The 61,615-nt window shown below is 46.0% G+C and overlaps 1 protein-coding gene and 1 pseudogene across 5 annotated transcripts; both read left to right on the forward strand.

Annotated features, from left to right (window-relative positions):
• The first annotated feature begins 38,671 nt into the window (after nt 1-38,671).
• Nucleotides 38,672-55,627, forward strand: RABL2B (RAB, member of RAS oncogene family like 2B). Of its 4 annotated transcripts, none has more exons than XM_081249273.1 (9): nt 38,672-38,765; nt 40,450-40,611; nt 48,023-48,052; nt 49,201-49,280; nt 49,921-50,000; nt 52,227-52,338; nt 52,680-52,777; nt 53,178-53,261; nt 53,446-55,627. In XM_081249273.1, the coding sequence occupies exons 2-9, from the start codon at nt 40,505-40,507 to the stop codon at nt 53,524-53,526; spliced, it is 672 nt and encodes a 223-aa protein (XP_081105399.1). In that variant the 5' UTR covers nt 38,672-38,765; nt 40,450-40,504; the 3' UTR covers nt 53,527-55,627. The 4 variants fall into 4 exon arrangements, with proteins under 4 accessions (XP_081105399.1, XP_081105398.1, XP_081105400.1 ...); XM_081249272.1 differs by having other exon boundaries at nt 38,703-38,799; XM_081249274.1 differs by having other exon boundaries at nt 38,703-38,799; nt 52,683-52,777.
• Nucleotides 55,628-58,767: 3,140 nt separating this feature from the next.
• On the forward strand, nt 58,768-60,198 carry LOC308625743 (glucose 1,6-bisphosphate synthase-like; annotated as a pseudogene). The gene has a single exon. The product of its transcript is annotated as a glucose 1,6-bisphosphate synthase-like (transcript).
• The last annotated feature ends 1,417 nt before the right edge of the window (nt 60,199-61,615 follow it).

A 61,615-nucleotide genomic window follows, 5' to 3' on the forward strand; every position in this document is an offset into this window, starting at 1 on the left:
AGCCACATGAAGGCAGAGGCAGAGATGGGAGGGACGCAGCCACAAGCCTGGGGACGCCTGGAGCCCCCAGAAGCTGGAAAAGGCAGGAAGAACCCTATCCTGGAGCCTTTGGAGAGACTTCCGTCCTGCAACACCTTGATCTCAGATGTCTGGTCTCCAGGACTGGGGGAGGATGAATTCCTGTTGTTTTAAACCACCCAGCTTGTGGTCATTTGTTACAGAAGCCACAGAACGGTCACACAGACCCTACTCTGTAGGATCCTGGAAGTGCAGGTCTCATTAAAGGTCGACAGAGGCTGGATTGCAGAACCCTTAGAGTCAGCATTGGGCCCCAGAAATCGTAAAGCAGAGGCTGGACACCAGAATGTTGAGGGGTCAGTCAGAAGCCCATCCCTAAGGGTGCCAGCTGCACATGGCCTCCCCAGGTTTTTACGCCTGTACCTGTTGGGGATAAGTATTTCCATCCTGATTCAGGACTTTTGATGTCACCCTTCACGTTGCTAATTAAGAACCCACTAGTTGGGGCTTCCCTGGTGGCGCAGTGGTTGAGAGTCCGCCTGCCAATGCAGGGGACACGGGTTCGTGCCCCGGTCCGGGAAGATCCCACATGCCGTGGAGCAGCTGGGCCCGTGAGCCATGGCCGCTGAGCCTGCGCGTCTGGAGCCTGTGCTCCGCAACGGGAGAGGCCACAACAGTGAGAGGCCCGCGTAACCGCAAAAAACAAACAAACAAAAAAACCACTAGTTACACAGATGAAGACCCTACCAGGACACTTGCTCCAGTGGTAAACAATTCTGAAGTTGGTCAGAGGTGGGGAATCGTCTCACACGCAGCCAGCAGCCCCCCCGCAAGGAGCATCCTCATTGCAAAGCTGGGGGACGGTGCCGAGGCGTCTGTGAGTAAACGTGAGCTGAGCCCCAGGCCAGCTGCTGCTGAACTGTTCCCACCCTTCCCAGGTAAAACACCTGAATGTGTGCAAGGACTTGAAAGCCTAGAGGAAGGGCCGTGGAGCCACACCAGCAACAGCACGCAGGCCGACTTGGTGCCTGCAGGCCAGCCAGGATGGTCCTGGCCCCGGGCCCTCTTCTGGAAGCTTTCCATTTCCCTGCCTGAGGTACCCCTCCTGTCCCGGCCCCACTGCTTTTCTGCTTCCTCACCTCTGCCCGGGGAGAAATTCCAGCGGCAGGTATGGGTGACACATCCTCTTCTTTAGCAGGTGGCAGCCTGGCAACTCCTGCAGAAAGTCCAGCAGAGCCCCACTCACACCGGGCCACCCACAAAGCCATGGCCCCTCACTCCCTCCCACCAGCACAGCCCTGAGACTGCTGACGGAGCAGAGAATATGGCGTCAGGCACAGCTGCAGGTGCTCTTGCTGCCTGGAGGGGTGTTTATATAGACCTCAACCCAGGCACACCTGGGGAGGGCTGGCCGGCCAGGTCAGGCTGCCCAGGTCAGCCAATCCTTGCCCATCAGGGGCTCATAGCTGCAGAAAATGGGCCTTGCTGCGCCGGCTAGGTCCAAGGAACAGGCGTAGGGTCCTGAGGGTCAGGATAGACACGGGGTTGCAGCTCTGCTTGTTTTCTAATCATTTTCTCTGGTCCATGAGTGGGAGACAACTTCAAGACCCTCTCCTAATGAAAGGAACCAAGGAGTCAGGGAGAGGAGGGGTGGTGGGTGAAGACAGAGGCCTGGTGCCCCAGCTGCAGTGGAAGCCTCTGGAAGACCTGGTGGAAGGAGGCCACACAGAGTGAAGCCCAGGGTCACAGACCTGTCCAGGAGCTGCTGTTTGTTAGTTCAGGTCCTGCTCTGAGGTGCTCTGCAATGAGGGCTACGTGCATGGGTCCTATGTGCCCAGCCTTGCTGGGTGCCTGCTCAGGTGAGCTCCATACCTGGGGAAAGGCCTGACCACGAGGGCCCCAGGGGCTGCTGGGTACCTTCTCAGGTGAGCTCCATATCCTGGGAGGGGCCTGGCCATGAGAGCCCCGTGGGTTGTGAGGGGGGCGTGTGTATGAGCGCCCTCTCTGTGCAGCCGGCACAGAGTTGCTTAGCAACTTCCCTGTGGGCAGTGCTGGGATGAAATGAGAACCGGGAGATGCCACGGACCCCCTGAACCACCATCCCCTTACAGACTGTTACCAAGTGAAGTTATGTGGACCCTGCTCGGGCCCCAGCCTGGCGAGGCGCTCTGCCTCAGCGGGGGAGGTTTCCTTTTTCCATGTGGGTTCAAGTAGGCAAATAACAAAACCAAAGCTGAGACCACCACAGCACAGGCTCTATTCAGTGGCCAAAGAATGGAGAAGCGGGAACTAAGTTCACAGATCAACTTCTCACCCTCCTGGAGAAAGTGGCTTAATTTTTTTTTTTTTTTTTTTTTTTTTTTGCAGAACGCAGGCCTCTCACTGCTGTGGCCTCTCCCGTTGCAGAGCACAGGCTCCAGACACGCAGGCTCAGCAGCCATGGCTCACGGGCCCAGCCGCTCTGCGGCACGTGGGATCCTCCCGCACCGGGGCACAAACCTGCGTCCCCTGCATCGGCAAGCGGAGTTTCAACCACTGCGCAAACAGGGAAGCCCGAAAGTGGCTTAATTTTAAAGAGTGAAGACAAAGGGAGGAGGAGTGAGGCTAGTGATGGGATGAAGAGGCCTTCTGGGGAAGGGGCGGGGCTTTTTCCGAGGGGGTGGGTTACCACCTCCTTTTACCCGTTTTTGGTCCTTCATGTCCAGTCATGGCCACTGGTAGCTGTGTCACTTAATATGCTGATATAGTAAATTCAACATGTGATGAGACTCAGGGACTGTTGGAGGTCACATTCGTTGCCATCTTGGTCCCAGCTGGATCCATCTGTTTGTTTGTATTTTCCTTTCTTATCTCTGGACCCCTTCACTTAAATACTTAGCTGAACTCCTGCTGAAGATGGGGGTGGAGGACAGCCCTGTGAAAGGTGGGTGTACGGGTTTTGAGCAGGGCCTGGAGCAGCTCTGACAACAAGAGGAGGCTGAGACGGGTGGTCAGTCTGACGCCCGCACTGGGGCCTGTGGTCGGCATGCGGAGGTGGTCAGCAGGGGGCACGTGTCAGGGAAGGTTCTCGGTGTTTACACAGAAGATGTGAACGTGGGTCCAGAAGCAGAGCCTCCTGCAGACACTGCTACAGAACCCCCTGATTCTTTCCTGAGAAAACTGGTGGGGGGAGGCATTCAGGCAACAGGGCAAACTGCTTGCTCTGGGTTTCTTGTGGGGAAGTGGGGGCCTAGCAACAGGGGCTCAGCCTGCATAACCCCAGAAGCCCTCCTAGGACAGCCCCAGAACCGCTTCTGGAATGGCAAGCAGAAGTGGGTCTTCCACCTACTAGACGTGGAGGAGAGGGCTGGGGTCTGCAGGGCCGCCCTCACCTTCAGGGACTGGCTGGAGGCTCACAGGACTTGGCACATGCTCGTGGCTTGTGTGCTCACAGCTGAGATGGGTCACAGCACGCAGTAGGGATGCCCGGGAGGGAGGGCCCCTGCTCCGGTCACCTCATGACCCTTCATGCCCTCTCCTTCCCTCGAGGGTCTCTAGGGTGTCTCTTCCCCCAGCGATGAAGGGCAGAACCACAACAGTTACCCGCACCCCCGCCCTCCCAGGGAAGCTCATTAGAGACTTGGCACCCAGCTGGAGGCTGGTCACGTGGTGTGCTCTGCCCTCACCTCCAAAATGCCAGTGCCCAGAAGGGGAGCTGGGGTCCAGCATGAGCCACATGGTTTGTGCAACAGCACAGGCGCAGGGGGCTGCCCCTAACAGGAGGCAGGAGGGTTTAGATCAGGCCAGGGAGCTGCTCACCAGCTGCATTAGCTTCCCGGGGCAGCTGTGATGAACGACCACAAACGGAGGCTCAGAGCAACAGAAGCCTGTCCTCTCTCAGTCCTGGAGAACAGACGTCTGAGGTCTAGGTGTCCCAGGGCTGCGCTACCTCTGGAGGCTCCAGGGGAGGGTCCTGCCTGCCTCTTCCAGCTTCTGGGGACTCCAGGTGTCCCTGGGTTTGTGGCTGCATCTCTCCCGTCTCTACCTCCGTCTTCACAGGGTGTCTCCTGTGCGTCTGTGTCTCTCCTCCGGTCTCTTAGTAGGACACTGTCACTGATTCAGGGCCACCCTGATCCAGGATAACGTCATCTCCAGATCCGTAACTAATTATACCTGCAGAGACCGTACTTCCAAATAAGGTTCCATTCTCAGATTCTGGGGGGCATGACGTGGACATAACTCCTTGGGGGGACCCCATTCAACTCACTATAGCAGCCAGTTCCCAGATGCCAGCCAACCTTCCTCAGGAAAGCATCAGGTTGGTGATGCTCTGTTTCCTCACGGAGTTGTCTCTTGTTTCCTGTGGTAACAGTGAGGTTGAGTGGGGGGCGCTGCCGGCTGACCTCCCGGTCATTCCAGGGACCATGCTGATGTGTCCTTCCCGGGAGGGTGCGAGCACAGCCAGGGCTCCCTGGGATTACTCCACACTGACCACTCGGTGGTCAGACACCTGCATGGGCTGGACTGGTCCCTGGCACCTTCTACCACATCCACAGCCTGGTGGACTCTGTATGGGCCTATGACCAGGAGGTGTGGACCGGCAGCCTCAGTGGGAGCCCTCCTGCCTGCCGCGTGGCCTCCAGCCCACCACAGACCCTCCAGTCCTGCCATGGACACCCCCATCCCATTAACCCCCAAGAGGCCTTCTGAGAGGGGTGAGAACTTGGCCATGAAGAAAGCAGGGCACACCCTAACTTCAGCAAGTGAAGGCAAGGACTGGGTGTGCTTGGCTATTTGTCCCCCAAAGACCCCGAATGTGGGCTCTGACTTGATGGGCCCATGTCCACCTGAGCTCACCTGGGGGGTCGCTGCAGGGAGAGTGCATCTTTGGGTGATTTTCCAACTCTCCCCACACCCAGCTTCACCCTCTGGGCTCCCCTGGTACCATTAATAGTCTTTAAACAGTGTCTCTCATCCATAAGGCCTGCGTGGGAGATTTTAATATCGTGTGGGAGTCCAGCGACCAGCGCCCATGTGTCCTGGGTGTCTTGGGAGGGGAGGGAGCCTCGCTCTCACGTTCCTGCCCCAGTGCACCTGGGGGCGGGGGCAGCAGACCCAGGCTCTGTTCCGGCAGAAGCTCCCTTTCTGTGAACAAGTCTTCCCCCACTCCCGTTATCCTCACTGGAGGCTCAGGAGGCCACAGCATCGGGGCACCTCTAGCACCAGGACCCCACCCTAGGGAATCTCTCAAGAGCAGGGACCAGGCCTGGAGGCTGAGGGGAGGAGGGAGCCGGCCTCTTCAGGATCCCCGGGGCTAGGATGCCTCCTATGCAGGAGGGCCTTGGACTCAGCTTAGCTACCACCCAGGGTCTCCTACCCCTCCCCTGGTAGAGTGGCCCTTCAGATTCCAGGGCCCCAAGATCCTCCCCACCAACTTCTGACCCCAACTGCAGAGTCAGGGACCCAGAGACCCCCTCCCCAGCTTCTTTTTTCTTGGAGGCTCCCAGAATTCCCTGAAGCTGTTATACCCAGGGTTTATTACGGTGAAGAATGCAAGTTAAAATCGGCGAGGACAGAGGGGATGAGCAGGGTCCAGCCTCCTTGGCTGTGACAGCCCAGGGAAGCCCACCTGAGTCCTGAAGTGCAGGGTTTATTGGGGTCTGTCATGTCAATGTGGAGACCGCCATGTGCCTGACCTTGGCCTCCAGCCCCCGGGGGACTCAGGAAACCCCACCGTGTATCACGCCATCAGCACAGACCAGCCTGGAGTGAGGCCCACGGAGCATGGACACTCCTGTCAGACTCAAGCCCGGCCTCTCTGTGGGCAGGTGAACCCACACCACATGGGCCCTGGTGCAGTGCCCGTTCCGCATGGTAAGCGTGGGTGCACGCGGGTCAGCCAGTGTCTGTGTGTCTCAGCCTGTGACCACAGACCACACTGTCCTGCTCTGCTCACAAGAGTGAGGCCAATGAAGGGACGACGGTGGGGGGGAACAAAGCCGGGTCATGGTCAGGCTGGGTGAGAAAGGGTCCAAGGAGCGAGAACCCGGCTGCCCTTGCCTGGTGAGCCGAGAGCAGACGTCCGCCCTGTGGGCAGCCCCTCTCCCCACATCCCGAGGTAAGGCTGCCTTTCCTGCACCCTGGGGCAGGGTCAAGCCTGTGTATACAGCAGGGTGCACAGCAGTGCATGCAGCACGCCTGATGCCTGCCCCTGCCATGTACTTGGGGGCTTGGTGAGGGTGGAACATCCCAACAGGACGTGGGCCGACCCCGGGGAGGATGTAGGGGTGAAGCATTTGGGAGCCTCTGGAGGGGATCCTCACCTGTCTGCACAGGTGGACTGAGGACACAGACCGAGGGTGGGCAGGCGGGGAGCCCAGTCCTGGGTCATCCCTGAGGCTGGAGGAGGGGTGTGGAGCTGGGTGTGATGGCGGTGAGGACGAGGGGCTGATCACAGGACAGTGCAGAGAGGGACCGTCCGAGGCAGCGGGGAAGGCGAAGACTGTGCCCCACGGGAGGACGGAGAGACCAGCAGGCGGCGCTGCAGGCGCGGGTAGCAGTGTTGCTCCCTGCAGGGCGGCGCCAGAGCCCCGCACCGCTGGAAACCCCACGGTGTCCGGACAGAACCCCAGAGGATGGGGGCCGGGTGGGCGGGAAGAGTTTGGAAAAGTCACCCCATCTCCACATGTCCTGGGGGAGGGGTTCCCGCTCCAGCCTCGTTCTTTAGAGTCTCCCCACCTGGGAAGTCAGCACCCTCAACAGCCAGCCGGTCGTGCACGGCTTGGAATTTGTCCGGAGGATGAAGGGGAAGGGGGGAAAGGAATGAAAAACAAGCTCTACGTGCTTGGACAGCACATGCCACTCTAATTTCCCATCAGGAAGAGGAATTTCCCAAAGGCTCAGGCTGCCCCTGTAACCAGAATGGGGCTTGAAACAATCCTGCCGCCTTGTGGCCGGTTTCAGAAACAAGTTGAAGACAGTTGCTCAGGGGCACTGCAATCCACCACGCCTGCAGGGCTGTAAATGACAACTATGGTGGGAAAATGTCGGGGTAAGTAACTGAAAAGGACTTGAAAACAAAGCAGAATTGCAGGAACCGGATTGCAAGAGGTAGATTGGACTCGCCGTTAAAGTACATGAAAGCTGCTCAACATTGCCTATGATTCAGTTGGCCAAAAAGGGCATACAGGTGTAAATCCATATGCCCTTGTGCCAACCAAACATGTGGGAAATACAAATCAACACTACAAAGATGTATCATTTTGCCCCAGTCAGAATGGCCATCCTCACAAAGTGTAAAAACAAGAAATGGAGGAGTGGACGTGGAGAAAAGGGAACCCTGCCATGCTGATGGTGGGAATGTCAACTGCTAACAGCCACACTGGAGAAGGGTATGATGTTTCCTAAAATTTCTAAAAAATACAGCTATAGGGACTTCTCTGGTGGCACAGTGGTTAAGAATCCAACTGTCAATGCAGAGGACACGGGTTCAAGCCCTGGTGCGGAAAGATAACACATGCCACGGAGCAACTAAGCCCGTGTGCCACAACTACTGAGCCTGTGCTCTAGAGCCCGTGAGCAACAACTACTGAGCTCATGTGCCACAACTACTGAAGCCCAACGCCTAGAGCCTGTGCTCCACAAGAAGAGAAGCTACTGCAATGAGAAGCCCACACACTTCGACAAAGAGTAGCCCCAACTTGCTGCAACTAGGGAAACCCCATGCGCAATAACAAAGACCCAACACAGGCAAAAAAAATAATTAATTAATTTTTTTAAAAAAACAGAGCTACAGAGCATATGGCACTTCCACTCCTGGGTATATATCTCGGGATAACCATAAATCCATAGGACACAGGCACTTCAACTATTAGTGCAGCCCTTTTACAGGAGCCTTGACTTGGAAACAATATAAATGTCCTTGGAAGGAAAAAATGGATAAAGAAGGTATGGTACTTCTGTACAATGGAATATTACTCAGCCATGAAATCAATGAAATAAGGCCAGTTGCAGCAACTCAGATGGACGTAGGTACGATCATTCTAAGTGACATAAGTTAGACACAAAAAGACACTTAGCATATCACTTATAGGTGGAATCTAAAAATGGCTACACATGAACTAAATTACAAAACAGAAACAGAGTCACACATTTAGAAAACAAACTTATGGCTGCTAAAGGGGAAAGGTGGGGCGGGGTGAGGCATAAACCAGAGGGTTGAAATTAGCACAGATGCCTTCCAAAGACCAAATAGATAATCTACAAGACCTACTCTATAGCTCAAAGAACTGGACTCAGCACACTCTAGTCACCAGAAAAGAATATATAAGACTGGTAAGAATCTGAAAAAGAATGTATGGATGCCTCTCTGTAAGTGAATCAAGTGGATGGGCAGCAGCAAGAAAGACAGCATTGAAAAACAGATACACCCCATTATAAAAATAAATTACAAAAAAAACACAGAGAGAAACTGTTACAAAAGTAGTTCAGGGGCTGTGATGCACCCTGGATTGACCACATCTAGACCCACAGCTGGATGGGCCCTAAGGCTGGACACTCGTGGGGCTGAGAGGCTTGGTGAGGATGAGTCAGCAAATGCAGCCCATTTAGAGTAATACTTCCTGGTCCCCATTCCATTGATCCCAAATCTCCAGGTGCAGGGGACCCTTCGTACAGCTAAAACATGCATGGGACACCCAGAGGATGGTACACCGTCAGATCGGGAAGAGTTTGGGAAAGGCACCTCATCTCATCTCCTGGTGCTCGGGTTCCCCCCTCCAGCCTCTTTCCTAACAATCTCCCCAGCAGGGGAAGTCAGCACCTTCAACATCCTGTTTCTCACAGTTTTGAATTTGTCTGGAGGATGAAGCGGAAGTGGGGGAAACAATGAGAGACCAGCCCTAGGTGTTTGGACAGGTAAATGCCACTCTAAATTCCAATTAGGAAGAGGAATTGACCAAAGGCTACCTTGCCCCTGGAACCAGAATAGGGCTTGAAGCAATCCTGCTGTTTTGCGGCCAGTTCCCAAAAAAGCAAGTTGAAAAATGGAGCTCAGGGGCATTGCAATTCACAAACCTGCAGGATTGTAAAAGATTCCTAACGTCGAAAAATGCCTTGAGCTAAGTCATGAAAAAGGACTTGAAAGCAAGGCAGAAGTGCAGGAACGGGATTTCAAGAGGTAGATGGGACTCACCACTAAAGCACATGGAAAGGGTTAGAACTTCTCCAACGATGCCGTTGGCCAAAAAGGGCGTATGCGTTTTTCCTGAATAGAAAAACGCTTACGCCCTTTTTGGCCAACCAAACAGTCGCACAGTGCAAATCAACACTACAAAGAGGTATCACTTCGCAGCACTCAGAAGGGTCATCCTCACAAAGTGTGAAAACAAGAAATGCAGGATAGTCCATGGAGAGAAGGGAGCCCTGTTACGCTGACTGTGGGAATACAAATTGCCAAGGGCACTCCGGAGAAGTGTATTGTGTTTCCTAAAAATCGAAGAAACAGAGCTATAGAGCATAAGGCACTTCCACTCATGGGCATATATCTTGGGAAAACCAAAATTCAACATGACATAGACAACCCAACGTTTAGTGCTGCTCTGTTTACAAGAGCCTCGACTTGGATACAACTTAAATGTCCCTGGAAGGAAAAGATGGATAAAGAAGATGTGGTATTTATGTACAATGGAATATTACTCAACCATGAAATCAATGAAATAAGGCCAGTTGCAGCAACTCGGGTGGACTTAGGTACAATCATTCTAAGTGACCTAAGTCGGGCAGAAAAAGTGACTTATTATAAGATATCACTTATAGTTGGAACCTAAAAATGGCTACACATGAACTAAATGACAAAACAGAAACAGAGTCACACATCTAGAAAACACACTTAGACTGCGAAAGTGGAAAGGTCGGGTAGGGTGAGGCATAAACCAGGAGGTTGAAATGAGCACAGATACCGTTCCATACACCAAAGAGGTAATCGACAAGACCTACTCTATAGCTCAAAGAACTGAACTCAGCACACTCTAGTTACCAGAAAAGAATATATACAACTGGTAGGAATCTGAAAAAGAACTTATAGATGTCTTTCTGTAAATGAATTAACTGGATGTACAGCAGCAAGAAAAATAGCATTGAAAATCACCTATACCCCATTATAACAATGCATTCCAAAAACAAACACAAAAACAGAGAGAGAGAGATAGAGAAATTCTTACAAAATTCATTCAGGGGCTGTGATGAAACCTGCATTAACCCCATCTAGATCTACAGCTACACGGGACATAAGGCTGGACACTCGTGAGGATGAGAGTTTTGGTGAGGATGGGACAGCAAATGCAGCCCTTTTAGAGTAATACTGCCTGGTCCCCAATCCATGGGTCGCAAATCTCCAGGTGCAGGGGAATCTTCCTACAGCTAAAACATGCATGGGACATGCAGAGGATGGTACACCGTGTGATCGGGAAGTTTGGGAAATGTACCTCATCTCCTGGGGCTCGGGTTCCCCCCTCCAGCCTCTTTCCTAACAATCTCCCCACTTGGGGAAGTCAGCACCTTCAACATCCTGGTTTTTTTGTTTTTTGTTTTTAACATCTTTACTGGAGTATAATTGCTTTACAATGGTGTGTTAGTTTCTGCTTTATAACAAAGTGAATCAGTTATACATATACATATGTTCCCATATCTCTTCCCTCTTGCATCTCCCTCCCTCCCACCCTCCCTATCCCACCCCTCCAGGTGGTCACAAACCACCAAGCTGATCTCCCTGTGCTACACGGCTGCTTCCCACTAGCTATCCACTTTACACTTGGTAGTGTATATATGTCCATGCCACTCTCTCACCTCGTCACAGCCTATCCCTCCCCCTCCCCATATCCTCAAGTCCATGCTCTAGTAAGTCTGTGTCTTTATTCCCATCTTACCCCTAGGTTCTTCATGACCTTTTTTTTTCTTAGATTCCATATATATGTGTTAGCATATGGTATTTGTTTTTCTCTTTCTGACTTACTTCGCTCTGTATGACAGACTCTAGGTCCATCCACCTCACCACAAATAACTCAATTTCGTTTCTTTTTATGGCTGAGTAATATTCCATTGTATATATGTGCCACATCTTCTTTATCCATTCATCTGTTGATGGATACTTAGGTTGCTTCCATCTCCTGGCTATTGTAAATAGAGATGCAATGAACATTTTGGTACATGACTCTTTTTGAATTACGGTTTTCTCAGGGTATATGCCCAGTAGTGGGATTGCTGGGTCATATGGTAATTCTATTTGTAGTTTTTTTAAGGAACCTCCATACTGTTCTCCATAGTGGCTGTATCAATTTACATTTCCACCAACAGTGCAAGAGTGTTCCCTTTTCTCTACACCCTCTCCAGCATTTATTGTTTCTAGATTTTTTGATGATGGCCATTCTGACCGGTGTGAGATTATATCTCATTGTAGTTTTGATTTGCATTTCTCTAATGATTAATGATGTTGAGCATTCTTTCATGTGTTTGTTGGCAATCTGTATATCTTCTTTGGAGAAATGTCTATTTAGGTCTTCTTCGCACAGTTTGGAATTTGTCCGGAGGATGAAGTGGAAGGGGGGGAAACAATGAGAGACAAGCCCAAGGTGTTTGGACAGGCACATGCCACTCTAATTTCCAATTAGGAAGAGGAATTGACCAAATGCTCACCTTGCCCCCGGAACCAGAATAGGGCTTGAAGCAATCCTGCTGTTTTGTGGATAGATCCCAAAGAAACAAGTTGAAAAATGGAGCTCAGGGGCACTGCAATTCACAAACCTGCAGGGTTGTAAATGATACCAATCATCGAAAAATATCCTGAGGTAAGTCAATGAAAAGGATTTGAAAGCAAGGCAGAATTGCAGGAAAGGGATTTCAACAGGTAGATTGGACTCGCCCTTAAAGCACATGAAAATTGGCTGAACTTCGCCAAGGATGCAGTTGGACAAAAAGGGCGTATGCATTTTTCCTGAATATATTCAGGAAAAACACATAAGCCCTTTTTGGCCAAACAAAAAAGCAGACAAGGCAAATCAACACTACAAAGAGGTATCACTTCGCAGCAGCCGTGAGACGGGCCATCCTCACAAAGGGTAAAACCCACCAGTGCAGGACAGGGCATGGAGAAAAGGGAGCCCTGTTACGCTGATGGGGGGAATGTAAATTGCCAACGGCACTCTGGAGGAGTGTACTGTGTTTCCTAAAAGATCTAAAAAACGGAGCTACAGAGCATACAGCACTTCCACTCATGGGCGTATATCTTGGAAAAACCAAAACTCCACAGGACGCAGGCACCCCAGCGTTTACTGCTATTATGTTTACAAAAGCCTCAGCTTGGGTACAACTTAAATGTCCTTGGAAGGAAAAAAATGAATAAAGAAGATTTGGTACTTATGTACAGGGGAATATTACTCAGCCATGTAAACAGACCAGTTGAAGCAACTTGGGGGACTTAGGTACGGTCCTTGATAGTGAAATAAGTCAGACACAAAAAGAAACTTATCATGAGATATCACTTATAGGGGGAATCTCAAAATCACCATACATGAACTGAATTACAAAACAGAACAGAGTCACACATTTAGAAAACACACTTATGGCTGCTTAAGGGGAAAGGTGTGGTGTGGTGATGCATAAACCAGGAGGTTGATATTGGCACAGATACCGTTCCATAAACCAATAATGTAACCAGCAAGACCTACTCACTGCTCAAGGAACTGGACTCAGCACACTCTATTCACAGGAAAAGAATATATCTGACTAGTAGAAACTGGAAAAGAATTTATTGATGTCTCTCCGTAAGTGAAACAAGTGGATGTACAGCACCAAGAAACAAGGCACTGAAAATCAGCTATACCCCATTATAAAAATAAATTTTAAAAAAAGACAGTGATATAGAGAGGAATTCTAACAAAATTCGAACAGGGGCTGTGATGCAACCTGGATTGACCACATCTAGACCCACAGCTGGATGGGACCTAAGCTGGACACTCGTGGGGTTAAGAGGATTGGTGAGGATGGGTCAGCAAATGCAGCCCCTATAGAGTAATGCTGCCTGGTCCCCATTCCATGGGTCCCAAATCTCCAGGTGCAGGGGAATCTTCCTACAGCTAAAACATGCATGGGACATCCAGAGAATGGTATACTGTCTGATCGGGAAGAGTTTGGAAAAGGCAGCTCATCTCCTCATCTCCTGGTGCTCAGATTCCCCCACCAGCCTCTTTCCTAACCATCTCCCCACTTGGGGAATCAGCGCCTTCAACATCCTGTTTTGAATAGTATGGAATTTGTCCAGAGGATGAAGATGAAGGGGGGAAACCAATGAGAGACCAGCCCAAGGTGTTTTCACAGGCACATGTCGCTCTAATTTCCAATCAGGAAGATGACTTGCCCAAAGGCTCAGTTTGCCCCCGGAACCAGAATAGGGTTTGAAGCAATCCTGCTCTTTTGTGGCCAGTTCCCAAGAAAGCAAGTTGAAAAATGGAGCTCAGGGGCACTGCAATTCACAAACCTGCAGGATTGTAAATGATACCTATCATCGAAAAACATCTTGAGGTAAGTCAACGAAAAGGAGTTGAAAGCAAGGCAGAATTGCAGGAAAGGGATTTCAACAGGTAGACTGGACTCGCCCTTAAAGCACATGAAAAGCAGCTGAACTTCGTCAAGGATGCAGTTAGACAAAAAGGGCGTATGCATTTTTCCTGAATATATTCAGGAAAAATGCATACGCCCTTTTTGGCCAACCAAAGAAGCGGGCAATGCAAATCAACACTACAAAGAGGTATCACTTTGAATCAGAAAAAAAAGGGCCATCCTCACAAAGAGTAAAAACCAGATATGCAGGACAGGGCAAGGAGAAAAGGGAGCCTTGTTACGCTGATGGGGGGAATGTAAATTGCCTACGGCCACTCTGGACAAGTGTATTGTGTTTCCTAAAACATGTAAAAAACAGAGCTACAAAGCATAGGGCACTTCCACTCATGGGCGTATATCTTGGAAAAACCAGAACTCCACAGGACGCAGGAACCCAAACATTTGCTGCTGCTATGTTTACAAAAACCTCGACTTGGGTATAACTTAAAAGTCTTTGGAAGGAAAAAATGGATAAAGAAGATTTGGTACTTATGCACACGGAATATTACTCAGCCCTGAAATCAATGAAATAAGGACAGTTATAGCAACTCGGGTGGACTTATGTACGGTCATTGAGAATGAAATAAGTTAGACAGCAAAAGAAACTTACCATAAGATATCACTTATAGGGGGAATCTAAAAATCTCCACACATGAACTGAATTACAAACAGAAAACCATCACACATTTACAAAACACCTTATGGCTGCTTAAGGGGAAAGGTGTGGTGTGGTGGTGCATAAACCAGGAGGTAGAAATTGGCACAGATACCGTTCCATAAACTGATAATGTAATTGACAAGACCTACTCATTGCTCAAGGAACTGGACTCAGCACACAATATTCACAGAAAAATATATATCTGACTATCAGAAACTAGAAAAGAATTTATTGATGTCTCTCTGTAAGTGAATCAAGTGGATGTACAGCACCAAGAAACACGGCATTGAAAATCAGCTACACCCCATTACACAAATAAATTACAAAACAACAAAAACACAGTGAGAGAGAGAGGAATTCTTACAAAATTCGATCAGGGGCTGTGATGCAACTGGACTGACCACATCTACACCCACAGCTGGATGGGATGTAAGGCTGGACACCCTAACCCTAAACCCTAAACCCTAAGCCCTAACCCTAACCCGAACCCAACCCTAACCCTAACCCTAACCCTACCCTAACCCTAAGCCAACCCTAACCATAACCCTAACCCCAACCCTAACCCTAAACCCTAACCCCAATCCAACCCTAAACCTAACCCTAACCCCTAACCCCTAGCCCTAGCCCTAACCCCTAACCCCTAACCCGTAACTGTAACCAAGTTCACAAGTAAACTTCTCGCCCACCACGAGAGAGTGATTTAATTTTAAAGAGTAAAGACACAATCAGCTCAGTAATTGGCCACGGGGGCTTGAGGGGCCAAGGCTAACCTGAACTGGAGGAACATGGATGCCTGCCTGGATGCTCAGAGGCCAAGGGCTGTTCTGAGACCTGCTTGTACACTCATGCAGATGGAACAAAGGACCCATCCAGTCCCAGGAGGGCCCCACCAGCCCTCAAGAACACAGCACCGGACCTCCCTGGTGGCGCAGTGGTTAAGAATCTACCTGCCAATGCAGGGGACACAGGTTTGAGCCCTGGTCCAGGAAGATCCCACATGCCGTGGAGCAACTAAGCCCTTGCGCCACAACTACTGAGCCTGTGCTCTAGAACCCGCGAGCCACAACTGCTGAAGCCCACGCACCTAGAGCCTGTGCTCTGCAACAAGAGAAGCCACTGCAGTGAGAAGCCCCCACTTGCCGCAACTAGAGAAAGCCTCCGCACAGCAATGAAGACCCAACACAGCCAAAAATTAATTATTTTTTAAAAAAAAAAAGGCAGCACCTGGGGCTGGCAGATTGATGCACCGAGTCTTATATAAACACACACACAGCTATTTAGTATCATGCATGTCAGGGCCATGCTGGACCTGGGGCTGCCCAGACAGAGTGGGGCCTGCATCACCCTTCCCAGGAGGGAGGGTGGAGGGAAACCCTGCATGACCACTGAGTCCCTAAGAACCCTTGACTAAGGCTGAGCTCAATTTGAAACAGTGAGTGAGCAGAGCAGACCTTTCATTCATCCATCAATCAGAATCCAGGGCAAGAGGAGCAGAAAACAATGGCCGAGCTCAACCTTGACGCTAATGCTGACATGGATCCTCACCCTAAACTCTGATACTGACCCTAAGCCCTGAGCTAACCTTAGCCCTAACCCGTACTCTAAACCTGTACCTTACCCTAACGCATACTCTACCCGTATCCTACCTGTACCCCAATTCTAATCCATACCCTAACACCCACTCTAACACAGAGCGCTAACACCCTGAGACCAAAACCATAAACCTTAACCAATAAGCAAAACCATAACCATAACCAAACCATAAACCATAAAATATATTCATTAACCATACCCATAAATAAGTCATAACCATAAACCATAACCATAAAACGTAAACCCTAACAGCAACCATAAACCATACACAGCCCCAGTCCTCACACCAGTCCCAGCCCTAATGCTAACCCTCCAAACCACTTACACCAAGCCAAATCTAATCAAATTATACAAATACATCTTAAAAAAGAAAACTAGGGAATTCTCTGGTGGCCCAGTGGTTAGGACTCTGTGATTTCATTGCCAAGGGCTCGGGTTCGATCCCTGACTGGGGAACTAAGATTCCACAAGCCATGGGATGTGGCCAAAATAAATAAATAAATAAAATGAAATAAAACCACTATTTAAAAAAAAGAGATTTAAAAATAAAGAAAAAAAAAGAAAACTACCCCAATATAACTTATAAATATGAATGTAAAAACCTATCACAAAATAATAGCAACATGAAACCAACAGAACTTTAAATGGATAATATGCCATAAGCAAGTATCTCTACACCAGAAATTTCAGGTTGCTCAACATATTAAAAGTAAGCAATGTATTGAACCACAATAATGGTGGGAAGTAAAAATACATGAGCATATCAATTAATGCAAACAAATCTACAATGAAAATCCAGTGTTATTTCATGATAAACACTCAAGAAAGCAGGACTAAAAGGAAATTTGTTCAATATGGAAAAGAGTAGTACAAAAAGCCACAGCAAACTTCATGCTCAGTGTTAAAGACTGAAAGATTTACTCCTGAAATCAGGAGCAAGGCCAGGAAGCTGGCTTTCATCACCGTTACTCAATAGTGTACTGGAAGTTCTACCCAGAATCTTGAGGAAAAAATTAAAGGCATCCGTGGGTAAATGGAAAAATTAGAACTGTGTCTCTTCACGGAACATAGGTCACAGCACTACCTATGGGCTTCCCTGGTGGCACAGTGGTTGAGAGTCCGCCTGCCGATGCAGGGTATACGGGTTCGTGCCCCGGTCCGGGAAGATCCCACGTGCCGCAGAGCGGCTGGGCCCGTGAGCCATGGCCGCTGAGCCTGCGTGTCCGGAGCCTGTGCTCCACAACGGGATAGGCCACAGCAGTGAGAGGCCCGCGTACCGCAAAAAAAAAAAAAAGCAAAAGAAACCTACCTATAATCAGCAAAGAAATTATTTGAGCTAATCAACTAATTAAGCAGTTATAGAACAAAATATCAATTCATGAAAATCTATCTTATATGTATATGCTAGCAAAAAATAATATGAAGAAGAATTTATGAAAACAATTCCATTTTTAATAATGTCAACGTCAATATTTAGGAGTATATTTAATCAAGGTACGAGACTTGTTTTATGTGTGTAAAGTTGTATGTTTGAAATTACTGGAAAGTAAATTATTTTTCAAAATATCATGTATGTCAATAGCACACCAGAAAAGCAGAGAAAACACCAAACTTCCATATAGAAGCCAAGCTTTACCCAGATCCAGTTCACCCAAAGTCCACATGTCATTTAGAGGCACTGTGGGAAGGTTATGTTAGGAACCACTGTCCTCCGTGTTGTGGACGACCTGGATATGGTAGAAACAGTGGGATTTTGGAATTCCAATTTTCCACTTCATTCCACAAAAAAACTATTAGAACTAATAAATGAATTCAGTAAAGTTGCAAAATCAATACACAGAAATCAATTGCATTTCTAAACACTAATCATGAACCATCAGAAAGAGAAAGAAAGCAACCCTATTTACAATTGCATCGAAAAGAACAAAATACCTGGGAATAAACTTAACCAAGGATGTGGAAGACCTGCACACTGAAAACTTTAAGACATTGATGGAGAAATTGAAAAACACACCAATAAATGGAAAGACATCCTGTTCTCAGGGAATGGAACAATTAATATTGTTAAAATACCCATTCTACCCAAAGCAATGGACACAGTGAATGCAATCCCTCCCCAAATTCCACGGTATTTTCCCCCAAATAGAGCAAATCCTCCTAATATCTGTGTGGAACCACAAAGGACCCCAAATAGCCAAAGCAACCCTGAGAAAAGAGAACAGGCTGGAGGCATCTCCCTCCCTGACTTCACACTACATTATGAAGCTACAGTCACCAAAACAGTGTGGAACTGGCTCAAAACAGGCACAGGGACCAGAGGAACAGGACAGAGAGCCCAGAATTCAGCCCACACGGACGGGGTCAGTTAATTTATGACAAAAGGACCAAGGACGCACCACGGAGCACGACAGTCCCTGCAATAAATGGTGCTGGGAAAACTGGACACCCCGTAACTCATGCTGGCTACCCTGCACACAAACCTGACTGAAAGCCCAGCTTTGCACACCAAGCCCTGCCTCGGTCACATGAAGACGGAACCCCTCAGCCGTCAGTCGCCCACAGGAAGCTTCTCCCCACTTTTCCTCACAGTGTCTTCACCTTTCCCTCAGGCATCACCTGGGTCCTCGGGAAACCTAGTTCCCTAGTCAGCGTGGACACAGCCCCACTTTGTCCTGAAGCCGAAACCCCAGCGAGTCCTAAGAAGACGGAGACCGAGCTCCTGTCAGCAGAAACGCTGAGCCGGGCGTCCCACCCGAAGCCCCCGCCCCCGCCCCCGCCCCCGCGCCTGAGGAGGCACAACTCCTCTCAGCTGCGCTCAGAATCAAGATCGCAGGGAACGAACATGCGCTGTGGGTCAGAAAGGGGAGCTCGGCGCCACCATGTGGTCAGTGCAGGAAGTGCAGGCCACGCCTCCCTCACAGGTCACTGGAGACAGCGCCCCCTACTGACAGAACTGCTGAATCCATTAAACTGGAAATTCAAACTGAAATGGAGTCTCTATCCCAAAAGTTTTCCAAAATTAGTTTAGGAACAATTAATTGGAAACCATTTGGAATGAAATGAATGTAGATGCAAACTTTACAACTTACACCAAATTCACTCAAAGTTATTCAGAAGCAAATTTTATTTGATTTTATAATTTATTTTTGGCTACGTTGGGTCTTCGTTGCTTCATGGGGGCTTTCTCTAGTTGCGTCGAGCGGGGCTACTCTTCGTTGCAGTGCACGGGCTTCTCACTGCGGTGGCTTCTCTTGTTGGGGAGCACGGGCTCTAGGCGCACAGGCTTCAGTAGTTGTGTCGCACAGGCTTAGTTGCTCTGCAGCATGTGGGATCTTCCCGGACCAGGGCTCAACCCCTTGTTCCCTGCATTGGCAGGCGGACTCTTAACCACTGCGACACAAGGGAAGTCCTCACAGGCAAATTTTAAATACAAAACTATTCAAAATTATAGAAGAAAATTGTCATGAGCCTGGGTTTGCCCATGTAAATCATGAGCTTTGGAGTTTTAATACACAACACAAAAAGGCAATCTAAAAATGAAAACAAGCAATAACATGGACTTAATAAAATTAAAGATTTGCACTCTGTGAATGACCTTACTCAGAAAATCAAAAGACAAGTCACAAACTAGGAGAAAAATATTTGCAAACACATATCTAATAAACGTTTTGTATCAAAACATACAAATAACTCTAACACGAACAACCCCATTAAAATAGGGAAAGATATGAATGGACACCTGGCCAAAGAAGATACACAGAGAGTACACAAAACTACGCCCAGGACTAGAGGGCAGAAAAACAATGGTCCAGCTCAACTCCCTGAGCCATTTGTAACTGTGGACTAGTCCTGTCCTTCATGGAGGTCTCAGAGACATGGAGAGAGAGGAAGGGGAAGAGGGCCAGTTATGCTTAAACCTAACTCTAACCCTGACCATTCCGGCCACTTTCATTTGATGTGGTCTAAGAAGTCCTAGTCATAGTAATTAGATTTTTAAAAAATAAAAATAAAAGAATCTCATGGCAGAAAAAAAAAGTAAAACTGTCACTGTTTGTAGATGACATGGTACTCTATACAGAAAATCTTGAAGATGACACCCAAAACCAAATAGAACTCATCAGAAAACACAGTTAAGTTGCAGCATACAAAATTAATCTACAGAAATCGGTTGCATTTCTATACACTCACAACAAAATGTTAGAATGAGAAATTAAGAAAACAACCCCATGGACAATGACATTAACAAAGATAAAATACCTAGGAATACATCTAACAGAGGAGGTAAAAGACCTGTACTCAGAAAACTGGAAGACACTGATGAAAGAAATTGAAGACGACACAAACAAATGGAAAGACATACCATGCTCATGGATTAGAAGAATTCGTATTGTTAAAAGTATTCCACACCCCAAGGCTATCTAGAGATTCGATGCCATTTCTAGCAAAATACCAATGGAAATTTTAGGAGAACTAGAACAAGACATGAAGCCATAAAACTCCTAGAAGAAAACATAAGCAGTACACTTTTTGACATCAGTCTTAGCGATATTTTTTGGACCTGTCGCCTCGAGCAAGGGAAACAAAGGCAAAATAAAGCAGTGGGACTCCATCCAACTGAACAGTTTTTCAATGGCAAAGGAAACCATCCACAAAACAAAAAGGCAGCCTACTGAATGTGAGAAATATTTACAAACAGTATGTCTGGTAAGTGGTTCATACGCAAAATAGACCAAGAACTCACTCACACAAGTCAGCCTCCAAAAAAGCAAAAACCCAAATAAAAAATTGGCAGAAGACCAAACATGTTTCCAAAGAATATATACAGTTGACCAAAGGACACATGAAAAGATGGTCAACATCACTCATCATCAGGGAAATGCACATTCAAACCACAGTGAGATTATCACCTCACACCTCGAAGAATGGCTATCATCTAAAAGACAACAAATAACAAGTATTGCTCAGGATGTGGAGAAAAGAGAACCCTCATGCACTTTTGTTGGGAATGTTCATTGGTACAACCACTATGGAAAAGAGTATGGAGGTTCTTCAAGAAATTAAAAATAGATCTACCATATGATGCAGGAATTACACTTGGGGGTATCTTTCTGAAGGAAACCAAAACACAAATTCAGAAAGATACATGCACCCTTATGTTCATGGCAGCTTTATTGGCAATAGTCAAGATGTGGAAGCCAATAAAGTGTCCATCAATAGACAATTGGATAAAGAAGTTTTCATATATATGTATGAAAACTGGACACACACACACACACACACACACACAGTGGAATATTACTCAGCCATAAAAAGAATGAAATCATATGGCAACGTGAATGGACCTAGAAGGCATTATGCTAAGTGAGATACAGCAGACAGAGAAAGACAATTACCTTACAATATCACTTATATGTAGAATCTACAAAACAAAACGAATGAACAAACACAACAAAATAGAAATGGACTCATAGATGCCAAGAACACACTGGTGGTTGCCAGATGGGAGGGAGTGGAGGGATGAGTGCAATAGTTGAGAAAGATTGAGAAGTTCCAAATTCCAGTTATAAAATAAATGTCCTGGGGTGTGATTTACAGCATAGGGAATAGAGTCCATAATACTGTAATAACAGTGTATGGTGACAAATTGTAACTAGACTTATCTTGGTGATCATTTTGTAGAGTATAAAAATATCAAGTCACTATGTTGTGTTCCAGAAAACTAATATATAATACTGCCTGTCAAGTATACACCAATTTTTAAAAAAGAAAAAAAAATACTATCTTAAAAAGAAGAGGGTGAACTTCCCTGGTGGCGCAGTGGATAAGACTGCGCTGCCAGTGCAGGGGGCCAGAGTTTGATCCCTGGTCAGGGAACTAGAACCCACATGCATGCCACAACTAAGAAGCCCACCTGCTGCAACTAAGTAGCCCACCAGGTGCAAATAAGTAGCCCACGTGCTGCAACTAAGGAGCCCACGTGCTGCAACTAAGGAGCCCGCCTGCTGCAACTAAAACCCAATGCAACCAAATATATAAATAAATATATATTTTTTTAAGTGTTGGGGAATTCCCTGGTGGTCCGGAGGTTAGGACTGTGTGCTTTCACTGCTGAGGGCGCAGGTTCAATCCCTGGTCAGGGAACTAACATCCGGCAAGCTGCACGCTGCAGGCAAAAAAAAAAAATTTTTAATTAAAAATGTGTAAAAAAGAGTGTAGTGAGATTAAGAGCGGGCGTCAGATGAAACTTTGAAAGGATGCTGATTGAAAGGCCAAGTGCCTACTGAAGTTTGACTCTCAAGTGACCCAGACATATTGAGGACTTGAAGAGGAGGAGTCATGTGATGCTACTGGAATGTTCATTTTTTTCTTTGTTTAAACTGGGTTTATTATTTTTTTAAAGAAGTTTTGAATTCACAGCAAAATTGGGCAGAGTACAGAGAGGTGCCACATGGCCCCTGCTCTGCTGTTACTGCTCTCTCCATCCAACCCCCCCACCCACACAGGTGCCCAGAGTTTCCCTCTCCCCAACTATCCTATCAACATTCTGTGTGTTGGTCACTATCGCTGAATCTACATGAACACATCATGATCATCAGAGTCCAGAGTTTACACTAGGGTTCACTCCTGGTGTTGTACATTCTATGAGTTTTCACAAATGTATCTCAATGAATAGTTTCACTGCCTTAAAAGTCCTCTGTGCTTGACCTATTTATCATACCCCACCCCTTAACCCTGCCAAAAACCCCTAGCAACCCACCCTTTCTGTGGTTTGCCTTTTCCCAAATGTCATAGGTAGTTGGTGCCCTAAGATATGGCACCTTTCCAGATTGGCTTCTTTCAGTGAGTGACATGCAGTTAAGGTGCCCCACCTGTCACCCCGTGGCTCCCTCTCTCTCTCATTTTTCTTTTCAGTGCCGAAGAACATTCTGCTGCATGGATGGAGCCCAGTCTATCTGTCCATTCACCTCCTGAAGGACATCTTGGTTGCTTCCAAGTTCTGGCAGTTATGAATAAAGCTGCCGTAAACGTCCAGATGCAAGTTTCTGTGTAGATGGAAGCATTCGACTCATTTAGGTCCATCAATACCAAGGAGTTTGAGGGCTGGATTGTATAGTAAGAATGTATTTCATTTTGAAAGACACAGCCCATGTTCACAGAGTTTCTGAAGATGGTAGCTGAGAGCATGTCAGCATGCTGAGGAATCAAGCCAAGGAAGGAGGTAGAATTCAAAGATGCCAGCAAGGAAGATGTGGCCAAGACAAAACCAGACCTCCACCCTCTTAGAGCTGAAGGCTGGTCCTGAGAATTGAATGGACATGAAACAGACTCACAGGAGGGAACCATACACATTTATTACCCACAAGTTTTACCTGATCCAGGGCACCCTCCTAAGGAAATGAAGAAAGACCCAGGGAAGTGGCAAAACCTAAATTCTTTTCTGTTGGGTTGAACAAAGAGAGGCGATTGTGGAAAAGGAACTACACTATGTGGGGAGGCTAAGGAGGTTGAGAATTATGTTGAACAAGGTCTGTTTGTATAGAATTCTCTCATTCTCCACTCTCTGCCCTTGACGATCACAGTGTCACTCTCCTTCCAGCAGAGGGAAGGCGTCTTCCTCTGGGGGTGGGGCGGGGGGACATGTTATCTGCTGCTTCCAGGAAGAAAGAGAAGGCTCAGCACTCCCTTCTGCACCTGCTGTATTGTGGGGAGGGGAGGGGGTTGTTTTTGCTTTGTTTTTTGAAGTGTCCATAGCTCAAGACAATATTCTGGTTTCCTTTACATCTAAGTCCTTTACCTGGGGTTAGGCTTCTGACAAGAGGAGGGACACATGTTCCTGACATGACGGGCTGGGCAGGCAGGGAGGGATAAGATGGGTGCAGGCCTGTTCTCTTCTTGTGTGTTGGGAAGATGATTCTGCTCTTGCCACATGGGATCTAACTTCTCCATGAACGATCTAGCTGAAAAGAGGAAGCGTAAAGGTCAGAAAAATACGGAGAAGATCGCTGATAGATGCTGGGGTCTCCTGAGCAATGATTTTATCAGAGGCACATGCACATCTCTGGTCTCTGAACCACCATGTTTAAGGCCGATTTGATGTGTAGGTCATTTTCAATGGACGGTGGTACCATCAGGCCACTTTGGGGTACTGTCTCCGGCTCACCTGAGTGGTGCCATCGTGCCCACATAAGACGGGGCTCACCCAGGGTTGGCATGGTGCCAGAGAAAGGGAGACAGCAGTATGTCATTGAGCTTAAGGTATTTCTAAGAGAGTGGCTCTCTGGAGAGGTTGAGGTAGAAGGAGGCCAGCTGGATGTCTGTCTGCTTGTTTGTTGGGTATTGGGGGGGAGGGGTGTGCTGTTTATTTTCTGGATGAGGCCAAAGAACACTTCAAATGGAGGTGTTTGTACAAGGGGTCTGGCAGGATGGGAGGGTGGGGATCAGTCCATGTGCCAAGATATCTAGAGAATCTATAGTGGCTCAGACTCAGGCCTTTTCTCATAAACAGGCAGGGAGAGGAGTTGGCTTTGTCATCACAAAGCTAACTGGCACCACAGTAGTCACAACAGAAGGTTCCCAGAATGAATTGATTTGCAGGAGCCAACACACACAAACTGGAAAAGCCTTCCTCATAACCAAGGGCAGAGAATACCTGTGGTCCGAAAACCTCTTGAAAATCAATGTTCTAAAAAGAGAGCAAACACATGCAATTCCACTGAGAGGCCATGCATATGGCCAGTGTGTGTGAGAGATGCTCAGCCTCTCAGATGAGGACACGTGCAAATATAAACACTATGGAGACAGCTTTGGTCACCATCACACTGGCAGTTTTCTAGTCTGGTGACCACCAGCCCAGGGGACAAAGGGAGGAAGAAGAGGCCCCAGCAGATCCCCTAGAGGGAAGAGGGACCAGACACTCCTCTCTGGAAGAACAGTGTGCAGGATACGTCAAAGTCCTACAGGTGCATCCCTTTCCTAACAGTGCTGATCCTTAGACTTGATCCCACTAAAATTCTTGCCCAATTTTTCAAAGATGTCATTTCAAGGGTATCCATCCCAGTACTGGTTGAAATAGTAGGGAATTGGCAACAATATGAACGTTCATGGAGAGGGGGTGGGATCCATCATTTCTGGTCCACATGGATGAATGGATGCTGTGCAGCTAGGAAAGTGAGGACAGGGTGTCTACCTCATGAAAGGGGAGACCTCAGGATTCTCTTAGGTGGGAAGCATGAGCACCAACCATCTGCAGCCTGGATCCCATCTGTAAGACCACAAAGAGGTGAAATAAACAGAGATGTCAATGAATCTGCTTGTGTGAGAGACAGAGATAGAAAGAGACAGGAGAGAGACAGAGCCTGAGAGAGATGCACCAAACCATTCATGATGGTCACCTCTGGGGGTGGGATTTGCAAACCTCTTCTCTTCTCCTTTAGGTGGTATTTCAATTCTTTATAATATGTGTATATCACTTTATAATATGTGTATAATTCTAAAAATATTAAAATCATATGTTAAGTGTGATCCATTTATCACTCATCGATGGAATAATTAAAATAACATCATTTCATTTTTTAAAGATTTATTACAAGGACAGTAACCACTTATGAGAGTAAAATAATGAATTCTGAAGGAATTAAGTATCAGGTAGGGCTTCCCTGGTGGCGCAGTGGTTGAGAATCTGCCTGCCAATGCAGGGGACACGGGTTCGAGCCTTGGTCTGGGAAGATCCCACATGCCATGGAGCAACTGGGCCCGTGAGCCACAATTACTGAGCCTGCGCGTCTGGAGCCTGTGCTCCGCAACAAGAGAGGCCACGATAGTGAGGGGCCCGTGCACCGCGATGAAGAGTGGCCCCTGCTTGCCACAACTAGAGAAAGCCCTCGCACAGAAATGAAGATCCAACACAGCCATAAATTAATTAATTAATTAATTTTTTAAAAAAAGAATCCAGTAAAGAACAAAAGCTATTGGTGGCTCAGTTCCAGGCTAGCTAGGCAGCAGTAAATGGCAGCGTTGGGGCCAGTTTCTCCAGGAGGTTGTATATGTTCTGAATCAGCATCCAGTAGAGGTGAGGGAAATGTGGATAAGACTTGTACACTGAAAACAACAATTGCTTGTTGAAAGAAACTAAGAGAGAGCTAAATTCATGGAAAATAATCCCATATTCATGGATCAGAAGGCTTAATTCTATTAAGATGGCAATACTCCACAAATAAAGATTCAAGTCAATCCCTACTAAAATTCCAGGTGGTGCTTTGCAGAAATTGACAACCAGTCTAAAATTCATGTGGAAAAAGGGCTAAGAATAGATCAAAGAATCTTGAAGAACAAAGTTGGAGGTATGGAGAGCCAGACAGAACCCCATGGTTGGTATAAAGACAATTTAAGCTGAAGATACTTGAGATTCAATAGATGCAGGAAAAAAAGAGCTTTCTTGGAGCTCCCCTCATCTGAATAAAAGCAGAAACTTCTGAGAAATGACCACTGCTGTAAATTCCCTCTTCAGGGTGGCTTCTATTCCCAGGAGAGAGACCAAGAGTAAATCCACCATAAGTCCCTTCTGTGAGGTGTTTTATGACCCTGAAGAAGACGCAAACATTATCACAAACTTTCTCATATCCCATTGTTTTCCAAAGAACCTGTTTGTCTTTCCTGAAGAAACCTCTCTGTTCTTCCCATAGAAGCCAATTCTCCCCTCACCCTTTCCCTGTTAAGTTAGGTTATAAGCCTTTGACTCTCATTATTTAGCATTGAGTGACTTTTTTGGTTGGCTCCTGTATGCATAGAAACAAACCTTTTCTCCTGTTAACCTGTCTTCTGTAAGTTTAATTTACAAGCCCCAGCCACTAATCCTGAGAAGGTCAAGGAAATTGTTTTCCTTTTTCACAGTTTTGGTGAACACAAAGGGAAGGCTGGGGCACACCACTCACTCCTGAGGCTGTGATGGATTCTCAGGATGTCTGAAAGAACTAAGAAAAGGTAATAATTCTGACCAAGTTAGCCCCTCAGATATCTGCTCTGACTGGGTCAAATGAGTGCAGTGACAATCTCTCCTTGTCTTCTCCTTTGCTAATCTAGACTGGCAGGAGGAAACACTTGGGGGAAACACTCCCCTCCTCCCCTCCTCTCCTCTCCCTCCCCTCCCCTCCCTCCCCTCCTCCCCTCCTCTCCCCTCCCTCCCCTGCCCTCTTCTCTGGGCATTGTGATTTTGCATGGCCCTCAGTTTTGGGTCCTCTCAGTGTCCTTTCCCTCCAGGTACAGCATTCCTTTCCCGTTTGCCCCATTTGGTATCCTGGGAGATTGGCCTGGATCCACTGAGAGTGTTCCTTCTGTGTCTTTCCTCCTGCAAGGAACACTGGTTGTATAGCCTGAGTGTACTGGCAGCCAACTGTCACATTTGGGTCCTTAGAATTTGTAGCTGGTTGTCCAGAAATGTGGGTTGCATCCCACTTGAGGCTGATGTGCTACTTAAGGAGGCTGCCAGCTCTCAGGGGCTCATGTAGTCTTTATTTCTTTGGCTGCCTTTGGGAGTGACTCTGTATCACGGCTCCTCTTTTCTCACCCTCTTTAGTGACATCTTTTTGTCCATGGTTAAGCTATAATAAGGCTTAATGGTTTTGAGGCACGTTTAGGAATAGGTATACCTTTGGAAACTGCCTGGGAGGGGAAAAAAAAGGGTTCAATACTGGCAGGAGAATTTACTGGTTGTCCTGGCCAAACACCTGATAAGATATTTGCAAGGATTTTTTTAAAAGGTTCTCACCTCCTAACTGTCCATCGACGGATGAATGGATAAAGAAGATGTGGCACATATATACAATGGACCATTACTCAGCCATAAAAAGGAATGAAACTGAGTTATTTGTAGTAAGGTGGATGGACCTAGAGTCTGTCATATAGAGTGAAGTAAGTCAGAAAGAGAAAAACAAATACCATATGCTAACGCATATGTATGGAATCTAAAAAATTGATGCTGATCAACCTAGTGTCAGGGCAGGAATAAAGACACAGATGTAGAGAATGGACTTGAGGACACAAGGCTGGGAGGAGAAGCTGGGACGAAGTGGGACAGTAGCACTGACATATATCCACTACCAAACGTAAAACAGAGAGCTAGTGGGAAGCTGCTGCATAGCACAGGGAGATCAGCTCGGTGCTTTGTGACGATCTAGAGGGGTGGGATAGGGAGGGTGGGAGGGAGGCTCAAGAGGGAGGGGATATGGGAATATATGTATACATATAGCCGATTCACTTTGTTGTACAGCAGAAAGTAACACACATTGTAAAGCAATTATACTCCAATAAAGACGTAATAAATAAATAAATGTTCTCACCCTAAAACAAATATCCTATTGAAACCTCTCAGATGATCAAATTTTTTAAAAAGACAAAGAAGTATCATAGCGAGCCTAAGAACACTTCCTTAACAAAACAAAAGAATGGAAATCAGATTTAGAGGAAAAAATAAAATCCATGTACACAATCAACCATCACCCCCATATATATACACTCTGCTCATGCCATTTTTCAGATGGCCCCTGGAGAAAACCCTCACGGAGACTGCAAATGGCCAGATCCTTGGCCAGAACCTCCTGCTGATTTTCAGAACTTGGCCCAGTTGGAGGCTGCTCTTCAGGCCTGAGAGGAGCTACCTGTGAGGGCTCCTCTGCTAAGACCACCGGGGCTCAAATGGAAGCACGCGCTCTGAGCAAGACAGAGCACGCCGAGCCTTTGTGGAAGGATTCGTGAAAACATCCAAAAGGCACACAGCTCTAATCCGCACACAAGAATTCTTTGATTTACATCTTTGCTGGAAATCTTCTCCTTGTTAGAAAGAGGCAAATTCAAGATAGTGAAGTTGGATGGGCAGTTCAGCCTCTTGAAATGATCACTGAGCAAGATATGCAATTCCTTGAAAAAGTAAAAACAACCATCCTTGCTTTACTAATCTCATCTGCACGAAACAGAAATGCAGCTGTAGGAGGAAGTCAAAGCCCACCCACCCTTCTTATCGATATGAAAGTCTCCACTTTCTTCTCATGTCTGGGCGTTGGGAAGAGATCTGTCCTACACTCCAGAATGAAGTTAAACTTAAATAGTAATTGCCCTACATCTCTGATAACAGGAAATATGCCCCAGAAATTCTTATTTAAAATGCTTCCATCCTTCCTCAGGCTCTTCTGCCAGCAAGAGCTGTGTCTTTAAATGTGAACATCCAAGGAAATAACTCTAACTTGAGGGTGTCTTGCCTTTAATTGTGCTTCTTGCCTCCTGTCATAAAACATGAGACATTTCAAAAATATATCATGGGGCTTCTCTGGTGGCACAGTGGTTGAGAGTCCGCCTGCCGATGTAGGGGACACAGGTTCGTGCCCCGGTCTGGGAAGATCCCACATGCCGTGGAGCAGCTGGGCCCGTAAGCCATGGCCGTTGAGCCTGCGTGTCTGGAGCCTGTGCTCCGCAACGGGAGAGGCCACAACAGTGAGAGGCCCGCATATCTCATGGACTTCCCTGGCAGTCCAGTGGTTAAGACTCCGGGCTTCCACTGCAGGGGGCACGAGTTTGACCCCTGGTTGGGGAAACCGCATGCCACTTGGTGCAGCCAAAAAAATATATATATATTATTATTAAGGATATTTGAACATGATTTACAGTATTCAAGATATTCAGCTAGTCTCAAGGTTGATAATGTTTCTTGCAAAAAAATTAGACATTTATTTCTTCACCTCATAAATGCAATTAACACCCCCTCCCACCCAAAAAAAAATCCGCAATGCTTTCTTGCCTATCATGCCCAACCATTGAACAGTAACTTACTCCACTAAAATCACTACCTGAGACCAGAAAGGAAAAAGCTAATTGTAGACACACTAGATATTTTATCCACTCAGATTGGTTTAAAAAAAAAAACCAAGATGGATACATAGTATTTCCAGAAATTCCGTTGTCCAGAATTTAGTCCACAGCCTCCATGAGATTACATATCAGGGCAAATCAAAAATCTTAAAAGCCTTCTCCTCATATATTAGTGAAAAGCTTTAGCTCTCACTAAGCAAGCAATCTTTGTCTTCCCTCTGCCAGAAACACAATTCAGAGTCCACTATTTTACATAAACAGATGATTTTGTATTACTCCATTTTACTGACTCACGGCGAGAATTTTGGAAATTTGTCTGTATGCACTTGTCTGGATGATTATGTATATCTCTTATTATGGGGGGGTCCTCATCCAAGAACCTAGGAGGGTAGAGGGAAATTTATTCTTCCTCCCATTCACATGTAATGAAATTCTATTCAGAAATAGGAAGGAATAAACCATCAACCCATGCACAAAACATGGGTGAATCTTACATGTATATTGCTAAGTGAAAGAATCCAGTCTGAAGAGGCTGCACACTATATGACCCCATTTGTATGACATTCTGGAACAGGTAAAACAGAGATGGTAAAGAAGTTATGGGGTGGGCATTGAAATATTCCATATGATAATTTAATGTTGGATACCTGCCACTATGCATTAGTTTAAACCCATGGATTTTTACAACCCAACAAGTAAATAATATATAATCAAATTTAGTTATTTAGGATATGGGAGTTTCACCGGATGGAATAGAGAATGTGACAAGGAATCTAACTGATTTAGAAGTATATGACAAAACTCACTGTTGGTGGGGTGAGGTGTGTGGGGGGGAAAGGTACTTGTCCTAATTAACTATGGAAAACAATGGAATCTGTAGAACAAAGGTGAAATGTACCATACATAAATACTGGAGCCTAAGTTCTTTCCCATGGTGATAGAAGCTAACAATACTGAAACTACTAAATCTGTAATCTGGACTGGAACAAGCAATGAATTCAATAAATGACAGAGGTGGAAGCCAGTTATCTTACACTTGGAGTGGGAAGTTACAGATAAGCAAAGGAGGATGGTTACAGTATCCATGTAATAATGGACAGATTATATTTCCTCAATTTTAAAAACTTCTGTGCATCAAAAGGTGATATACAGGGCTTCCCTGGTGGTGCAGTGGTTGAGAGTCCACCTGCCGATACAGGGGACATGGGTTCGTGCCCCGGTCCCAGAAGATCCAACATGCCGCGGAGCGGCTGGGCCCATGACCCATGGCCGCTGAGCCTGCGCGTCCGGAGCCTGTGCTCCACAACGGGAGAGGCCACAACAGTGAGAGGCCCGTGTACCAAAAAAAAAAAAAAAAAAGGTGATATATAGAGAGGGAAAATACAGCTCACAGAATGGAAGAAAATATTTGCACATCATATATCTGACAAGAGTCTGTTCTTCAGAATATATCAAGAATGTTTACAAATCATCAACAAAAAGACAACCCAATTTTTTTAATGGAAAAGGACTTAAACAGACACTTCTCTAGACAAGAAATACAAATAGTCAATAAATACTTTAAAAGATGTCAAACATCAGTAATCATAATGGAAATGCAAGTTAATACCACAGTGCAATCCCCCTTTACACATACTAGAATGGTTATTTAAAAAAATAGAAAATATCAAATGTTGCCAACAATGTAGAGAAACTGGAACTCTTAAGCATTGCTTGTGGAAATGGAAAATGGTGCAGCCTATGTGTACATTTTTGACATTTCCTCAGAAAGATAAAAATACAGTTACCAGGCTTCCCTGGTGGCACAGTGGTTAAGAATCTGCCTGCCAATGCAGGGGACACGAGTTCGACCCCTGGTCGGGGAAGATCCCACATGCTGCAGAGCAACTAAGCCCGTGCTCCACAACTACTGAGCCTGCGCTCTAGAGCCCTAGAGCCACAACTACTGAAGCCTGCGCACCTAGAGCCCGTGCTCCACAACAAGAGAAGCCACTGCAGTGAGAAGCCCGCGCACCGCAACGAAGAGTAGCCCCCACTCACCGCAACTAGAGAAAGCCCGCGCGCAGCAACGAAGACCCAATGCAGCCAAAAACAAATAAATAAACTTATTTAAAAATATATCTATACAATTACCTTATTACCTTATGGTTCAACAACTGCACTCCGAGATATAGACACCAAACAATTGAATAATAGGTGTTCAAACAAAAAATATATATACACGAATATTCATAGCAGCACTGTTCACAAGAGCCAGAAGGTAGAAATGACTGAAATGTCCATCAAAGGGTGAATGGATAAACAAAATGGGTAGATCCATAAGCTATCCTATTATTCTACCATACAAAGAAATTAAGTAAAATGGCGCAGCCACTGTGGAAAACAATATGGCAGCTCCTCAAACACTTAAGCAGTTAACATACGATCTGTCAATTCCATTTCAGGGCATAGACTCAAGTATTTGAAAGCAGTAAGTAGAACGGTTATTTGTACAACCATATTCATACCAGCATTATTCACAATGGCCAAAAATGTGGAAGTAACCCACGTAACCATCGACTGATGAACAAATAACAAAACGTGGTATATGAAATGATTCAGCCTTTAAAACTAAGGTAATTCCCACATATCGCACATATGATGAAACTTTAAGTCATCATGCTAAAAATAAGTTGGTCACAGGACAAGTATTATATGATTCCACTTACATAAGGTATCCAGATAAGTCAAATTCAGAGACAAAAACAATGTGGTTGCCAGGGGCTGAGTGGAGTTAGTGTTTAATGGATAGAGAGTTTCACTTGGGGAAAATGAAGAAGTCCCAGAGATGGATGGTGAGGATAACTGTACAACAATGAGAAGGTAGCTAGTGCCAGAGGATTGTACACTTAAAACGTTTAAATGATAAATGTCATGTTACACATTTCTAATCACAATGAAAAAAAAGTTAAGTACTGATATGTATTACAACATGGATGAACACTGAAATCATCCAAAGTCAAAGGTGCCATACAGAAAAGGCCACCCAAACACAAACTCATATTATGTGCTCTAAATCCATGAAGACTGTAAAAATAAGGGAAAATCTCAGTAACGATTCCAGAAAAAGAAAACTGGATCAGGATGCAAAAAGACATTTTCAAACAGCTGGAAAACCTGGTGAAAGTTGAAGTGGGCCTGTGGATTAAATTATAAAGTGGAAACCTTTTGATTTACTCATTTTGGGGTTATATGCTGGTTCCTGGGGAGAATGTCCCTATTTTGGGTAAAATACACTGGAATATTTCATGGGAAGTGGCAAATGTGAGCACTTTTTACTGTCATTGAAAGTGTTCTGTATGTTTGAAATGACTGGGAAGTAAATTACTTTTCAAAACAACCATGACAATACCATGTCAGAAAAGCAGAGAAGATATCAAACCCTAACTCTGACCCCTAACCCTAACCCAACTAATGGTCCAGTTCAACCTTTCATTCATGAGTGACCCTTAGAGAGTGCCGTCCTCCTAGAGGTCTCAGGGAGATGGAAAAAAAAGGAGAGAAATGTGGGCCAGTTACCCTTAATGCTAACACAACCCTCAAACCCTAATCCCTAACCTCTATGCCTAAATTCACTACTCCTAACCCTAACTCTAACCCTAACCCTGTAACCCTCTAACTCTAGCCCCTAGACCCTTTCTCTTGGCCCTAGCCCTAGTCCTAAGCCCTAAATCCTAAAACCTAGCTTTTGCCCTAGCCCTATCCTGTACTCTAACCCATACCCAAACCTATACCCTAACTAACCCGTACTCCAACCCAAACCTGAACCCTAGTCCCTGACTCCTAACCCTTGAACCCTATCTCTAACTTCTGATCCCTGAACCCTACCCTAGACCTTGGACCCCCGACCACTGTCTCAAACCCTGATCCTGACCCTAACTACTAAACCCTAACTTCTCACCATAATCCTAATCTAAGATAATTAAAGAGAATAAGAAACAGCCAGAAAAGCAAGAAGGAAACCAAGAGAATGTGGTATCAAAAAAAGCAGTTGAGGGCTTCCCTGGTGGCGCAGTGGTTGAGAGTCCGCCTGCCGATGCAGGGGACGTGGGTTCGTGCCCCGGTCTGGGAAGATCCCACATGCCGCGGAGCGGCTAGGCCCGTGAGCCATGGCCGCTGAGCCTGCGCGTCCGGAGCCTGTGCTCCGCAACGGAAGAAGGCCACAACAGTGAGAGGCCCGCGTATCGCAAAAAAAAAAAAAAAGCAGTTGAATGCTGTTGAGAGTCTGGTATAACTAACCCTGGAATGTACTCACTATATTTGGCACCAGAGAGGTCACTGATGACATTGGCATGTGCGATTTCTGTCGTGTTGGGCATTCAAAGTAGGTTGGAGTGGGCTAGAATGAATGGGGGCGACCAAAGAAGACAGAGGCTCAGCTGTGAGGACAGGCAACTTCAAAGAGTAGCAAAAAAAATAATAATAATCTATTCTGGAGGAAAGGGAGCAAAGATGTTGGTACCAAAGTCCAAAGTGTCTGGCTGTGAACTCCACCGGCCACCAATGAGAATACACCCCCAAAAGACAGTACCTGGTAGCCTTCCAGTTTACGGTCCAGCATGCAAGGAGTTCAGAAGTTGACACTCTGTCCTAACAAGTAAGAAGCTAAACTGAAAAATCACCAGCTATTCTTAGAGAGATGAGGTCACAGAGCAAACCACTGCCCCCCTAAATGAAGAGAAAGACAGGCAGAGCAGAAACCCACAAGTAGAAACACATCGCAGAAACAAGCATCAGGAAAGGAAAACCTACCTACTGTAATTGACAAGTCACTGGACACTCAGTGTGGACAAATCTGAGAGCTAAAAACTCCAGGGTGGGCCCAGTCTTAGGGGAGCTCCCACACTTTTGTGAGTTTTACCTCCAGGAGAGCTCCAGGTCTTCACAGTGAATATTGGAGAAAAATCCCTCATGCTTCCAGCAGAAGGAAAGGAAAAATAACCACTTTAAAATACACCAGGGCATTCTGTTCTTAACAAGGCCTGCCCTCAGGAGAAACCATTTTACCAGAGCCTGACCTGTTAGGGTTTTATCAGAGCTCAACCAAACTGACAGAAGAGAAATACTCAACTCCAGCTAGCTCTAACCATCCTGTCCCACCTTAGGAGGGAAAAAACTGGTGAAGTTCACAGCCAGGGACACAGGCTCACCAAAGACTGAGGCCTAGTCACAGGACTACAGAACACTTCTGTTCTCCCACATCTAACATCACATTACTAAGGCCTATTTACTGCAGTTCCTTTTACTTAGTACATGTCCACCTTCCAACAAAAAATTACAAGGCATACTCAAAAGCAAAAAACATAGTTTGAAGAGACTGAACAAGCAACAGAACCAGAGTCAGATATGGCAAGAATTTGGAATTATCAGATTGGGAATTTAAAACAACTTTTATTAATATGCTAAGGGATTTAATAGAAAAAATAAATAACATGGATTATGTAAGAACAGAAATGGAATTTTTAAGAATTAGTTAAAAAGGAATGTTAGAGATAAAAAATACTGTAACAAAAATGAAGAACATTTTCAATGGGCTTATTAGTATATGGGTTGTGGCTAAGGAAAGAATCTCTGAGCTTGAGGATATAAAAACCAGGACAGAATATCCAAGACAAAAGGTGTAACATACACGTAATGGAAATACCAGAAAAAAAACCAGAACAGAACAGAAGCACTAAAGCCTGAGAATTTCCACCAAATTAATGTCAGACACAAAAACAGAGACCCAGGAAGCTCAGAGAACACCAGGCAGGATAAATGCCACCAAAAAAAAAAAAAAAAACACCTAAGCATACCATATTCAAACTTCAGAAAATCCAACATACAGAAAAAACCTTGAAGAAAACCACAGGGGAAAAACATCTTATCCATGAAGTAACAAAGGTAAGAATTACATACTTCTCAGAAGCCAGGAATGCAAGAAGAGAGTGGAGTGAAATACTTACAGTACTGAGAGAAAAAAAGCACGAAGCTAGAACTCTATTCTCTATGAAAGTATCTTTCAAAAGTGAAGGGGAGGGCTTTCCTGGTGGCGCAGTGGTTGGGAGTCCGCCTGCCGATGCGGGGGCACGGGTTCGTGCCCCGGTCTGGGAGGATCCCGCATGCCGCGAAGCAGCTGGGCCCGTGGGCCATGGCCGCTGAGCCTGCACGTCCGGAGCCTGTGCTCCGTGGCGGGAGAGGCCACAGCAGTGAGAGGCCCTCGTACCCCAACAACAAAAAAAAAAATGAAGGAGACTTTTTCAGACAAACAAAAATTGACCTGCCTTGCAAGAAATGTTATAAAGAAGTTCTTCAGAGAGAAGGAAAATAATGTAGATCATAAACTTGGATCCACATCTACCATCAGAGAATGAATAAGTGAAGGTAAAACTATTAATTTTTCTTTTTCTCAGTTGCTCTAACAGATAACAGTTTATTCAAAATAATAATATCAACAATGCATTCAGTTATATGTGCTTATATATAAGTGAGATAAAGGACAGGCGGGAAGAATAGGAGTGTTTCTTTTTTTTTTTTTTTTTTTTGCGGTATGCGGGCCTCTCACTGTTGTGGCCTCTCTCATTGCGGAGCACAGGCTCCGGACGCGCAGGCCCAGCGGCCATGGCTCACGGGCCCAGCCGCTCCGCGGCATGTGGGATCCTCCCGGACCGGGGCACAAACCCGTGTCCCCTGCATCAGCAGGCGGACTCTCAACCACTGCGCCACCAGGGAAGCCCAGGAGTATTTCATTATTATAAGGCACCTGCACTACCTGTGAAGTGATATAGTGTTATTAACTGGACTTGAATATTTTATAAATGTACATTTCAAACTCTAGGGCAACCATCAAAAATGTAAAAACAAAATAAGCATAATTGATATGACAGGAGGGGGAGAAAATGGAATCATATAAAATTAAAATGCTCAATTAAAACCCCAAAAGGCAAAAAAAAAAAAAAGTAGGAAAGACAAAATAGGAAAAAAAGAACAAGGGCAACAAATAGAAACTAGGAACAAACAGGTAGATGTTAATCAAACAATATCAATAACCACTTTGAATATCAATTGCCTAAATATACCAATTACAAGACAGATTGTCGGAGTGAATCAAACAACAAGACCCAGCTATCTGCTGTCTAAAGTAAATGCATGGAGAAAGATATATCATACTAACACCAATTAAAAGAAATCAGGAGTAGCTATCTTAATTTCAGATAGAGAGGACTTCAGACCAAGGAAAGTTATCAGAGATAAAGAGAGGTATTACATAATGATGAAGGGGTCAATATTTCAAGAATACATGCAATCCTTAATGTATGTACCGAACAACAGGGTGTCAAACTACTTGAGGCAAAAAGAAAAACAGCAATGAGAAACAGATGATTCCAGTATTATTTTGAGACTTCAACACCCCTCTCTCAGAAATGGACAGAGCCAGCAGGCAGAAAATCAGTGAGGACGTAGCTGAACTCAATAGCACATTCATTCAACTGGATATAATGGACATCTATACACTACTTCATCCAACAACAGCAGACTACACATTCTTCTCAAGCTCACATGGAACATATACCAAAATAGACCACATTCTGGGCCATGAAACACAACTTAACAAATTTAAAAGAATACAAATCATACAATGACTACTCTAATTCCGTTCCAAAAGGCTCTTTTGCCAGACAGCCTTTGAGTGGGGCCTTTCCCTAGGTTAGTGACTAATTACCCGCTGAAGCCCAGCTCACTTCCCCTGTTGCTTTCTCCTGGCTCCCTGTGCACTTTCTTCAGAGGATTTGTCTGTAATTTTATTACAACAGCTAGTTGATTTACACGTCTGCCCCACTGGAAGGTCAGCTCCAAGATGGCAGCTCTGTTGCTCTCGGCTGTACCCTCAGTCCCCAGGAGGAATGCCTGTCTTAGCCCACAGCTGCCCTCAACAGGTACTTCTTGAATAAATCAATGAATGCCCCTGAGCCAGCATCTCACTGCCGAGCTGTGTGGAGGGAGAACTAGGTTCCCTGATAAACCTGGCTCAGTCGTGGCTGTCCCAATTCTCGGTTAACAACAATGGAGTAGAAAAATATGCTCATGGGGCTTCCCTGGTGGCCCAGTGGTTAAGAGTCCGCCTGCCAATGTAGGGGACACAGGTTCCATCCCTGGTCCAGGAAGATCCCACATGCCGCAGAGCAACTAAGCCCGTGCGCCACAACTACTGAGCCTGCGCTCTAGAACCCGCGAGCCACAGCTACTGAGCCCTCATGCCACAACTACTCAAGCCCGTGTGCCTAGAGCCCGTGCTCCGCAACAAGAGAAGCCACCGCAATGAGAAGCCCGCGCACCGCAACGAAGAGTAACCCCCTCTCGCTGCAACTAGAGAAAGCACGCGCGCAGCAACAAAGACCATAAATAAATAAATAGTTTTTTTAAAAAGAAAGAAAAATATGCTCAGAATCGCCCCAAGAGAGAATTACAAACTTTAGAAATCACCTAGTCTTCTGCCTCCCACACATGAGGCCCCACCCCTCCACTTTCCCCAGCGCTGCCCTGCGCCCCTTCCATCACCCCCAAAGAAGCCCCCGCACTTGGGCACCAACTCCCACACAAGACTCCCGCCCCACACCTATGGTCCACCCACCGCACCTGAGCACCCTGCCCCCCTGCCTGCACCCCGCCCCACACGCCACAGGCCCCGCCCCCACGCCTCAGGAACGCTTCCCCAGTCTTTCCCCCGGCCGCCCAGTCACTCCCCAGGGCCTACAGCCGCTTGAACCCTGGCTCAGTCCCGGGGCCAAAGCCCACCCCAGACTCCGGATATTGGAAACCCCAGGCCGGCCTGGTCTGGATACTCATTGACCGGCAGTACTCTCGCCCGGCACTGCTCTAGCCAGCCAGCCCCCGGCGAGGTCCTTCAGGCCTTTGTCCGGGCAGCCCTCCTAGGGTCCTTGCGCGGTTGCGTAGCATCTGCGAGGACGCGGGCAGCGCAGGAAGCTGAGTGATCCGCGGTGGGACCTGGGCTGACTCGCGGGGTCCGAGACAGGGCAGGGTCCGGGACGGGGCGGGATCCGAGGGGGACTCGGGGCCCTGAGGGCGGCTGGCCGTGGGCGGACCGACCTGCGGCGCTCCTGGTCTCCAGCCCTCGCCCGGGAACGGCCTCGCATGTGGGAACCACCCCTCCAAGGCCGTCCTCGGGCCCTTGGCCAGTGGGGGGAAGAACGGGACAGTGGGTTCTGGCAACAGTGGGGGGGGGGGGGCGAAGGCAGCCCAGCCTGGCTGCGGCGGTAAAGTGGTTCTCAGACCTGTTTGGTGCCCGAAAACTACTTGAGTGAAAGAGAACTTATCCACTGGGTGGCGAGGACATCGATAACCATTGAAGGTCTTTGAGAACGGGTTTGGCTGCGTTTGGCTTCCGAACAGGTCGCTCCAGCTACAGGGTGGAGGTGGAAGGGACAGCCCCTCATTATGCTTATCAAGCATCTGCCACTTCCCAGTCACTGCTTTTGAGGCTCAGGGCACCTTGGTAAAGAAGGCTGAGTCCCTACCTGAGCAGAAACAATAGCATTGCAGTTAGGGAAACTCATGGGTCCTGTCGGTATTTTCCACCCTTGTGTGCACGTCTGTCATAGCTCTTACCACAGTAGACTTTGCCATCGTGTCTCCTATCCGGGTGCAAGATGTACCCGTGATGAACCCTCAGTAAGTGCGACCACTGATGCTCCGTTGTCGTTGCATCATTTCTGTGTGCCGAGTTAACTCAGAGTGTGGACTATGGCACATTCCCAGTAATGTTTGTGAAGTTATATTTGGGCTTAAGGACATGAGGATAGTGGAATAGAGCTAGAGATTGTTACGCCTCGATGTTGGCATTGGGTGGCTGGTGATGTACAGACAGGGAACGTGAGGAGCGACTTTGGGGTGGGCAGGGCTTAGGTTTCACAGGTAATTTTTGCCTGTGTGGAATAGTTCGCTATTCAAAATCTGGTAGGCAATTGCATACCTGAGTCTGGCCCTGAGGGAAGCGATCTCTGTGGAGATAGAGATTTGTCATCATCAGCATTTAGGAGATACCTGAAACTAGTAGAGGTTGAAATAACCCTAGAGAAGAGGGTCTGGGAAATGCCTAGTTTGAGAGAGGAAAAGGCAGCTACTGATGGCAATATGATGGAAAATGAAATGGAAGTGAGAAGCATGAGGTAGAGGATCAGGAATACAGGTTAGGGTTCTTTGGCTGTGTGATCTGTCATTCAGTGATGAGAATTCAGGCTTACAGAGCCCTGTCTCTTTGTCAGACAGTGTCTCAACTCAATCATGTGATGTGGGCATTGATTTTCGTCCCTGCTTTACAAGTGAGAAAACGCTTGTAGGTAAAACTTGTAAAGCTTCAACATGGCTTTAGAGTAGTCTCTCCAGGTGGGAGTGGGAATTGTGGTTCTGAGCATAGCTGAAGTAAAGAGATGACATGGGGTAAACCACTCTCAGAAGATCTGGGTGGAGACAGGATTACAGCCCCATGATTCAGCAAGTGCTAGCCAGGTTGGTGGTGAATAGAGAAGGATGTAAGTGTTTCCTTGGGCCCTTCTCTTGTCAGCTCATTGTCTCCCCTGTCCAGGAAGAGGAAGTGGATTTGGTGGAGGGGACTTCTCATCTCTTTAACAACAGCCTCTTCTTGATCTTCCCAGACAGTGACAAGACCCCCCTCCCCTGAGCTGATCCCCTTTCTACAGCCAGGAGCCAATGGCCGGGGACAGAGCCAAACCCTGTGAGCTGGACCAAGAGAAATACGATGCCGATCACAATGTGAAAATCATCTGCCTGGGGGACAGCGCTGTGGGCAAGTCCAAGTATGTTGGGAGATTAGGGAAGAAATGCCAGGCCCAGAGTGGGTCTGTGTTATTAGAAAAATCCTCCAGAGGCATAGAGGAGCATGGCTTCTATGGGAGTGGTGAGAGAGTAGTCTTGGCTGGAGCCCAGGTCTGCATGGGGGAACAAGGGAGCGTCACATCAGCAGCTGTGTGTGTTTGGGGAGGAGGGCATCCCCAGGGACAAGTCACAGGACTGAGGAAATTGAGCTTTATCCATGAGTCCTGGCAGAAAGTATGGGATGGGTCACCCTAGAGACTACTGAAGCAGTCCTGGTGAGGTGAGAGCTGGGGTATTCCTGTGTGTGGTGTGGGGCTGAGAGATTGCAAGATGCAGACAGTGGGAATGGGGAGAGGAAAGTGTGAGAAGTGTGACTGGCACAACCAGCAACAGGTCGAAGAAAGGTGGTGAAGATACTGTCTTGAAAGAACTCAGAGTTGAGAAGAGTGGTTAGAAATGATGCCTGACTAATCAGCGTAAAGATTTTTTTTTCTTAAGATTAAATTTTTATTTATTTTTGGCTGTGTTGGCTCTTGGTTGCTGCACGCGGGCTTTCTCTAGTTGCAGTGAGCGGGGGCTACTCTGTTGAGGTGAGTGGGCTTCTCATTGCAGTGGCTTCTCTTGTTGCGGAGCATGGGCTTTATGCGCGCGGGCTTCACTAGTTGTGGCACACGGGCTCAGTAGTTGTGGCTCGTGGGCTGTAGAGCACAGGCTCAGTAGTTGTGGCGCATGGGCTTAGTTGCTCTGTGGCATGTGGGATCTTCCTGGACCAGGGATGGGACCCGTGTCCCCTGCATTGGGGGGCAGATTCCCATCCACTGCACCACCAGGGAAGTCCCAGTGTAAAGACTGACTCACTCTTTTAACTGACTTCAGTGCTTCTGTGCACAGGCGTGGAACTCCCCCTGAAGGGAGGCTCTGCAGTGCTGGCAGCTTGTCTCCACAGGGTGTGAGCCTGTTTCTCAGCTGTCTTGGACCAGTGGGGCACACATCCATTTCTGCCTTCGCAGGATGAGGGCAAATTTACCCCTAACCAGATACCTGGTTTAGTCTTACACCCCAGGTGCCTCAGTTCCACCTTGGTTTCCACTTCTATCTGTTATTAATATATCCTTAGACCCAGGTAGCTGTCAGTAATTCCCTAGGGGCTTTGCTGATTTGGGCAGAGGTCACTAACTTTTCTTAGCCTCAAGTCTGTTTAAAAGGTGCCTTGGGAAAAACAAAGCAGGAACTTGCAGCGGGAATCCTAAACTCAGGTCCTCATCTAAATGTCCAGACTTTAGGTGTGAGCAGGATTGTCATACTGTAAAATGTCTAGGAAGCAACTCAAAATAACTATTTTCTCATCACAGTGCTCTGGCTAGAACTTCCAGTACTATGTTGAATAGAAGTGGCAAAAGTAGGCATCCTCTTGTTTCTCATTATAAGGGAAAGCTTTCAGTCTTTTGCAATTGAGTATTAACTGTGGGGTTTTCATATATGGCCTTTATCCTAGAGGTAATTACCTTCTATTCCTAGTTTTTGTCATGAGATGGTGTTGGTTTTTGTCAAATGCTTTTTCTGCATTTATTGAGATGAATATGTAGGATTTTTCCTTTGCTCTATTAATATGGTATGTTTGATTAATTTTCTTACATTGAACCATCCTTATACTCTGAGAATAAATCTCCCTTGGTCCTTTTGATGATGTATAATCCTTTTAATATGATTTGGTTTGCCAGTGGATTTTTTGAGGATTTTTACAACTAAATTCATGAGGAATATTGGCCTGTAGGTTTCTTTTCTAGTAGTGTCATTGTCTGGCTTTGGAATCAGGGTACCACAGGCCTCATAGAAAGAATTATGAAGTGTTCCCTCCTCCCCAGTTTTTGGGAAGAGTTTGAGAAGCATTGGTGTTTGTTCATGAAATGATTGGTAGAATTCACCAGTGAAGCCATCCAGTCCCGGACTTTTCCTTATGGGAGGTTTTTGAATACTGATATAATCTCCTTACTTGGTATAGGTCTACTCAGATTTTCTATTTCATCTTGAATCTGTTTGGTAGTTTGTGTGTTTCTAGGAATTTGTGCACTTCATCTCGGTTATCCAGCTTGTTCGTTCATCGTATTCTCTTGTAATTCTTTTTGTTTCTGTAAAATTGATGTTACTGTCCCCAGTTTCAGTTCTGATTTTGATCATTTGTGTCCTCTCTCTTTTCTTAGTCTAGCTAAGGTTTGTTGATTTTGTTGATCTTTTCAAAGAACTAATTTCTGGTTACATTGATTTTTGTCTGTTGTCTTTTTATTCTGTATTTTGTTAATCTCCACTCTAATCTTTACTATTTCCTTCCTTCTGCTAGCTTTGAGTTTAGTTTGCTCTTTCATGTCTACTACCTAAAGATGTACAGTTATGTTATTGATTTAATTTGACTAAATCTTCCCTATTTGATTTAATTTCCACCTTTTTGTGAATTTTCTTTTTTTTCTTCTGTTATTAATTTCTAGTTTCATTCCATTTTGTTTGAAAAGATACTTTGTATGATCTAAGTCTTTTAAATTTTATTATGACTTTTTTTGTGGCCTAGCTCATGTTCACTTGAGAAGAATATGTATACTACTATTGTTGGGTGGAGTATTCTGTGTATGTCTGTTAGGTCTAATTGGTGGTTAGACCTAGTTAGTATGGTTCAAGTCCTCTGTTTCATTGTCTACTCATTATTGAAAGTGGGGTATTGAAATCTCAATATATTATTGTGCAACTGTCTATTTCTCCCTTTAGTTGTGTCAGTGTTAGCTTCATATATTTTGGGACTCTGTTGTGCGGTGCATATATGTTTATAACTTTTATATCTTTTTGATAGATTGAACTTTTTATCAATATATAATGTCCTTTGTCTCTTGTAACATTTGTCACTTAAAAGTTTATTTTGGGGCTTCCCTGGTGGCGCAGTGGTTAAGAATCTGCCTGCCAATGCAGGGGACACGGGTTCGAGCCCTGGTCTGGGAAGATCCCACATGCCGCGGAGCAACTAAGCCCGTGCGCCACAACTACTGAGCCTGCGCATCTGGAGCCTGCGCTCCGCAACAGGAGAGGTCGCGACAGTGAGAGGCCTGCGCACCGCGATGAAGAGTGGCCCCCGCTCGCCGCAACTAGAGAAAGCCCTCGCACAGAAACGAAGACCCAACACAGCCATAAATAAATAAATAAATAAATAATAAATTTATAAAAAAAAAAAAAAAAAAAAAGTTTATTTTGTCTGACTGTAGTATAGTCACCCCATTTCTCTTTTGAATACTGTTTGCATGCAATATCTTTATCATACTTTTGTTTTCCAAGTTCTTTGTGACCTTGTATCTAAAGCAAGTGTCTTACAGTTAGGACGTACCTGGATCATGTTTTTTTAATGTACTCTGCCCATCTCTCACTTTTAATTGGAGAGTTTTATCTGTTCTCATTTGCAACAACAATAATTAAAGCTATTACTGCGCAAGTACTCCATTACTCTTTTTCTTTTTTTTTTTTTGATTTTTTTGTAGTGTACTATTTTGAGTCCCTTCCTGTCTTGTATAATTTTTTTAGTTGTTTATTAATGGTTGCCTTGAAGATTATAATTAATATCTAAAATTTATCACAGCCTATTTGAATACCAATTTAGTTATAATAGTATACCAACACTCTGCTCCTATATATTTCTATCCCTCCCCTTGATATTGTTTTGTCACAAATTACAACTTTATACACTGTGATCATTAACATAGATTTACAATTATAGTTTTACATATTTGTCTTTTAAATCATGGGGAAAAAGAGGAGTTACAAACCAAAAATATGAGAATACTGGGTTTTTTTTTTTTTTTTTTTTTTGGCTGTGTTGGGTCTTTGTTGCTGTGCACAGGCTTTCTTCTAGTTTCTGCGAATGGGGACTACTCTTCGTTGTGGTGCACGGGCTTCTCATCACGGTGGCTTCTCTTGCTGCAGAGCACAGGCTCTAGGTGCGTGGGCCTCAGTAATTGTGACACACAGGCTCAGTAGTTATGGCTCGTGGGCTCTAGAGCGCAGGCTCAGTACTTGTGGTGCACGGGCTTAGTTGCTCTGCAGCATGTGGGATCTTCCTGGACCAGGGTTCGAACCCATGTCCCCTGCATTGGCAGGTGGATTCTTAACCAATGCACCACCAGGGAAGCCCAAGAATACTGGTTATTATATTTACCTGTGTAGCTACCTTTACTGAAGATCTTTATTTCTTCATACGGCTTCAAGTTACTGTCTAGTGTCCTTTCATTTCAACCTAAAGGACTTATTGTACCATTTCTTATAGGACAGATCTACTGGTAATAAGCCACATCAGCTTATGTTTATCTGGGAATGTCTTAATTTCTCCTTCATCCTTGAAGGATAGTTTGCTGAACATAGAATTCTTTGTTGACAGTTTTTTTTTCAGGACTTTAAATATATCATTCCACGGCCTTCTGATCTCAGTGGTGTCTGATGAGAAATTGGCTGTTTATCTTATTGAGGATTTTGTCTTTGAGTTTTGACAATTTGCCTATAATATGGATCTCTGTGAGTTTATCCTGTTTGGAGTTTGTTGAGCTTCCTGGGTGTGTACATTCATGTCTTGCATCAGGTTTGGGAAGTTTTTAGCCATTATTTCTTCAAATAGTCTCTCTGCCCCCACCCCTCTTCTATTTATGATGCATGTGTTAGGATGATTTATGTTGTCTGATAGGCTCCTTAGGCACTGGTCATTTTTACTCGTTTTTCTTTCTGCTTCTCAGACTGGATAATTCCAGTTGCCTTATCTTCAAGTTTGCTGATCCTTTCTTCTGCCTTCTCAAGTATGCTGCTGAAACTGTCTAGGTAGTTTTTCATTTAAATTATTGTACTTTTCAGCTCCAGAATATCTGTTTGGTTTCTTTTCATAATTCCTATCTCTTTATTAATACCCTCATTCTGTTTATATATTGCTTTCTAATTTCCTTTAGTTCTTTGTCCATGGTTTTGAGCATATTTAAGATAATTGATTTAACTTCTTTGACTAGTAATTCCAGGGTCTGGATTTCTTCAGGTATTGTTTCTGTTAAATTCTTTTTATCATGAGAATAGGCTATACCTTCCTGTTTCTTTGTATGCTTTGTAATTTTCTGGTTGATAATTAGACATTCTGAGTATTTTGATGTGGTGACTTTGGAACTCAGATATTCCCACTCCTTAGGTATGGCTGATTTCTGCTTGTTTAGAGCTGGAGTATCCACTTGTAACTTTTCCATACTATTTTTGCAAAGTGTATATTCCTTCTTGTGTGTGGTCACTGATATTTCTATTCCATCATCTGTGATCAGACAGTGACCTGATAAAGATTCCTTTAAATATTTGGCTCCAAAAGGGGAAAGAAACAAAGAGGTATTCCTATCCCTTTAAATTTCCAATAGATGCCAGCAGGGGAAGACTCTGAATCCTGAGAGAGCTGAGATCCGGCTCCTCGGCCAAACTTTTTGAGGAAAGTATCTCTACTGGAGCCAGACATTTGGAACACAGGACAGTGCCTAGCTGCAGTGGGCCTGAGGAGTGGGTGACCATTGCTGGTTTGTGCGTGTTGTTCTTTTGCACAAGGCCAGCACTCTCCTTTTATCCAGTACTCTACTGGTCATTGTGTCCAGTCAGGTTCCAGAGTTCTGAAATAGTTGATTCTGATCATTTTTTCCAGTTATTGGTTGTTTCAGTTGAGGGAGTGACCATAGAACTTCATACTCCACCATTTTAAGTAATGTCCTCAAGGTTCATTTTTTTCCTACACAGATATCCAGTTGTTTCCACACCATTCCTTGATAAAACAATCCTTTACCCCGTTGAATTGCAGTTATCCTTTTGTTCTAAATCCAGTGACCATACACATGGCTATATATATTTTAAGTGTGCGTTTACTGTCTGTCTTCACCCACTAGACCGTAAGCTCCATGAAGACAGGAATTTTCCTCTGTTTTGTTAAATGTTATATCATGGCACCTAGCATAGTATCTGGCAAATGGCAAGCACTCAGTAATTTTTTTTTAATTTTTTTTGTACTAAAATATATTTGTCCATTCTTCTGTTGAAGAACAGTTAGGAAATTATCATTTTTATGGTATTAGACACAATACTGCAGTGAATATTTTTATGCCTATCATCTTGGGCACACAGTCGATTAGACTTGGGGTGAAATTGCCCAGTTTTAGGATTAGCTCAAACTTTGACTTATCCCAGTTGCTCTGCAAAGTAGTAGTATATTAAGTTCGCACTCCTACCAGCACAGCACAAGAGTTTCCACAAAATCTGCAACATTTGGTATCATGTGACTTTTTCAACTTTGCTAATCTGAAGGATGTGTGTGCTACTTCATTTTATTTTAATTTGCATGAAAATCATTAATTTACATTAAAATCATTCAAGATTGAGCATCTTTTCATATGTTTTTTAGCCATTCTTCTGAATTGCCTGTTCATATTCTTAGGACCCAGGTTGTGTGTGTGTTCTCTTTTTCACATATCAGAGCTGTTCATAATCTCTGTATATTAATTCTTTGTCAGTGATTGGCATTGCACGTATCTTCTCCCAGTCTGTGTTTTGTTTTGTTTTGTTTTTTTCTTAACTTTTCATTTTGAAATAACAGATTTACAGGATGTTGCAAAGAGAATCCAGAGAGGGCCTGTGTACCCTTTGCCCAGTTTCCGCAGTGGTTATATCTTACATAACTGTAGTACAAGATCAAATTCAGGAAACTGGCATTAGTTCAATGCATATGTATAATTCTGTGTCATTTTGTCACATGTGTAGATTTGTGTAAGCATCACTGGACTCAAGATACAAAACTGTTCCATCACTGCAGAGGCCTTGGTCGTGCTGTCCATTTATAGTCACACCCACCCCACTTCACCTCCTACCACCCCTAACCCCTGTAACCACTAATATACTCCATCTCTATAATTGTGTCATCTTGGCAACATGGTATAAAAGGAATTATACAACATGTGACCTTTTTCACTCAGCACAATACCCTTAAGATTTGTTCAAATTGTTGAGTATATCAGTCATTTGTTCCTTGCTATTGCTGAGTAGTAGTCCATATTATAGATGTACCACAGTTTGTTTATTCCCTAAAAGGAGTAAGCTGGGGTCCCTGCCCACAGGGAAAGCATCTGTGGGTGCTGGGTCAGCGTTATAGCCGAAGGGTGTCAGGAACTTAAGGGGAGTCAGGAAGAGGGTGGGTGGGTGGTTCCTGGTCATTGTCCTTGAAAGGAAACTGTGTAGCTGTGGAAGGAGTGGGAGGGGGGAAGCCACAGCTGGCTTCCAAGTTTTCAACCCTTGGGTGGTGCAACAGGGGCAAGCAGGAGCGTTGAGGGATGCACCTGACCGCCTTGCACATTCTCCTTACAGACTTATGGAGAGATTTCTCATGGATGGATTGTATCCTTCAAGTTTTGAAATGCTCCTTGTTCCTGTGGCCCTCTCCACCCTCATGCCAACTCAGCCCCACTGCCCACCCGTTTGCTCCAGCGGTCCAGGGAGGAGGGATAAGTGAGTAAATTCACAGGTTTCATTTCATGCTGGTTTCTCACCAGCTGACCCACATGGCATCACATGTAATTGGTGCTGCATATTTTGAAGCTTACTCACATTTGGATTTGCTTTATATCAGGAAAGCAGTGGAATGGCTAACAGTAAGTACCTCGTCAAATGCCTGGACTCAAACCCCACCTCTTCCTTCTTAGTAGCTCTGGCGCTGGGCAAGTCACTTAACATCTCTGACCTCAGAGCTTGGGCTCTCTAACGTTTAAACATTCTCTGGTATGAATCAACTTTGTAAAATAGGAACCGCCAGCCCCACCCCTGCTTCCGTGAATCGTTGCATTGTGCAGGTTTGGAATGAGACAATTGGGATGGTTTTTAAAAGCTTCCCGAGTGAGTCCGTTGAGAACTGGGCGTGAGAAGAGCCCTAGAGCCCCCTGCCCGGGGCCCCAGCCCCCCATGGTAGACTCTAAGTGTATCTTACTTCACCTTCTACCGAGTTCTCCTTTGCACCCACCCACCTGCATCATCCCAGCTCCAATGGTTAAACCACACAGCATCTTGCAGCTTCAGGAAATGTTATTCCCCAAGCTTTTTGATAGGGTTGCAAAAAGCAAACTACAGTTCATAAACAGTTTGTCGCCTGTCCGGCTTATGAAGACTTTTTTTCCCTGGACCTGTCATGTTGCTTCTTGTGGCTGGGTTTCCTCTCTGGCCTGCAAGAGCCCCATCCATGAGGAGCTGGGGCATCCCCACAGTCTCATTTGCCAACTACGTGATGCTGTTTCAGACAGCTCCTCTGTAAAATTCCATTCCATGTTTTCCCTTGGACTTAGATGGCCAGGACATAATCCCAACTTCTCCCACCCCTCACCTTTCCATGGAGCTTGTGCCTGTGATATTTGAAGTTGATCCTCTGTCTGCAACACTCACTCAATTTAAAATCTACATAACTTCTTAAAAAGGAGAGAGAGGGCCCATTCCATCCCCCCAGCACCTTGCTTACGTCTCTTTTCATTCATCTTTGCTCCTTAACCTATGTGCAGTCAGCCCCGGCAGCTGTCCACATACGCCCTGACCCTGTACAAGCACACGGCCACAGTGGACGGCAAGACCGTCCTTGTGGGTGAGCAGCGCGGTGCCGAGCCACACCACCTCTCTGGAGGGAGAAGTAGTTGGGGAGAGAGTCAGGCAGGGGGAAGTGAGACTCCAGGCATGGATGAAGGGTGATAGGTACAGCCCAGAGAGCCAGGAAGCCAGGGAGGGTGGGAGGAAGCACGCAGGGTTCTGTTCCGGCGCTCTTCAGCCAGTGTAAAGAAATAACAGGGCTGGTCTGAATGTCGTCTGCCACAAAGGGTTTGGCTTTAAATGGGGTCACAACCTTCCCCTTGGCCAGGCCACACGTCCGGCCTGACTGTGTGCACCCACTGTGATCAGCACACATGGGAATTGGGCCTAGTTTTGACCCTGGAGCGTCCTGCATCTTATAGGTGGGGGAAGGAGGGCACTGACCCTCTCCCTCTTGGGGCCTCCTGTCTGCGTTCTCCTTCCTCCTGGCCCTGTGTCTCCCTCTCAGCCACCCCTGTGCACACCCAGGTGTGTTACATCCTGGCAGCACACCTGCGAGCTGTGGGGTCTCTGTTGCGCCCCATCCTCCCACGTGGGCCTGTGTTTCCGAACACAGACTCTGCGCAGAGCTGCTCAGTGTCTGGGGCTCTCTGCCCTTCGTCCCCCATCAGGCAGTCAGAGCTGTGTTCACATTGCAGACTTTTGGGACACAGCAGGCCAAGAGCGGTTCCAGAGCCTCCACGCCTCCTACTACCACGGGGCCCACGCCTGCATCATGGTAGGAAACCACCTGGAGGGCAAAGGCTCTGGGCAGGTCTGGCCTGAGGGGTGAAGGGATGAAGGGCCCAGCAGGACTGAGCCCTCCTCACCAGGGCTGGGTGCTGGAGGGAGGGATCAAGGCAGGCTTCAGACTGCACGTGCTTCCCAGGGGCTCTGAGTGAGAACATGCCAGGGCCTGCTTCTCTTCCAGGGGTGGGGGGTGAGGGGGATGTGTGGAACCACCATCCCAGCAGGAGGAGCAGGTTCAGGGCCTCATCAGCAGGCAGAGCATCTAAGCATCAAGCACAGTCCCTCGCCAGTGGAGGCCTCCCTCCTCAGGCAAGCTCCTAAGGCCTCCCTCATCCGCCACTCTCTAGGGGCAGATGCTGGGGCCGAGTGGGCTCTGGTTCCCAGGGAACTTTCCCCTCCAAAGCGCCCCCTCCTCCCTCTCAGCCTCTCACTTTGCTGTCTAGAACACCTCCCTCAGAGGTCCACCCCGGTAGCCAGCGGGTAACAAGTGCCGCAGGAGAGCCTGACTCTCAGCTATGGCAAGGGCCACGAATAGAGAGAGGAACTGTAAACCTGTGTCCTTTAGGACCTCCTGCCCACAAACTCACTGGCTCCTTTCTCAGGCTCTTCTGTCCCTTAAGCACAAGATCTCTTGAAATTTTCCAAAATTTAATGCTAGTACCTATAATGGGACAAATAAAGAGGGTAACAGGGTAAGGCAAATGGGGGCAGACCAGTGCCATCAGTCGTGACCTCTTGCCTCTGACACATCTCCATTAGCTCCTTTTGGGCTCTCTTCTGAGACCTGGGGCGTTTGTCCTGCCAGCATCCCTGCATACCTGTATGTGCATGTGCCTACCGCCAGCCCCAGCCTGCTGTTGGGGGCCTTTGCCGGCAGAAAGCACTCGGCCTCTCGTGACCACATGGGGACCTGATAGTCCCAGAGGGAGCTGGGGTTCCGCCCTCCACCTTGAAACCCCAAAGGGTATGCTTCTCAGCCTAACCAGCGCCTCCTCAGCTCTCAAAACAAGGAAAGGAAGCTCAGGAAACCAGACCTGGACGAAGTGTGACTGACAGTGATCATGGCAGGCAGCCACGGGAGGTGTGAAGCAGATTCCGGAAGTTTCATCACAAGCTTATTTTAAAAGAAGTCTTTATTGGGAATTCAAGACAAAGTAGTCATTTATTGAAATTGGGCCTGGGAGTAAGTACCAAAGAAGAGCCTCTCAGGTGGACCTCCTGCTGCCTCAGGTGTGACAGCTGCTGACCAGAGCCCACTGTCGTGCAGGGGGAATCCCTGGCCCTGGACCTGGTTACTCCCATGAAAGGCTGGGTTGTTTAGAAGTAAGATCTGCCATTCCAGCAGGTTACAGGGTTGTGCATCTCAAGCCACTGTTGTGCTGGGGCAGTTTGGACATGTGAGTCTATTCTGGAGGGTGGCTTGGCAACAGAAAGCTGGCCTTTGAGGAGCTCCTGTGAGAGGCTTGAAGGATCCCTGTAGCAGCAACTTGAAGCATCTTAGGACTTCTGTCCTCCCTGCCCTTAGAGCCAGTCACAGTGCTCATGCTTCTTGCGGACACTTTTAAATAGGTAAAAACTATAAATTATAGAAAGTTAATAAAATTATGATAAGCTACAAAATAGTAAAAGACAAAAGTACTTCTACAAAGTTTAAAATACAAAATTAAAAGTTTATAATTAAAAGTAAATCAAAATAACTGAAAGGAAATTCTAGAAACATTTAAGATTATCATAGAGGAGGTGTTTTGTTGGGGTTTTTTTGGCCACACCACGCGTGGCATGTGGGATCTTGGTTCCCCAACCAGGGATCGAACCCACGCTCCCTGCATTGGAAGTGTGGAGTCTTAACCACTGGACCAGCAGGGAAGTCCCATTATAAAGGAGTTTTTAAACAAAGTTTAAGCAGTGGTTAGACTAAGAAAAAAACAAAAAGCTTACCATTTGTAATGGACTTATCAATAAGTAATGATACAATAAGTAAAATGATAAAATCTGGTTAAAATAGGTAAATAAGGTTAGGTGACAAGATGAAGGTTCTAGAGGGTGAGAAGGGTGGGCAAGGCATAGCGTTTGTGGTTAGAGGGGATGCAGCTCAGAGTGGTGCATGGTCCGAGTTGCCAAGCCCATGTTTGCCTGCTTGTGTGTGTGTCACCTGGGGGTGGCATGCAGAGACATTGATGCACTTGGGCTGTCTTCTTTCCTCTGCTAATTGCAGGTATTTGATGTGCAGAGGAAAATCACCTACAAGAACCTGAGCACCTGGTATACAGAGCTTCGGGAGTTCAGGCCAGAGATTCCATGCATTGTGGTGGCCAATAAAATCGATGGTGAGGCCACCCTACATCTGGGTGCCAGCAATTCATGGGGGGACCCACCATCACACGTTTCCTCTTCCTTTCCTGGGCCAACGAACCATCAATGGTCCATTCTTTTTCCCAACATACAGCCCTTGGTTGCTTGCCATCACTCCCCTCCCAGTAAGGATCCGAGTGAGCCAACCTGCCTTCTCGAGACACAAATCCCAGTGAAGTGAACTCTTTCTAAGACATGTCCCCTGCTTGTCCCTGCTCATCCCTCTTCCTAGAATGGGGACCTCCAGTGACCCACCCTGCAAAATTCTCTCCCTTTGCCTTTGTAGACAGACCCATGTCCTACCTTCTCTCTACAGCAGACATAAAGATGACCCAAAAAAGCTTCAGTTTTGCCAGGAAGTTCTCCCTGCCCCTGTACTTTGTCTCAGCTGCTGATGGTACCAACGTTGTGAAGGTAATGGGAGACAGCAGAGACAGTCTCGTAAGGCCGGGGAAGGCCTGGTGCTGAAGTTACCAGGGAAGCCATGGAGAGACGGGCTGGCTGCAGGGATGGTGGAGAGGATGTGCACTGTTGTGGGGGCTGTGCTGAGCATGTGGTGACAGGAAGGGGTCGGGTGAGCACTGACAGTAGGGGCGGTGGTGGGTTGGGCTTGGTGAAGAAAAAGTACATTGACCATGCATGGGGTCAGGGTGACAGGGAAAAGGTGAACGGAGGAGTGACCTTGCTGATTTTAGGGTGGAGTACTGTGTGGACATATGATGGGGACGGGGCCAGTGGGTACAGGGCAGGCAGAGTCCAGGCCACTGGCCCCACGGCCTTGTTTTCCTTCCCATCTCCTTCACCTTACCTCCAGCTCTTCAGCGATGCAATTCGATTAGCTGTGTCTTACAAACAGAACTCCCGGGACTTCATGGATGAGGTTTTGCAGGAGCTTGAGGTAGGTCAGGCCCGGATGTCAGGTGGCGTAGAGGAAGCGGCTTCCCTTCATAGGGGTGCAGAGCATAACCCAACAGACCGACTTTGCAGGCAACATGTGCTCCTCGAGGGCACTGCCCCTAGAGGTGTCAGAGCTACAGTTGGGCAAATGCAAGGCCAGGCCTCACCTGCAACCTTGTTCACAGAGCATCAGCTTGGAGCAGGAGGAGGAGGATATGCTGGACAAAGAGCAGCGTGGCCGCGTCGAGAGCCCACCTCCCTCCTGAGCCGCAGAAGGAGGCCTCTCCATGGCCGACTTGGTGGGAGCGGGGGGAGTTCGGAATACTCCCCTCGGCAGTCCTTCAGCTCTCACTTGAGACATTCTTCCAGGCCATCCCCTGCTATGCCTCCTACAGACCCAACCACCCCATTTGCTCCCCCACTTCCATGGCCCGTGAGACCTGACCCTTCACAGTTGTTCCCTCCCCTGTAGTCAGGGGCAGGGAAGGGATCAACACCAGCAAGTGCCATCAACAGGTGTAAGAGGTCCACACCAGACCCTGAGGCAGAATTAAGGATGGACCCTCCAGGTTATGTGGGACAGTGAAGAAAATCGGGGAACACTCTGTGTGTGTCTCTTAAATAAAAGGAAATTTAGGTGGGTTTTTTTTCCCCTCCCAGAACTGACCTCAGGGCCTATTCGTTGCATTTCTACCAAGGGAATGATTTCTAATTCCTGACTATCCTTTTTCCTCTTTAGTCTCCCAACGAAACCAACCATTTTAAGAAAATGGTTTTGAGCAGAGAGCTGTTCATTCCATAAGTTTTTCCAGAGTTTTAGGTACAGCCAGTACATTGATGAGCCGCGAGGCCAAGAGCACAGGCCCAGGTTTGTTGTTAACATCACGTGAAAGCAGCTGACTGGTCTGGCCATACTTAGTAATACACAAACATCGTAGTTGTAAACATCAAGGGTCAATACAGCCACACCACAAGGCACACCTGTTTGCATTGTAAGAAATTGACTTTAGGAAAGCTTCCTTTAAAACCCCTGTTTCAACAAGGGAGGATTTCCTTCATTTTTTTTGAGGACTAGTGTGGACATTGTAACTCCTTGGGTGGCAAGGGCTGCTGAGAACTGTCATGCTGCCTTTTCCATTTATCTCCAGGACTCGTGGTTCACTAGGATGTTTTTATGATCATCTTGTACATCATTTCCATTTTTTAATTTTTATTTACATTGAATAGATGTGCATGCTTTGTGGGTATGGATTTCTCTGAGCAAAAAGTCACGAGAACGAGCCGATCATCAGCCACATTAATAAGGGGAGACTGCCGTGATCTGTCATGTTATCTCTTGATTTATTGTCACAGAGACCATTTCAGTGGAATTTAGTGTTTTTAAAAGAATGGGTATTTGGGAGTCAAGAACAAGCATTTTTACCCTTTAGATTACTGATGCTTACAATTTCAACTTCACAGATTTAACCCGACCAGGAAATTTTAGGAATGCGTTACCCTGGTGAGATGTACTTTTAAAAACAACAACAAAAACAACCCTTTAGTTATTATAAATGATTAATAAGTCTTTTTTAAATATAATGGCTTCACTGAGATATAATTCAAAAACCATATAATTCACCATCAGTACTGGCTTCACGTAACCATTTTGCATCAGGTTCCCTAGAAGCAAAGCCTGAGAAGGCAACTCTTGTTCAGATGACCTATTGTGACAGTTTTCTGTCTCTGCTGGGGACCAGCTTCAGTCTCCCCCTCCCTAGGGAAGCTCTGGAGGACAAACTGCCCTACAAGGATGGTCCCACTTTGAGACCAGGGGCCTTTTTGTGCCAGTTGGCCAAGTGTGTGAGGAGGAGGAGGTGGAAGGGCTGACTCGTAGTGTCCAGGGCAAAGTGGCTCCTGTTTTAGCAAGGATAGTTCTCTGGGAAAAGGGCAGCTGTTAGTTTCAACACTCAAAGCATGTAGGGGATAAGTGCTCGGGCAGGGTGCCAGCAATATCCATGGCCACCTGCCCATACATTGCTCAAATCCACCTGCTTCTTAAAGATCATTTCATCCTGACATACAGGAACACCACCCCTGAGTCTTTTTTAAATAATTTATTGAGGTGAAATTACATAACATAAAATTAAAGTACACAATCAGTGCCATTTAGTACAGTTACAGTGTTGTGCAACTATCACCTCTATCTAGTTCTAAAACATCTCCATCACTGAAGTAAAACACCTCACTCGTTAAGTAGTTTCTCTCCAGCACTCCCTCCCCTCAGCCCCTTTTAAACACTGATCTACATTCTTTCTGTTTCTATGGATTTATCTTCTGGATATTTCATATAAATGAAATAAAACAATATGTGACCTGTGGCTTTCACTCAGCATGTTTTCAAGATTCACGCATATATCATGTACTTCATCCCTTTCTATGGCTAAATAATGTTCCATTGTATTAAATACCACAAGTTGTCTCTCCATTCATCCACTGATGGATGTTTGGATCCATCTTTCAGCTATTGCAAATAGTGCTGCTATGAACACGCTTATACATGTGCTTATATGAGCAGTTTTCAATTCTTTTCGGTGTCATAGCCTGCTCAGTCTGCTGTAACAAAATACCATTGACTGGGTGGCTTACAACAGGTATTTATTTCTCACAGTTCTGGAGGCCGGGAAGTCTAAGATCAAGGTGCTGGCAAGGTACGTTTCATTCTGAAGCCTCTTCTCTCGGCTTGTAGGCAGCTGCCATCTCGCTGTGTGTCCACGTGACCTCTTTGTGTTCGGGTAGATTCCTCTTAAAAGACTATATCCTGGGACTGAACCTGGTGGCGCAGTGGTTAAGAATCCGCTTGCCAGTGCCGGGGCCCGGGTTCGAGCCCGGGTCCAGGAAGATCCCAAGTGCCACGGAGCAACTAAGCCCGTGCTCCACGACTACTGAGCCTGTGCTCTAGAGCCTGTGCCCCACAATGAGAAGCCAACGCAATGAGAAACCCATGCACCGCAACAAAGAGTAGCCCCCGCTCGCCACACCTAGAGAAAGCCCACGCACAGCAACAAAGACTCAATGCAGCCAAAAAATAAATACTTTTTTTAAAAAAGACTATATCCTGTGACCCCCATCATGACATCCTAATTAGGGCCCCACCCTTATGACCTCATTTAACCTTAATTACTTCCTGAACACTGTGTCTCCAAATACAATCACATGAGGGTAAGGGCTTCAACATTTAAATTGGGGGATGGGAAAGGAGGGCATAGCACAGTGTATCTAGGAGTGGAATTACAAGATCATATAGCGGGACTTTCCTGGTGGCGCAGTGGTTAAGAATCCACCTGCCAGTGCAGGGGACACAGGCTCCATCCCTGGTCCAGGAAGATCCCGCATGCCACGGAGCAACTAAGCCCATGTGCCCCAACTACTGAGCCTGTGCTCTAGAGCCTGTGAGCCACAACTACTGAGCCCACATGCCACAACTACTGAGCCCGTGCACCTAGAGCCTGTGCTCCACAAGCAAAGCCACCACAATGAGAAGCCCACACACCCCAATGCAGAGTAGCCCCCGCTCACCACAACTAGAGAAAACCCATGCGCAGCTTTCAACACAGCCAAAAAATAATTTTTTTTTTTTTGCGTTACACGGGCCTCTCACTGCTATGACCTCTCCCGTTGCGGAGCACAGGCTCCAGGTGCGTAGGCTCAGCATCCATGGCTCACGGGCCTAGCTGCTCCGCAGCATGTGGGATCCTCCCGGACCGGGGCACGAACCTGTGTCCCCTACATCGGCAGGCGGACTCTCACCCACTGCGCCACCAGGGAAGCCCCTATTTTGCTTATTTTTAAATTGAGTTGTTTGACTTTTTGCTGTTGAGTTATAAGAATTCTTTACATATTCTGGATATTAAATTCTTATTTATGACTTTTACAAATATTTTTCCCATTCTACAGGTTTTATTTACACTTTCTTGATAATGTCCTTAATGAACAAAAGTATTTAATTTTTTTTTTTTTTTGGCCGTGCCTCGTGACTTTCGGGATCTTAGTTCCCCAACCAGGGGTCGAATCCAGGCCCTTGGCAGTGAAAGCACCGAGTCCTAACCACTGGACATCCAGGGAATTCCCTGAAAAGTATTTAATTTTGATCAAGTCCAATTTATCTTTTTTTTCTTTTATTGCTCATGCTCTTGGTGTCATATCTAAGAATCCATTGCCAAGTCCAGGGTCATGAAGACTTACCCTTATGTTCTCTTTTAAGAGTTTTATGGTTTTAGCTCTTATATGTAAGTCATTGATCCATTTTGAGTTAATTTTTTTTTTTTTTTTTTTGCGGTACGCGGGCCTCTCACTGCTGTGGCCTCTCCCGTTGCGAAGCACAGGCTCCAGACGCGCAGGCTCAGCGGCCATGGCTCATGGGCCCAGCCACTCCGCGGCATATGGGATCTTCCCGGACTGGGGCACGAACTCGTGTCCCCTGCATCGGCAGGCGGACTCTCAACCACTGCGCCACCAGGGAAGCCCTGAGTTAATTTTTATATATAGTATAACGTAGGGATCTAGCTTCATACCTTTGCATGTGGATATCCAATTGTCCTAGCAATGTTTGTCAAGAACACTATTCTTTTCTGTCTGAATGGTCTTGCCACCTTTGTCAAAAATCAATTGGTCATAGTTGTATGAGTTTATTTCTGGACTCTCAATTCTATTCCATTGGTCTAGATGTCTATCCTTATGCCAATACCACACTATTTCAATTACTGTAGCTTTGTAGTGCAGTTTTGAACTTGGGAGGTATGAGTCCTTCAACTTCTTTCTAAAGATTGTTTTGACATCTTAGCAATATTAAGTCTTCCAATTCATGAACACTGGATGTCTTTCCCTTTTTTTTTTCCATTTATTTATATCTTTAACTTCTTTCAGCAATGTTTGTACTTTTCACGTATGAATTTCTCTCTTCTTGGTTAAACTTATTTCCAGATTTTTTTTAGATGTTATTTACTTTTTTATTTGTCCATTGCTGTTTATAGAAACAGCTGACTTTTGTGTGTAGATCTTGTACCCTAAAACTTTGCTGAATTCTTTTATTAATTCTAATAGTTTTCCTGTGCATACTTTGGGGTTTTTCTATAAATAGAATCATATCATGTGCATATTGAAAAGGTTTTACTTCTCCCTTTCCAATGTGGGTGACTTTTATTTCCTTTTCTTGCCTAATTCCTCTGACTGGAATTTCCAGTACTATGTTGAATTAAGTAGTAAAAGCAGGCATCCTTGTTTTGTTCCTGATCTTAGGGGGAAATTTTTCAGTTTTTCACCACTGAATGTGATGTTAGCTATGGATTTTTCATGTGGCCTTTATCATGTTGTAGAAGTTTCCTTCTATTCCTGATTTTCCGAGTGCTTTCATTATAAAAGGCTGCTGGATTTTGTCTAATGCTCTTCCTGCATTAATTGAGATGACTGTGTGGTCTTTCCACCTCACTTCTATCAATGTAGTGAATTACATTGATTGATTTTTTATATTGAACCACCCTTTTCAAACCAGTAAACAATGCCAAAACAATAAGAGCAATTTGAAAAATCTGTTACTGAATGGGACAAACAAGGAGTTTCTTTGTTGCTGGATGACTTTTGGAGCTGCAGGACTTGATTCTGCTGTGGTGGCAGGGTTTTGCTATATTAATGACCTTACAGTAATCCAATCAACACAGAAGATGCACAAATACCTTGAGAGTGGTTGAGAAACTTTGTCTTGGGTATGACAGCTGGGGTCAAGTAACTAGCAGCTGCAGCATCCAAAGACTTCCTAAACTCACCATTTCAGTCTTGCTGGCTAAAGATGCTTCTGTGTACCTTTTTCCAAAATAAGTTTCTACATCATATGCAGTCCAGGAGCTCAAAGCAGTTGGAGGTGTGATGATTACTGCCTCTCACAACTGCAAGGAAGAGAACAGACAAAGGGTTTATTGGGAAACTGGTGTTTAGATCACATCTCCTCATGATGAAGAAAGTCCAAAACGTATAGAGGACTGTGTGGAACCCTGGAATGCTTCCTGGAATAATGATTTAGTGAATGACAGCCTACTGGGGAGAGACTCTCTGCAGGACCTTACAGGAGACACATGGAAGATCTGAAAAAGATTGATTTTCACAGGGAATCAAACTCAAAGACCACCTTGAAATTTGTACATATATCTTTTCATGGGGTCGGACATGACTATGTGCAGTTGACTCTGCACGTGTTTGGTTTTAAGCCTCCAATTCCATTACCAGAACAAAAAGATCCTGATCCAGACATTTCTACCATTAAATGCCCAAATATAAAGGAGAATCTGTGCTGGAAATTTCCCTGAGACTGGCAGAGAAAGAAAACGCTCGGATAGTGCTATCTACAGATCCCAATGCAGACCAGCTGGCTGTGGCAGAACTCCAGGAGGATGGTCAATGGAAAGTTTTCACGGGGAATGAGTTGGCAACTTTGTTTGGTTGGGGGGAGGGGGGTGGATATTTGATTGCCGGAAAAATAAATCAAGAAATTCTGATGTGAATAATGTTTATATGTTAGCCTCCACAGTCTCTCTTCCAAAATTTTGTATCCAGTTGCACTTTAAGAACGATTTTAGGGAATTCCCTGGTGGTGCAGTGGTTAAGAATCTGCCGGCCAATGCAGGGGACACGGGTTCGAGCCCTGCTCCAGGAAGATCCCACATGCCATGGAGCAACTAAGCCTGTGCGCCTCAACTACTGAGCCTGCGCTCTAGAGCCTACAAGCCACAACTACTGAGCCCACATACCACAACTACTGAAGCTCATGCGCCTAGAGCCCATGCTCTACAATAAGAGAAACCACCAAAATGAGAAGCCCTCACACCACAACAAAGAGTAGCCCCTGCTTGCCGCAACTAGAGAAAGCCCATGTGCAGCAACGAAGACCCAACACAGCTGAAAATAAAATACATAAATAGATAAATTAATTTTTTTAAAAGAAGGATTTTATTTTGAAGAAATATTACCAGACTTTAAATGGCTAGGAAGTAGGATAAAAGACCTGGAAAATGGGAAAGAAGTCATTATTGCATTTAAAAAGTCCATTGCTTTTCTGTGTGGAACTTCAATTTTGAATAAAGATGAAGTGAGTACAGCCATTGTTGTGGCTGAGGTGTTATCTTAACTGGAAACCATAAGCATAACACTGAGCCAGTAACCGATTAAGGTTTGTGAAAAATATGATTATCATACTTCAAAAACTTCATATTTCTTGTGTTTTGATCTGACTACCAACAAATGCATATTTGAAAGTCTTCACAATTTTGATTCTCCAAAAGAATCTCCATCATATTGAATACATGGGACATTACCTGTGAATACGACAGCAGCCAGCCTAATAAGAAGTCAATGCTGGACTTCCCTGGTGGTGCAGTGGTTAAGAATCCCCCTGCCAATGCAGGGGACATGGGTTCAAGCCCTGGTCCAGGAAGATCCCACATGCCACTGAGCAACTAAGCCCTTGCGCCACAACTAGTGAGCCTGAGCTCTAGAGCCCGTGAACCACAACTACTGAGCCCACGTGACACAACTATTGAAGCCTGCACACCTAGAGCGCGTGCTCCACAACAAGAGAAGCCACTGCAATGAGGAAACCGCGCACCACAACGAAGAGTAGCACCCCAACCCCGCTCGCCGCAACTAGAGAAAGCCCACGTGCAGCAACAAAGACCCAATGCAGCCAAAGATAAATAAATTTATAAAAAAGAAAGAAATCAGTGCTGCCTGTGAATAAAAATAACCAAATGATTACATTTGTTACCAAACTCAGGTTCAGCTGTTCACCACTCAAAAGCCAATAATCGAGAGGCAAGTGTCAGTAGACAGGAAAGATGTTTCAATCAGAAAAGCCAGCAATCTGGGGAAAAGGCAGACTCATATCCCCAGACCAAATCCAAAGATTCTACTCAGCCATGACAGTTTTTAAAGGGAAAAGCGAGAGGGGGGAGAATCTCAGTGAATCATCGAGGCAGGAGGCTGTGTTCTGCATCCTTCCCTATTGCGTGCAGGCTGGCTGACTCTCCCTCCTGATGCCATCTTGCCCGTGTGATCTGCCTGCAGGGTTGCTAAGGGGGTTGTTGGGGATAGAGAGCTGGTCATTCTTTACTCAATTCTTTATTCTTACTTCTTTTTATCTTGGAAAAGAATAAACAGGTTAATTAGGTTCTTTCAAGTTTAGAGGGGAACAGAAATGGGCAAAAGAGCTACTTTCACACTTGCTTTTCAAAATGCTGTGTTGCTATTCTTCAGACAAGCAGGACAAAACCAAAGATAAAGTATTATGCAGAGAAGCACACATCACCCAACCAGAGTGTCGCTGCCTTA

The sequence above is a fragment of the Mesoplodon bidens genome (genome assembly GCF_964165515.1).
Source record: "Mesoplodon bidens genome assembly, chromosome: 11".
In the NCBI taxonomy this organism is placed as follows: domain Eukaryota; kingdom Metazoa; phylum Chordata; class Mammalia; order Artiodactyla; family Ziphiidae; genus Mesoplodon; species Mesoplodon bidens.

Bases quoted from the DNA above. Each gene is read 5' to 3' on its own strand.
- RABL2B (XM_081249273.1), top strand. From the start codon at position 40,505: ATGGCCGGGGACAGAGCCAAACCCTGTGAGCTGGACCAAGAGAAATAC. The intron at 49,281-49,920 runs GTGAGCAGCGCG...TTCACATTGCAG, and splicing joins CGGCAAGACCGTCCTTGTGG to ACTTTTGGGACACAGCAGGC. The intron at 53,262-53,445 runs GTAGGTCAGGCC...CCTTGTTCACAG, and splicing joins AGGTTTTGCAGGAGCTTGAG to AGCATCAGCTTGGAGCAGGA.